The sequence below is a fragment of the Scyliorhinus torazame genome, chromosome 12 (assembly GCF_047496885.1).
Source record: "Scyliorhinus torazame isolate Kashiwa2021f chromosome 12, sScyTor2.1, whole genome shotgun sequence".
Lineage (NCBI taxonomy): Eukaryota > Metazoa > Chordata > Chondrichthyes > Carcharhiniformes > Scyliorhinidae > Scyliorhinus > Scyliorhinus torazame.
Window position 1 is genome coordinate 23895530 of NC_092718.1, and position 72089 is coordinate 23967618.

The 72089-nt window shown below is 45.9% G+C and overlaps 1 protein-coding gene across 4 annotated transcripts; it reads right to left on the reverse strand.

Annotated features, from left to right (window-relative positions):
• Positions 1 to 3637: 3637 nt before the first annotated feature.
• On the reverse strand, positions 3638 to 44904 carry ticrr (TopBP1-interacting, checkpoint, and replication regulator). Of its 4 annotated transcripts, none has more exons than XM_072470548.1 (22): positions 44163 to 44904; positions 41155 to 41476; positions 39930 to 40168; positions 39438 to 39678; positions 36009 to 36138; positions 35781 to 35917; positions 35244 to 35447; positions 33915 to 34066; positions 32478 to 32578; positions 30891 to 30984; positions 27657 to 27739; positions 26133 to 26369; positions 25029 to 25116; positions 22855 to 22936; positions 19579 to 19695; positions 16929 to 17019; positions 16697 to 16761; positions 15611 to 15763; positions 13972 to 14096; positions 10370 to 13427; positions 6131 to 6253; positions 3638 to 4860 (listed from the first exon to the last, which is right to left on the reverse strand). In XM_072470548.1, exons 1-22 carry the CDS (start codon positions 44745 to 44747, stop codon positions 4712 to 4714), a joined length of 6576 nt encoding a protein of 2191 aa, XP_072326649.1. In that variant the 5' UTR covers positions 44748 to 44904; the 3' UTR covers positions 3638 to 4711. The 4 variants fall into 4 exon arrangements, with proteins under 4 accessions (XP_072326649.1, XP_072326647.1, XP_072326648.1 ...); XM_072470546.1 differs by having other exon boundaries at positions 19558 to 19695; positions 39930 to 40165; positions 44163 to 44903; XM_072470547.1 differs by having other exon boundaries at positions 6131 to 6250; positions 19558 to 19695; positions 44163 to 44903.
• Positions 44905 to 72089: the final 27185 nt, after the last annotated feature.

Below are 72089 nucleotides of genomic sequence, written 5' to 3' on the forward strand. Positions count from 1 at the left end.
CCCCTGATCCCATGTGACTTCACCTTTTGTAATAGTCTACCATGAGGGGCCTTGTCAAAGGCCTTACTGAAGTCCATATAGACAACATCTACTACAATCATCTTAGTGACCTCCTCAAAAAACTCTATCAAGTTAGTGAGACACGACCTCCCCTTCACAAAACCGTGCTGCCTCTCACTAATACGTCCATTTGCTTCCAAATGGGAGTAGATCCTGTCTCGAAGAATTCTCTCCAGTAATTTCCCTACCACTGAAGTAAGGCTCACCGGCCTGTAGTTCCCGGGATTATCCTTGCTACCCTTCTTAAACAGAGGAACAACATTGGCTATTCTCCAGTCCTCCGGGACATCCCCTGAAGACAGCGAGGATCCAAAGATTTCTGTCAAGGCCTCAGCAATTTCCTCTCCAGCCTCCTTCAGTATTCTGGGGTAGATCCCATCAGGCCCTGGGGACTTATCTACCTTAATATTTTTTAAGACACCCAACACCTCGTCTTTTTGGATCACAATGTGACCCAGGCTATCTACACCCCCTTCTCCAGACTCAACATCTACCAATTCCTTCTCTTTGGTGAATACTGATGCAAAGTATTCATTTAGTACCTCACCCATTTCCTCTGGCTCCACACAGATTCCCTTGCCTATCCTTCAGTGGGCCAACCCTTTCCCTGGCTACCCTCTTGCTTTTTATGTACGTGTAAAAAGCCTTGGGATTTTCCTTAACCCTATTTGCCAATGACTTTTCGTGACCCCTTCTCGCCCTCCTGACTCCTTGCTTAAGTTCCTTCCTACTTTCCTTATATTCCACGCAGGAAGTTCAAGATAGGGTGATCTCAGGCGTATGGGTCGGGGAGGGCAAGGTGTCGGAAATACACCAGGAGTTGAAAGAAGAGGGGGAAGCGCTGGTAGAAGAGTTGAAGGGTAAATGGGAGGAGGAGCTGGGGGAGTAGATCGAGGAAGGTCTGTGGGCTGATGCACTAGGTAGGGTTAATTCCTCCTCCTCGTGTGCCAGGCTCAGCCTGATACAATTTAAGGTGGTCCACAGAGCGCACTTGACGTGAGCGAGGTTGAGTAGGTTCTTTGGGGTGGAGGACAGATGTGGAAGGTGCTCAGGGAGCCCGGCTAACCACGTCCATATGTTTTGGTCATGCCCGGCACTGGAGGGGTTCTGGAGAGGAGTGGCAGGAGCAATATCTCAGGTGGTGAAAGTCCGGGTCAAGCCAAGCTGGGGGCTAGCAATATTTGGAGTAGTGGACGAACCAGGAGTGCAGGAGGCGAAAGAGGCCGGCATTCTGGCCTTTGCGTCCCTAGTAGCCCGGCGAAGGATCTTGCTAATGTGGAAGGAGGCGAAGCCCCCCAGCCTGGATAAATGATATGGCTGGATTCATAAAGTTGGAGAGGATTAAGTTCACCTTGAGAGGGTCTGCGCAGGGGTTCTACAGGCGGTGGCAACCGTTCCTAGACTATCTCGCGGAGCGTTAGAGGAAGGTCGGTCAGCAGCAGCAGCAACCTTGGGGGGGGGGGGGGGGGGGGGGGGGAAACTGCCTGAGAGGGTGGATGAGCAAGAGATAACATGAAGGGCTGGGGAAACTGGCACGTACGGGTGAGGGCCAGTGTACAAAGCTGTGTAAATATATCATTTTGCCATGTATATATCTTGCTCTGCGCGATTTCTCGTTTTTTTTTGTTACGGGGGGGGGGGGGGGGGGGGTTATTGTTTGTAAGGGAGAAAAAATGTGTTAAAAACTTTAATAAATATGTTTTTTAAAAAATTATACATATATACCTAATTGACCAGTAAAGAACAATAGTGCAAATACACTGCCAGGGGAGGGGTGAAAGACCAATTAATATTTCAGGTTCAGTCTCAAGGTCAGATGTAGGGATTTGACCCAAAATGCTGATTTATTTCTCTTTAGATGTCAACGGATAGAACAAAAATCCCTCAGGCAGAGACACTTCAGCTGGCAAAAAGTCTCAACTGAATTGTTTATCTTTGCCTCCCATCCCATCTGTTATAGATCAGCGTTTAAATAAATGTGCACGTTCAAAAGTCTGGCATTTCATTTCAGTTGTATGTGCGTTTTATAACTTTGTTCACAACTAATTTACTTTGATGTCTTTTATGGTCTTACCTTATTCTGTTCTCAAATAATGAATACACCATAGATTGAAGGAAATGTACATGCATCCATCTTGTAGAATACGCATCTTCAAAAGGATATCAGCACACCAGAAAGGATTCAGTAAAGCAACAGTAGCTTTGGTGCTTGAATATTTGCAGGAAGCCTGGGAATGGTAGGCTGCCCATACATTCTCTCACCCTGATAAATGGGTACCGACCAAAAATCAACTTTTTAATCCTTTGAAGGAGTTATCCTCAGATGCACCTTTTAGCAATGGTTACTGTGACCTCATGTCCCCAGTACGCATTCCCTAACATTAGGAAAACAAAGTTAGTCAGGTTGGTAACTAAAAGCTCTTTTGGTGCGTTGAAATCCTTGACCTCAAGCTTGAGCAAGTTTCAAGCAAAATGGGTTTGAGTAACAAAATGATTCTTTAATGCTAGGTGGCTAGGACGGCACAAATCGCCATGGAAATTAGTTTAGAAGTGGGATCATTTGGCCTCGCGACCCTGTGGCAACTGTTCAACAGGAGCCAAATGCTCTTTCATCCTTTCCACGTAAACATGCTTCGTACACCGAGGGCACAGAACACACTTTCCTCTAAACTTCCTGTTTGGAGATTGCATCACTAGCTGTCAGCAGGACTGTATTCTGGCCATCAAATTATAACGGTCTGCTTCCTTAACCGACGTCATTAAAAAAAAAACCCAAATTAATTGGTCATTTGTCTTGGCTTACTTTTGCAGGGTTGTATTGCAAGCAGAACAGCTGGAATATTACTGTCATGTGCCACTGCACCTCAGCCATTCACTTCCCGAACAGGCGCCGGAGTGTGGCGACTAGGGGCTTGCCACAGTAACTTCATTACAGTATTAATGTTATCCTACTTGTGACAATAATAAAGATTATTATTATTGTTATGACCTTTGCGGAGACATTTAAAGAGGTAATTCACTAAAACAGACACGGTTAACAGATTGGACAGAAGTGTTATAAATTGATGAGGGGTTTTGATGAGGTATTTCCAGTCGTTAGCGAGTTGGTAACGAGAGGGCATGGATTGAAGTAAAGCACCAAATTAACAGACATGGTGGGTTTACTTTTATAAGGCAAGAGGGCTGTTAGAACATGGAATGCTCTATCTATCAATACCTGTGGTAGATACAAAATCCATAATAACTTCTAAAAGAGAAGTCTAGAAAAATAAACAGTGAGGGAATGGAACTATGTGGATAGCTTTATCGGAGACACAATGGCTGTTGTCTTCTATGCTGTAGTTCTGGGACTCTGATAGGGAACAATACAAATGGAAGTCTTTTTCTAATCCTTGATGGGAGAAAATAAAAATTTGCAAATGCTGAAATAATCAAAACAAAATTTTGAATGCACAGCAGATGGGTCAGCACCTGAAAAATCAGGTTGATTTGCTTCAATGCAACTTCAGAGAGTCAACATCTAAAAACAGTTGCATCGACACACAGTATCCTTGTAATATACTTTCTGGACATGGTGATAAATTCATCATTTATTTTACCAAAGACCTGTACAAAATGATTATAGCTCTAATTTAAAAAAAACACTCAATTTTACACCCACCCCTAAATTTGTAACACTTTATACATAACTTGCTATTTAATAGAAATCGGAAACATCACTCAGTGATCTGCATTCAACATGTGTCTCGGCCACATTCCTTCCCGTAACAGATCCAAAAATTATCTTTTCAGCAAAGTCTAGCCGCCTTCTGTAAAATGTCTCTTAAATTAAAAATGACAACTGTCAAGAGGAGCAATTCGCGAAAAGATCAAATCGTATCTCAGCGTTCTGATAGAATATAACACAAGGGTTCCTCAAGCAAAACTAGCTTCAGAACCAGACGGAATTTCAGTTTTAAAAAGTTAAGAAGCAGTTAAACTTTTCAGATTGATTATGTCCTATGTGAGGAACAGAAACAATTAGGTTAAGAGATAGAACACCCACTTGTACCATTGTAATCTACAATTTTGATCACAGGTTGGACCTTCAGTCATTTGATTTCATCTTTTCTGAATACCGACCTTCCTGTCAGTAACTGTATTTGCTCCTTCTACCCAAATATTTAAAAGATCTGCCCATTTCCAATGTACAATATTAACCCCACGGCAAGAATTAATCCCTTTCCAGGTATTCTGCACTCTTGTGGAGGTGTGCAGTAATTAGCCCATGGCATTTAGGCATTGATGGTCAAACCCGTCGTCCACTAGTCCCACTGCTCTCAGCCAAGGTTTGCACCAACACTTCGGGGAAGGGAGACAAGTTTCAGCCATGATACACATCCATAATACATGTGAAAAAGTGTCAAAACAATTTGACCGTCTAAAAGCAACATGAAAGACTCAAAATCAACCGTAACATGTGAACATAGGAGTACAATTTAGAATGTAGTGTTGCACCGTCTTGCTGTTATTCCCGTTCAAGTGCCATTTTCCATCCACAATGAACAGCGTAAAGCAGTTCCATTATTCAAAATATTTGCTGCATTTCATACCCTACATCCCAGAGAAAACAAAACTAGCAGAGGATGAAGCCAAGATGGAGGTGTTCTAGTTAGCTGACTAGCTTTCTTCTGGAGTAGGTTTTGGTGATGCAACGGCGAACAGGCACTTTGGTGAAAGGAGAGTAATCCTGGTCGGTGTCTCCAACTACCGCTATCTTCTTGCTAGCAGAGCTGTCTGTCTGCGCATCCTCGTACAGATCTGTAAAAGATTCAGCGCAATCAATCGAGAGCTTAGTTCCTTACTCACAAAACTCTTAAGCTCAGTGGATAAATGCATTGTCTGATGTGGAACCCAAATCCCAGGTCATTTCGATCTTGCGCTGAGTTATACAAATTCAGGTAGGTCTCAATCCTGGGCTAAACACAGAAGACAGCCACGCCGGCAGGTGTGAGAATACCACACTAAGGGTGATCTTCAGGTTGCTCAGGGCCGAAAGGGCAGTCCGCCCCTGATCCTGGAGTCAAGCCCTCGCTCACAGCTTAAGCCCTGCAATCCCCAGGACCCATGGTGAACCCCGCCACTGCTGCCTGCCAGCGGCAGAGGGGCACATTACCCCCTTGGGGTGCATCATGCCAAGCTAGGGTGTCATTGCCATGGTTTCATGATGGCAGTACACCATTGGCAATGCTGTAACAGGGTACGTGTGCACGCCCGCATGTGGTATGTGATGAGGGCCTGGCCAAAGGGGGCGGGGAGGGGAAGAAATCGACATTGCGCTGGGGGGCATGTGACTTCCACTGGACTTCGAATGATGTATCGAGCTGGAGAGTGTTGAGGATCTGACGCACTTGCTGCTCTGCATATATCTGCAAGCCAAAGGACTGTGACTTGCAACTGGGTGCAGTTCCTAGCACTAGCAGGAACCAGCCCAGATTCTCCGCTGGTGGCGGCACTTAAGACTCAGGAATGGAGAATCCCACATGTTTTGTTACAATAAAACTCCATTCCAAAGACTAACTGCTTTTAAAACGGAGATAAAAATTTCATTAAATATCATGAAAAGGTTTTGTAAACATTTTCATCAGAACATCATTACCTGATAATTCATAACATTCAGCTGTGATGAACACAAGAACAGGATGGTGGACATGTTGGTCTGCCAGCACAAATATAGCTGTTATCGAGCAGCTTACATCAATAGAAACCCAGAGCAAGAACAGATTTGCCACGTTTACAGCAACAAATTAGAACAGAATCATCCTCCATACATGATTTGTTTTCTATTTGGTTAACATTTGATCACACCCAGATCCAAAAAGAAACCTACCGACCTGCCCCAACCAATGAAAGGTTGATACACAGAGCTTAATTAAATTTTAAACATAAAATTTGACAACAGCGAAGAGGGGAGAAAGAAAGCTTCCCTCGCCCCACCTTTCCATTAGCTTGAGATAGCTTCGATCCATAGAATCATTGCAGAAGTAATAATGTCAGAACACTTCAATATGACAGGAAGTTTGAACTTTACCTCTGGTACCAGGTCTTTTCTCAGCAGGTGTTGTCCCAGCATACAACAACGGTGACCGAGTGAGTGCCAGCAGGCCACTAGCAGACAGGGCTGATTTAACTTTACAGCTTGGTGACATTACTGCTGCAGAACACAAGGAAACGCATTACAATCACAGGTAGAAAGCAGCTGCTATATGCAGAGTCTGCAGTTTGGGTAATTTTTGTCAAGTTTCTTTGGTACACCTCTATGCAAACTATTCTAACCCCAACCTCCAAATAGCAAAAAGGATTGATTGTGACTTTTGGACTGGTCACTGGACTACAGATGTATGTTTCTGCCAATTATTCATAGGGCACTGACTCCATTCACTTGCTTTGACATAATAATGGGACCATCCACAAGATGCACTGCAGCCACTGGCCAAGGCTCCTTAGACAGCACTTTCCAAATCCATGGTCTCTACCACCTAGAAGAACAAAGGCAGCAGATGCATGGAAACACCAAGCTGTAATTTCCCTTCCAGGTCATACACCATCCCGAGTTGGAACTATATCGCCGTTCCTTCACTGTTGCTGGTTCACAATCCTGGAACTCTCTCCCTAACAGCACTGTGGGTGTATCTGCAGCACATGGAATGCAGCAGTTTGAGTGACACCACATCATACCTTCTCATGGGCAATTAGGGATGGCCAATAAATACTGGCCTTGCCAGCAATGCTCACATCCCAAAAACAAAAGACAGCTGCCATACTGTAAATGATCCATCGATTTAATCAATTATGAGACCTACAGGGGGTGATTACTGCTAACATTCCTGGGTGGAACTCTGACTCAGCAGTTACCAAGACTCTCACAGACAGCTGAATTTCCTGTACTGTACTTTCCTCTGGGGCTTTGATTCTTCTCCGTGCACAACCCATTAAAAAAAAAATCATTGACGGGATGTGGCCATCACTGGCTAGGCCAGCATTTATTACCTGTCCCTAATTGTCCTCGAGATGGTGATGGTGAGCTGTATTCTTGAACCACTGAAGTCCCCGTGTGTAGGTACACCCATAGTACCGTTAGGGAGGGAGTTCCACAATTTTGACCCAGTGACAGTGAAGGAATGGTGATATATTTCCAATACATATATACAAATAGATATTTTCAGGAAGGGCAGCACGGTGGCCCAGAGGTTAGCACTGCTGCCTCACGGCGCCGAGGACCTAGGTTCGATTTGCACATTTGCACCCTTGTCCATTTGCACATTTCCGTGTCTGCATGGGTCTCATCCCCACAAAGTGCAGGGTAGGTGAATTGGCCACTTTAATTGCCCTCGGGGGAAAAAATATACATATATATAATTATATGTATTTTCAGGATATTGAATGACTTGGACGGGAACTTCCAGGTGGTGGCATTCCCATGTGTCTGCTGACTTTGTCTTTCTAGATGCTAGCGGTTGTGAGTTTGGAAGGTGCTGCTCTAGGAGCCTTGGTAAGTTCCTGCATTGCACCTTGTAGACGGTACACACTGCTGCCACGTTTTGTTGGTGGTGAAGGGAGTGAAATGTGTATGGATTGGGTGTCAATCAAGCACCTGGATGGTGTTGAACTTCTTGAGTATTGTGGGAGCTGCACTCAACCAGACAAGTGGAGAGTCTTCACATCTCTGACTGGTGCCTTGCAGATGGTGGACAGTTTAAAAATAAAATGTAAGTGAAGAAAATTAAAAGCACTGAAACACAAATAATTTTTATTTATTTTCTTGCAATAAATTGGTTTTAAATTTAAATAAGAGTTGTAATTTCAGTTTATTACAATTCTAAACTGTTTTATTTCTTTAGTGTAATTCTAATCCTTCTGGCATTTGGGGCATTTGTCTCTTCCCTCCATTTTTCCACTTGCATTTGCTCGTTCCCTGTTGCTTGGGACTGGAGGTTAGCTACAACTGATAGTACCTTATTGCATATTTGTACCTGCAATTCTCTCTTTTTCACATCTTGACCAACCTCTAAATGATCTATTTCCTTGGAATCCAGTTCCCCTTCAAACATGTTTGCTTGCAAGGACATCAGAATAGGCAGATTCATAAGGATCCACGTATGGGGAGATGCTAAATGGTTATAGCAGTATTAACATCCTGGGGGGGGTACCACTGACCAGAAACTGAATTGGACTAGCCATTTAAATACTGTGGCTACCAGAGCCGGTCAAGAGCTAGGAATCCTGCAGCGAGCAACGCACTTCCCAGCTCCCCAAAGCCTGTCCACCATCTACAAGGCACAAGTCAGGAATGTGGTGGAATATTCCCCAGCTGCCTGGATGAGTGCAGCTCCACCAACACTCAAACAGGTTGACACCATACAGAAACAAAGAACAAAGAAAAGTACAGCACAGGAACAGGCCCTTCGGCCCTCCAAGCCTGTGCCGACCATGCTGCCCGTCTAAACTAAAATCTTCTGTGGCGACCAGAATTGAACACTATACTCCAAGTGTGGCCTAACTAAGGTTCTATACAGGTGCAACATGACTTGCCAATTTTTATACTCAATGCCCCGGCCAATGAAGGCAAGCATGCCGTATGCCTTCTTGACTACCTTCTCCACCTGTGTTGCCCCTTGACACAGATTGCCACCATTTCCACAAACATCCAATCCCTCCACCAACAAACAGTGACAACCCTGTGCTCCAACTACAAGATGCACTGCAGGAACTCACCAAGGTACTTCAGGCAGCACCTTCCAAACCCACGACAAATACCATACAAAAGGACAAGAGCTGCAGAGACCTGGGAACACCGCCGCCTGGAGGTTCCCCTTCAAGTCACTCACCATCATGACTTGGAAATATATCGCCGTTCCTTCCCTGTCGCTGGGTTAAAATCCTGAAATTCCCTCCTAAGGACACTGTGTGGCGCACTGGTATGTTCGGGACTGCAGAGGTTCAAGAAAGCAGCTCACCATCACCGTCTCAAAAGTAACTAGGGATGGGCACTAGATGTTGGCCGAGTCAGCAATGCCCACATCCCATGAATTACATTTTGTTTTAAAGTTTAGAATCCACTCCTTTCCAGCCACACCTCACCTCCAAACTTTACAACAAACTGTAGAAGATTAATGTATATTTAACAAGTTAATATTAACCAACACCCAAATCAGCAATTGTTTTCTCTTTGGATTGCTGTAGTGGTCTTCCAAATTGGGTTCCAGTTTAACTACACTCAGCTTTAGCAATATTTTAACTGCAAACTAAGCTATCATGCAACTACATTATAACCAATTAAATGCAGTCATACAGAACTTTTAGGATGAGACTAGAAATGAAATTAAATGAAAATTGCTTATTGTCACGAGTAGGCTTCAAATGAAGTTACTGTGAAAAGCCCCTAGTCGCTACATTCCTGCGCCTGTTCGGGGAGGCTGGTACGGGAATATAATGCCATTAGTGATTTTCAGTTAAAGTAAGTTGCATTTGAGGTTGCAACTCCTCCAAAGTAGACAAATCCTCTGCTAAATATAACACTCCAACTCACAAGCAAACTCAAGCCATCATAATTAAGTTATAGAGTCAGAGTTTTACAGCATAAAGAGACCCTTAGGCCTATCGTGTCTTGCCAGCCATCAAGCATCTATCTGTTCTAATCCCATTTTCCAGCACTTGGTCTGTAATCTTATATGCTATGGCATTTCAAGTGCTCATCTAAATGCTTGGTAAAAGTTGTGAGAGTTCCCACCTGCACCGCCCTTTCAGACAGTGAGTTCCAGATTCAAACCACCCTCTCAAGTACAAAAGGTTTGCCTCAAATCTCCTACCCCTAATCTTAAATCTATGCTCCCTGGTTATTGACCCCTTTACTAAGAGGGAAAGTTTCTTCCCATCTTCCCCATAATTCTGCACACCTCAATCAGGTCTCCCCCCCCCCCCCCCCCCCCCTCCCCCCCTGCCTCTGCTCGAAGGAAAACAACCCCAGCCTAACCAGCCTCTCTCCGTAAGCTGAAACACTCCAGCCCAGGCAACATCCTGTAGAATCTCCACTGCACACCCTCTAGTGCAGTCATATCCTTCCTAGTGTTGTGGCCAGAACCAGACACAGTACTCTAGCTGTGGCCCATCAAGCGTTTCATACAATTCCATCAAAACCTCCCTGCTTGTTTCATATTTAAGTATCTTGAGCCACATTACCACGCATCTCCCCACCCAAAAGCTCATATTCTAATAGCCGAGCTGAGCTACATTTACCAAATTATAATTTTAGGAGGAGGACGACAATCACCTGGGCTATCAAAACCCATCTCTTCTTCCACTGAATGCTGCCACGTAAAGGTCTTGCAAGGAGAGAAAGAACTGGGTGGGGAGTGCTCCTTTTGCATCTCTTCCACTGCAAACGTCGTATCTGAAAAAGGAGCACCGAGATTTGATTTCCTGAGCTTTTTAGCTTCTTTTCTCCCTTCAGATGTGGGAGAGATAAAACTACGCCCACGTTTTCTGGGCCGATGGCCCAACTTTTCTTCTGGACTAGCTGGAAATCTTCGATCCCATTCAATAGTAGGGGAATGATCTTGTAACCTGCTCACTCCTTCGATACCAATCTCCTCCAAAGGCACATCTTTGTTGTTGTAGTGCTCTGTGTAAAAGTTATCCTCCTTTTGCAATGTTGTAGGGTGGCCCTTTTGCCACTTCCCACCAAGTGGAGTTGTGGCTGCTTTCTTCCTCCGTGGCCAGTTCTTGATAGCATCTGGTGTTTGGGAGGGTCTGATCTTGTGTGTGGGAGAAGGAGTCCAGGGGACCAATCCCAAATCTGCTTGTGATGGAGAGGAAGTGCTAGAGGAGCACTGGGTTGGAGTATATGATTGGCAGATGTAAGTCTGGACCCCACCTTTTCTGGGCGTAGCCTTTGCTGGAGTGTTGTGGGAAGAACGGAGACAAAATGATGGGGATATATGGCCTCCTTCTGTTTTTCGTGAATGCTTTTCACAACACTGTGGATTTCTCTCGCCTAACGGGCTTTCACAGCCACTCTTCTTTACGCACACAGGACTATCACAGATGTTGGTGGCAGAGTGCTCCAGCTGTGGGCTAATCACAGTGCTAGAATTGGTCCGTTTGAATCGGAGTTTGGGAAGTCCAGAGTCTTGCATTTCCAGCTCAACCTCATAGGTTGGCATCGGTGGCCAATTCCGACCCTTTGGAGTTGAGACTTTCCTGGGAAATTCAGGTATCTGTTGCTGTGCTGCTGCTAGCCTCTGCCTCCTGTCTGGCGTCCATCGGAATTCATAAGACGTGGATTTTTTTGGAAGCAAGGGGAATTGAGCGGTAACGACAGAGTTCGAAACACTTGAATCAGACTCCTTTCTCAGCACTGCAAATTTCATTTTCAAACCAGAGCTTTCACTTTGTAGGAGTCTGACCTGAGATATGTCACTGCTCTCTTCTGCTTGAGAGTTAGTTGCACCAGAATCTGCTGTACTAGCCGAAGATGAATCCAGTCTCTCAGTTATCAAGCCGACATTGGAAACAAGTTCCGAGACTGTGCTCTGAGAAGAGTGAGACAATGAATCTGAAGCATTTAATCCAACAACAGCATTAAAACAGCCTTCTCCAAGATTCCCCAGGTTATCACTGGTTGCTGCTGACCAACTATCCAACACGGTGTGGTTTGTCACAGAGCTTGAACGAGTTTCAAGGATCTCAAAGTTTATTTGTGGTATACTCACCCACAAATTGGATTCTTGCAAGGTACGTTTGCCCTCAAGGTTAGATGTACTGAATGCCTTGTGGTTCTTTGGAGACTTCCTCTGTAGATTGCAAACTGTGCTCTTATTTTTCTCTGGTGTTTTTAAAATTTGCTCTAATCTCGTCATTGAGGTGGCACGATTTCCTGGCACTTGCATCAATACTACATCTGTTTCACTCCTAGACATGGATCCGAGTACTGTTTGCAGCATTGGTCTAGATTTAGACACTATACTCACTTCATGTTTAGAGGGAGACATTGTTCTGAGCGGAGTTTTAAGATGTGGAAATGTTGAACTAGATGGAGATGATGACAGAGTCATTACTGGGCTTTTAAGTGGTGTTGAATTATATTCAGGCAGCATCTTCGGATCAACCTTTGAGATTGCAACATCAAACCAAGTTCTCGGCGACGTTGCTGTATATTCCGATGCATCTGTCACCTCTAACTTTGGTGGTGTTACACTAAACATTGATCGTGTCCTTACTGGGCTTTTGGGTGGTGATGTATATTCTGATGGAGTCTTTAACCCGGATTTTAAGGGCGTTACACTAAACATAGAGCGTGTGTTTACTGGGCTTTTGGGTGGCAATGTTGTATATTTTGATGGCGTCTTCAACCCTGATTTTAAGGGTATTACATTAAACATTGATCGCGCCCTTACTGGGTTTTTAGATGGTGTTGCATTATGTTCTGATGATGTCTGCATCTCAGATTTTGACAGTGTAACATGAAGCTCACCTCTTGTTCTTGCTGGGCTTTTATACTGCATTGCACTAAGTCTATCTGGTGCAGGCACATTATACATAGATCTTGTCATCACTGAAGTTTGCAGGGGCGTTTGAAAACTGACTTTCCAGATACTCCTTGGTGTACAAGGAGTGTTTGCACTTGATTCCCCTTGATCTGATGAGCATGAAGTATCAGCAGTCTTCTTCAAAGATTTGAGTGTGCAAATTTTGGGAGTGCGAGTGATGACTGACTCGTCAGATTTGGATCTCCTCAATGTTATGTTTTGTGGTGCATAAGATGTTGATGATTTATCTTTTGACAAACTATTGATTAAATAGGATGGCGATAGTTTTTTGGTTACTCTTACTGGACTATTCAGCACTGATAAACTTTTCCTTGGTGATTTTATTTGGGCGGCAGATTCTACAGTCTTTGAAGACATAGCAGGAATGGTTACTGTTGAGCTGTTTCTGCAAGGAGATGCTAGGCGCTCACTCCGTCTAGAAGGTGGTTTGACTGACACATGGTCCTTGTAAGGCGATGTCAGCATCAGATGCCCATTTACCACGGAAGGGGATTTAAATGGGGATTGAACTTCCATTTTCAGAGATGAAGTACTGTTGTGAGGCATTTCTTTGTTCAACCGTTCACTTCGCCTAGGTGACTGAAATTGTGGATTGGTTTCCATTTTCCATGGTGAAGGCTCCTTACTTAGGTAATTATTGATGCTATTTCTTGTTGTTGGGCTCTTGGAGCTCCTTGCTTTCTTCCTCGGTGTCAAATAGTGGGGTGTTCGTGGAGATTTCTGAGTGGCTCTGTTCTTGTTCGGAGAGTTCAGAGATTTGTCGGGAGTAGGGTGTGGATTCTGACGGTATTAAAGAGACAGAGTTATCAAACTGCAATTCTAAAATTCCAACAGTTCATTAGTCCTAAACTTTCATAAAATGTTGACAAGACTAAAAATGACATCCAACTAGCCGAATAAGCATATTGGTCAACATCCCTATCGCCAGAAATCTGTAAACTAAGCTGCAACCCAGAAGCTTATTCTCCAGATAGTCAGTCTTTGCACTGTAAGCAGATTTGGGCACCCTAGTGGAATGAAACACTTGTTACAATTTTCAACAGTTACTTTTAAATAACATCTTCTGCAATACAGAAGAATGAGACATCTTCCATTCAAAGCATTTTTACATCACATATTAAGTTTCAAAATGTTCCCATTCACAAATAGGAAATAATGATCTTCTGAATCAAATATTTAACATTAGATTCATCGGTACTGCAAGACAAAAAAGTGAGTGAGAAAGAGGGTGAGGAGAAGCCCATTTCATTCATTATTTTTTATTTCAATAGCACAACTGATTTTATTTTCTTCACCTCAATTAAAATTGTTAAGTTCATCATACCTGAACTACAGATAAGCTCTCAAAGTCCGAGCAGTAACCCTTTGATGACTGCTTCTCTTTAGGATTGACGAGCCCAAGTACAGCACCAAAAAGAAGTCGATTTGGAGACCGGATGATCGGATGGTCTAAAGGGAAGGGACTAAGTTAATCAAGTGCAGCAAAAATATTCACTTTTAGCACAAAGCTTGAACACCGAATTGACAATACTAAAGATTTATGGTCATCTAGTGCCTTGTCTCAATACATCAATTGATCTACTTTGAAGCACAAGTAATGTTTATTTTTAATAAATTTAGTGTACCCAATTCTTTTTTCCAATTAAGGGGCAATTTAGCGTGGCCAATCCACCTACCCTGCACATCTTTGGGTTGTGGGGGGGAAACCCACGCAAACACGGGGATAATGTGCAAACTCCACACGGAGAGTGACCCAGAGCCAGGATCGAACCTGGGACCTCAATACTGTGAGGCAGCGGTGCTAACCACTGGGCCACCATGCTGCCCTTGGTAATGTTTATTTTATAGTAAGTTGTGCCATCTTCATATACGAAAGAGAAAATGCTGGAAAATCTCAGCAAGTCTGGCAGCATCTGTTGGGAGAGAAAAGAGCTAACGTTTCAAGTCTGATGACTCTGTCAAAGCCATCTTCATACAGTTGAGAGACTATTTACCACCTTGTAATCTGGTGGTCCTGGTTCAGAGGCTAATTCCGGCCATCACACTGGTGGATATTTATTTGCTATTTCGGTCATCCACCTTAACCAATAGATGGGCCCTCCCTTTCACAAATTGAAGGAGAACACGAATTATAAAGTGGAACGTTTTCAAAATTGCACTAGTCTGCCAACATAGATTGGGCCTGAAAATCCACTTACTTCGGAGTCAGTTAAGAATATTATCAACGATATCGGTGTACCGAGCTTCTTGGCCATGTCCCAGTGCACGTTTTTAATAAAACAGATGGCAATGCTTTCTGTTGAAAATCGTCAAGCATAGAGTGATCTCTGGGGTCTGGCAGGTAAAGGCATTTTTTTTTGCCAAGGATAAGAAAACTTTGGGTTCAATCGCGTTATGTCCATTCTCAGTACATCCGGAGTTAGCTGGACAGATATTTTGATTAGTAGGTTACAATTATCCTCGGGATCCCCGAACTATGCCTTGATCCAGTGGCTCCTGCACGTCATGTTCACATTGATGTCAGGTCAGAAACAGGTTCAGATCCCAATTAGATCCCAGACGCCGGAATGTGGCGACTAGGGGCTTTTCACTGAAGCCTACTCGTGACAATAAGCGATTTTCATTTCATTTTCATTTTCATTTCATTATTAAATAACCACCAGCGTGAACAGTCAGAAGAATGGCTGGCAAGTATGCACAACTGTATCAAAGGAAAGGTGGAGCAAATGGCAAAATACATAACTTACTGTTTGACAATTACTTTTTTTTTTAAAAGAATGTTCCAAAATTTAAACTTGAGGGAGACTTTTAATTATGGCCTCTTAAAATAAACTTCAGCAAACACAAGGCTTTCTGAATTTTTGACCAGAGGATGAGCAAAAAAAACTCACCCACTTTTCAAATGCCACACGAATATATGTAGAAGTGATTGCGCCTTAGAAGTAATTTGCAATTTTGTTTACCTGCTTTTTTTGCTTTCCCTGCCTGTATATGTGACAATGACTGGACTCGCTCCAAACTCCGAGACATTGAACGCGAACCAGAGTAAAAGGAACTAGAATGACTCCTGGAAAGAGATACTTTCCTGATGTGCGGGCTCCTCCTCAGATTTGAGTCTGCACACAAAATAAAAATAACTAGATAAGGAAGAGAGAACTCGTGCAATGTTGAACCAAGTCATTTCCTATTTAATGCTTTTGGAATAATTTCACACAAGAAAAATGGCTTTTAATTTTCACTCGGACATTCAAACTATATGGTCAGACACTTCAATCATGCAGGATTTCTGCTGCTAAACAAAGCTGAATTGTGAACTCCCGCACTGTCTGGACTAATCCACCAAGCAAAGTAATGCATTCACACTGTTTTTATATTTCTTTGCTTTGTTTTTTTAAAAATAAATTTAGAGTACCCAATTCTTTTTTTCCAATTAAGGCACAATTTAGCGTGGCCAATCTGCCTACCCTGCACATCTTTGAGTTGTGGGGGTGAGACCCACGCAGACATGGGGAGAATATGCAAACCCCACCCAGCAGGGACCGGGGGCTGGGATCAACCCTGGGTCCTTGGCACTGTGACGCAGCAGTGCTAACCGCTGCAACACCGTGCCACCCCATATTTCTTTGCTAATTTTGCTTTCTTGATCACTTGGCTAATCCGACTTTGAAATTAATATTCTGGGTTCACATGGCCAATAATATGATTTCTCTGAACTGGATCACCCACTTGAGAACGCATTTCAATCTAGATCCCCCCCAAGGTAGCCAGCTTTTTAAATTCAGTAGCAAATCATTTGTCCTTGATTTATATTTCATAATATCATGTATACAGCACAGGACATTTGGCCCACCGCTTCCACCACTCCTTTAGGCAGTGCATTCCAGATCATAACTTGCTTTGTAAAAATAATTTCCCTTGCCCAAACTGTTTTGTCGCATTTTTCACTTTAATTTAATGATTTAACATCGTCAGTTTGTGAAATACAATTTAGTGAATCTGAAGTGCAGTAACAGTACCTGAAATACTTAATCCATCACATAATGACCTACCAGCAAAGAAAGTTCTTTCTGGAGATTCTTTTACAATACTAATATCAGAGTCAGTCTCGGAGTACCTGCCGGAAAACAAACATGGAAGTTTAATTTTCAGACAAGGGGTTGCTGTTGTATCTAAAGCGAAACCTATTCCTTAAAATGTTTTTTAATTACTAAAGATGCCACTAATGCATTCTAACAGGGAATAGAAGGAGAATTACATTTCATTCTGTGTATGGTCACATACCTCCCTCTAATCTGTTTGTCCAGGAGCCGGTGTGACACCTGTTTGTGAAGTGGTGTTTCAGTCACCTTCCTGGTCAGTAACCTCCGATGACCTAAAAAGGCAAATATATTCAATTTACATCACTTTACTAATTTAGATTTGAGACCCTTTGTAAAACTAACCAAAATGACTCATGTTAAGAATATCACTAATGCTAAATGCGAGGGTATCCCAAAACCCAGAAGAGTAACTTGGAAGACTGATTACCAGTTGTGTACATTTTTATTTGATATACTTTGAGAAACGATATGCAAATCAGGGAGGAACAGCCTAGTCATTTTGTGATCAATTAATAAAGAATATTTATTAGCTTAAAAGAAAAACACATGACAAAAAGACTATAATACATTTAACTACACTATAGCTATCCACACACAGCATCACATGAAGTTAGCCCTCTGTTGCCAACGTTTCCTGAACGTTGAGATGCTCCTTTCCACCCCAAACAACTTCCACTATTATATAACTATGAGCTAAATCCAGCAAATAGTTACCACACACAGATTATTTGACCACATTTGGGAAAACTGCCTTCAGTTTCAGCTAAGGTTCGAGTTTTGGATTTTAACCAGCTATCTTTTAACAATAACTTGTTTTAGGGGAGACTGCTTTCTACAGTTGGGTGTGACTACCATGGCATCTGCCTCTACTCCGTCCTTTTCTCCAGTTATTGTGCTACGGATATATCATTTCTTTCCCTTTGATTTTACCCACTCTGCCCACTATGTGGACCTGACTTTTAGCATACAAATGTCAATTCCCTTATCTCTCCCACTTTTTCTACACCCTATTGTTTTCACTTAGTCACAGATAAACACTTGCTTTTCTCACTGACATGCTAATTTACTTATCAAACACCCCTTCAGACAGCTAGCTGTACTTATCAAACCTCTTTTATCCCTATATATTATTTAATCCAAATTTCATTTTTTAAATCTTAATTTTCCTCAATTCTTAACACTCAACAAGCTCCAAATAAAATAGGTTTAATCTTATGTCGGTTATAGAAGTCTGCAAATAAAATAATGTAAATAGCTTGATCTCCTGTCTGTGCTAAGATTGTGCACCTCACCCAGAGCACCCTCAGCTTTGAGGATGGGGAAATGCGGAAGCCTGGTTGGTAGCTATGTAGTGACTGGTGCTGGAACAAGAGTACACAGATACCAAACATATTGTCAAACAGCCTACCGTTCACTGCATTAGTTGTATGGCAGGGAGCAGGGTATCAGAAGTTTAAACAAAACTCTGCAATCGTACCCAAATAAGAATCAGCACCAAAAGAATAGGGGGGAAAAAACCTGAAATGAGCAGCCCAAAATTTCTAGTGTTATACAGGGGGGGTTAACATCTAGATCGTCACCTGGTTAAAGACCACTATCACGCCTTTCTACAAAAGTGCACCTTTTGAAAAGTGGGATGAAGTTTAGGAGTCAGCAGCAATCATAGCCACAGGCAATGGCAAAATGAGTAAGCAGACAATGCCCAAATCCTTCCGACTATTGGAGAAAGGATGCACGAAGGAAGATGCATATTGGGACCCTGTGGAAGTCCTGATATGCGGACCAATGTGGAAATTGCCCAGCTAGTTTAAACTTCTAATGGGTAATACCCTGCTCCCTGGGTCCGCGAAAGCTTCTAACTCTAGCTCAGAGTCTGAGACTTGGGATAGTAATCCAGGAAATGTTAGAACCTGGCCTAACACCTGATTAACTCCACAGCTGAACCATTCCCAAAATTAGCCCTCCAACCACTCACCTCAATCACTAACCCGTACTCAGACTGTGGGCTGGATTCTCCCAAAATGGGCCGATTTCCCCTTGCCGGCATAAAAACGGTGGGGTTTAACTCCAGAAATTCCAAGAAACAAGTTGAGCTAATTCATTGCCCTGCAGGGGGCTAGCAGGGACTTAGAGTAAATCTCGCAGCTTTAGCTTCGGATACGGGCCCCCGCAATTCCGGTTTGTAGTCCGCGCATGCGCACGGTGGCAGCCTCCAGTCTGGCTCCAGACGGAAAAATGAGACACACACGCCCACCGGTGTCCGATCCCCCGCCCCCGACCAGGGCGGCCGCAGACCACGTCCGCAGCCATGACACCAGCATCCCGACCGGCAATAGGTGGTTAGTTCCACGCCGTCGGGAACTCAGCAGGTCAGGAGTGGAGGTTTGCCTCTGTCAATGGGCCCCCAGCCGCGCGCCGCACTCACGCGGATTTTCGGGTCCCAGAGAATTGCCGCCCGATTACAGCATGAAAGTGGATTCTCAGCCCCCGCGCCGGCCGCGATTTCAGCGCAGGGCTGCGGAGAATCCAGCCCTGCACCTTTAACCCTACCAGACAGAATAACAGTTGGTGTCATAAAAAAGGGGCTGGCCCTCTTTCCCCAAACTCTACTCTGCTCCAAATGAGTTTCCCCAACGTTATGCTGCACTGCTCATTTATTTCATATCTGGAATCGGAGATCCCGGAAGAAATGCGTAACAGTATGGGGACAGGGGAATCTTTGTGTGCAGCAGCAATATTCAGGCCAGAGTATTTAAATGTGGTCACTTCAACAACACAACTGCATGTATTCATTTTCATAATGTAAAAACCTTTATTGTTTTTTTCTTCACCGTGCAGGTGTTTCACTCCCTCGACAACTGATTCAGAGTAGCTTTTTGGCATCTTCGACTTTTTTCTCGGAGACAAGATTTCACGATTAAACAGATTCCTTCTCACTTTAGTAACCTCTAAAGGGGGTGAAAAATAGAGGGACAAGGTTATTGGAGTGGTGGCGAAACCAAAGAGGTCTGACAGAATAACTCATGCAATTTATTTTATACACCACAGACAGACACTGTAGTATTCAATATTGCCAGTTTTCTTCTCTCCCTGAAAGGATCAATTTTTGGGGGATACATTTCCATTGGCCTGAACTTGGCAGTCTCTGAATTACTTCTCTCATGAGCAAAATGACATTGCTGGGGGCAAATAATGCTAGCTGTGGTTAAAATGTAGCACACCTGCCGGAGTCAAAGGTTGGGGGGGTCAAGCTCAACTCTGGAGACCAGAACAAAAAATTCTAGATGGAGGGTCCTGTGCAGCAGTGAGAAAGCGCTGCATTGTTGGAGATTACATCTTTCAGTCAAGATAGTAAATTCACTCTCTCAAGCTGGTGCAAAAGATCCCATGGCACTATTTTGGCGAAGTGGAGTTATCCACATCACCGTAGCTAACATTTATCCCTCAAATATCACTGAAACAGATAATGGGTTTACCACCACATTGCGGTCTGTGGAAGAAAATTAGCGATATCAATTCCTGAATTACAATACTGGCGACACTTTAAAAACACTTAATTGACTGTAAAGCACAGCAGGACGTCCTGAGGTTACAAATTAAGCTTTGGAATTACAATTTTGTTTCTCTTTTAATGGAGCAAACATTTCAACATTGGTTAACTGGACCAAAGAGCACAGGAAAGAGCGGGACTGAGTTGAGCAGGGAGGTAATTTGGCACGAGAAAGGGGGAGACTGAGAGTGGAGCCGGGGGGGTATAAATGAGTGAGACTGAAAGCAGGGTCAGGGCACATAAGAGCGAGACTTAAAGCAGAACCGGGGTATATAACAGAGCGCGAGACTGAGAGTAGAACCGGGATGTATAAAAGAGTGAGACTTAAAGCAGAGCCGAGATGTATAAAAGAGCGCGAGACTGAGGGCAGAGCCAGGATGTATAAAAGAGTGAGACTGAATGCAGAGCCGGGGTGTATAAAAGAGCGAGACTTAAAGCAGAGTTGGAGTGTATTTAAAAAAAAAAAAAATTTAGAGTACCCAATTTATTTTTCCAATTAAGGGGCAATTTAGCATGGCCAATTCACCTAGCCTGTACATCTTTTGGGTTGTGGGGGCAAAACCCATGCGAACACGGGGAGAATGTGCAAACGCCACACGGACAGTGACCCAGAGCCGGGATCGACCTCGGCGCCATGAGGCAGCAGGCCTAACCCACTGTGCCACCGTGCTGCCCTGAGTTGGAGTGTATAAAAGAACACAAGACTGAAAGCAGAGCAAACAGGTGAAGACTCAATTTAACATCACAACAGCATAAGAACATAAGAACTAGGAGCAAGAGGAGGCTATCTGGCCCCTTGAGCCTGCGCCACCATTCAATAAGAGAACGGCGGCTCCACTTACGTGTCCGCTCATCGTAATCCTCAATTCCTTTACGGTTCGAAAGTCTATCCAGCTTTGCCTTAAAAACATTCAACAAGGTAGCCTCAACTGAGCAGGAAATTCCACAGATTCACAATCTTTTGGGTGACGAAGTTCCTCCTCAACTCAGTCTTAAGTCTGCTCCCCCTTATTTTGAGGCTATGCCCCCTAGTTTCACCCGCCAGTGGAAACAACCTCCCTGTTTCTACCTTATCTATTCCCTTCATAATTTTATGTGTTTCGGTAAGATCCCCCTTCAATCTTCCAAATTCCAATGAGTCTCGTCCCAGTCTACTCAGTCTCTCTTGATAAGCCAATCCTCAACTCCGGAATCAACCGAGTGAATCTCCTCTGCACACCCGCCAGTGCCAGTACATCCATTATCAAGTAAAGGGACCAAAATTGTACACAGTACTCCAGGTGTGGCCTCACCAGCACTTTGTACAGCTGCAACATAACCTCCCTGTTTTTAAACCCCATCGCTTTAGCAAGGAAAGACAAAATTCCATTTGCTTTAATTACCTGCTGCACCTGCAAACCAACATTTTGCGACCAATGCACAAGGACACCCAGGTCCCTCTGCACAGCAGCATGCTGCAATTTTTTACTATTTAAATAATAGTCCATTTTGCTGATGTTCCTACCAAAATGGATGACCTCACATTTACCAACATTGTACTCCATCTGCCAGACCCTTGCCCACTCGCGTAAACTATCTATATCCCTCTGCAGACTGTGTCTTCTGCACACTTTGCTCTCCCACTCATCTTAGTATCGTCTGTGAACTTTGACTCATTACATTTGGACCCCAACTCCAAATCATCTATGTAAATTGTAAACTATTGCGGTCCCTACACTGATCCCGGAGGCGCATCACGAGCCACTGATCGTCAATCAGAAAAACACCCATTTACCCCACGCTTTGCTTTCTGTTAGTAACCGATCCTCTATCCTTGTCGAATGCCTTCCGGAAATCCAGATACACCACATCCACCAGTTCCCTGTTGTCCACCGCGCTCGTAAAGTCCTTGAATAATGTAGTGTGCCATCAGCACCGTGCTGGAAATTAATCGGTGCCATTGGACTCAAAATCCACCCCTTCTATAATGTGGCTACAGCACATAGCTACACTCCAACAACTCACCAAGCTTACTGAAAACAGTTCCTCCTTCCCCTATGAACTCTCCAAAGATGCATGGCATCCTGATATGGATGTACATTGCCACTGGGTCAGAAGCCTGCTATCCAGTACTATTGTAGGAGCATTACCACCACCAGTACAGTGTGATGGTACAATGGAGCAAGGGGCAGATGCAAAAAAAACAACCTGATCAGACACAGATATGGTGATATGATGGCTTTTAAGAAAGGATATTGAACAAAGGGATCAGCTAGGTGGCAGAATGCCTATTTTATAATACTGAAACTGCACAACAGAAAAAGGGAAATAAACAGCAGGAATCTAACAGCAACAAATTTTGAATTAATCTGCAATAAATGCTGATATATTTGCCTCACGTTAGATTGATGAGCCTTGCAACTGCTCGAGAGCATCATCTAAATGACCAGACTATGTCCTAACCGAGGCATTAGCTGTTCCATAACCAACTAAATGGTTCCCAGCACTCAGTGACACAATATTAAATACATATTGATCAGAAATGCTACAGCACAATATAAATATTATCTAATTGTACCTTGAACTTCCTTTTGTGAAGGTGGTGGTGGCAGAACTGTCTGTTCAACAGCGATGGGAAGCCGAGACTGAACGTTTTCCTGCTACAATAAACACTTTTGATCAGTACAATTTCCAGCTACAGTTGGAAATTTTCAAACTTCCACACAATATAGAATATAGAACATAGTGCAGAAGGAGGCCATTCGGCCCATTGGGTCTGCACCGATCCACTTAAGCCCTCGCTTCCACCCTGTCCCCATAACCCCGCCTAACCTTTTTTTGTTGGTTACCAAGGGCAATTTATCATGGCCAATCCACCCAACCTGCACGCCTTTGGACTGTGGGAGGAAACCGGAGCACCCGGAGGAAACCCACGCACACACACAGAGAACGTGCAGACTCCACACAGACAGTGACCCAGTGGGGAATCGAACCTGGGACCCTGGTGCTGTGAAGCCACAATGCTAATCACTTGTGCTACCGTGCTGCCCAAAGTTACAAGTGTTCACATATTTCACACGTGTAAAGTTATTTCAAAGGGTTTTTCAATCATTCCTTTTAAGTCAAACATTAATCTAGATAGATGTTGTACATACAACTAGGAGTTTGGCAATATTGTGTATAATTCTGGTCGCCACACTACCAGGATGTGAATGCTTTGGAGAGGATACAGAATAGGTTTACTAGGATGTTGCCTGGTCTGGAGGATATTAGCTATGAGATGTTGGATAAACTAGGATTGTTTTCATTGGAACGACTGAGGTTGCGGGGGCGACCTGATAGAAGTTTACATAAATTCTGAGTGGCATGGACAGTCAAGATGCATTTTTTCAGGGTGGAAAGGTTAATTACGTGGGGACAGGTGCGAGGGGTAAAGTTTCGAGGAGATGTGCAAGGCAAGTTTTTTTTTATTAAACAGAGTGGCGAGTGCCTGGAAAGTTCTGTCAGGAGACTTGATGGAAGCAGATACGATAGCGACATTTAAGAGGCATTTTGACGAATACATGAATAGGATGGGAATAGAGGGATATAGACCCAGGAAATGCAGACGGTTTATCATGATTGGTGCAGGCTTGGAGGGCCGAGGGACCTGTTCCTGTGCTGTACTGTTCTTTGTGCGTTAACAGGAGTGAACACAAGTGAAGTGTGGACCATATAAAATACTTCTCCCAGACAAATGCAGCACAGGACAAGTGAAACATATAGCCGTACAATGTTATTGAGTGTCCTGGTGTACCAGTCACTGAAGGCAAGCATGCAAGAACATAAATAATCAGTCAATCAATTGATTAAATCAAAGAGTAGAAAAGGAAGGAAGTTGTGCCAAAAGAAAATATTGGTTAGAATGGAAAGTCTTTGGGGCAGCATGGTGGCACAGTAGTTAACACTGCTGCCTTGGGCAGCACGGTAGCACAGTGGTTAGCATTGATGTCTCACGGTGCTGAGGTCCCAGATTCGATCCTGGCTCTGGGTCACGGTCCCGTGTGGAGTTTGCATATCCTCCCTGTGTTTGCATGGGTTTTGCGCCCCCAACCCAAAGATGTGCAGGGTAGGTGGATTGACCACGCTAAATTGCCCCTTAAATTGGAAAAAATGAATTGGGTACTCTAACATTAAAAAAAAACCACTGGTGCCTCACGTGCCACGGTCCCAGGTTGATCCCGGCCCTGGGTCATTGTCCGTGTGAAGTTTGCACGCTCTCCCAGTGTCTGTGTGGGTCTCACCCCCACAACCCAAAGATGTGCAGTGTAGGTAGATTGACCATGCTAAATTGCCCCTTAATTGGGGGAAAAAAAGAATTGGGTACTCTAAATTTAGTTAAAAAAGCAATTCCAATGCCAAGTCCTTAGAGGGCACAGAAGAGTTGAACTAGAATGGTGCCTTTAACAAGAGACTTTGGTATCTGAATAATGAAGAAGTGGTAGTCGTTCTCAAGAGCAGAGAAGCTCAAAATCATGAATCATATTGGTTTGCTAAATAAGAACCAACCACTTCTGGTGGCTGTCAAGGCAGTTTGAAAAGTAAATCTTCTCGGAGAAGAATGATCATTGTAATTATCACGTACCAAGTTCTACAATTTCAGCTCGACTATTCTTCCTTGCACCCACCACCCCATTCTCAATTCTGATCAGAAATTCCAGTAGGCTTTAGTAATTACAGATTAACAACGTTATTTCCTCCCAAGCAACTTACCCGTTTCATAGATTTTTTTGGTATTTGAATTTGTCGCAAATTATGGGACACCTCAGACATGCTCCGATGCCTCGCCAGTGGAAGGCTCCTAAAATAGAAGTGTATTTAAACAGGGCTGGATTTTGAAAACTCACATTTAAGATAGCTAAGTTTACTGGAAAGAATACTAATTTTACATCTTTAACCCAGGTTTTTCAATCCTTCGAATATGTTGATGATCTAATTTGTAATAGGTAGCATACAGATTTGCATTGTTAAACTGCAAACATTCATGCTGGACCCAGGACATCCAAGCTGACAGCAGCACTGTTCAGGAAAAGAAAACATGCATACAAGGCCTTGATTCTGATTGAATCAGCTGATATGTCAATTCTATGGAAAACAGAGCACCTTCATTCAGTAGCAATCAAAATGTCATCCCTCAACACTCAGCTGAGGGCATCAAGGAACTTTAATTCTAGGTGGAACCAAGACTGTGTATACCCCTAAACTGTCAAATACTTTGTGCTTTTCTGACCAACAGAGCACAATTTTAATAAAAAGGCTTTAGAAATGCATATATTTTATGTCCAACGCACTGCAAACATGCTCCACCACTCATTATTTACTTGTGAATTTTGGTACCTCTTAGTACTACATTGAAGTGTCAGCCAATATTATCAGAGAATCCTGTCCTCCATCTTTCTAAACCTGGATTGGAATAGGCTACAGAACACTACAGCAAAGCAGTTCTCACAAAAAAGCAAAACATTTAGACTGCTGGAAATTGGAAATAAAAACAGAAAATTTTGGAAACTCTGGCAAGAGGTCAATGAACTGGGTTAGCTGCTCCAATTCTACAGATGCCACCTACATGCTGTTATATTTCCAGCATGTTCCCTTGTTTTTCTAACAGGCCTGCAATTGTGGTAGCCATGGTTGAAGCAATTGAGAGAACAGATTAAAAGGATCACAAAGACGAAGGTTATTGGCTCAAGTATCCCTCCTGGGGTCCCAGAGTACAGAATTAAATGTGCTAGATAAGCTAGGTAACAGCAATGCATCCCATCCCATTGTGCAGGAAACAAAAACTTATATACATCAAAATAGACAGGGCTCCGGTACCTTCTCTTTCGAGATGATCTGGTGCGTAGCTCTTCCAGCTGTTCTCCTTCGCAGCCTGCAAAGTTTGTACTGGTGGTCGGTGAAGCCAGCTGGGAGGCATCAGGCGATTCAGTTTTCTGGCTCATGGATTCATCACTTAAAAAGTCAGCAGGAAGCACTGAGGCCAGACGTGCTGGGACATTCTGTCCTAATCCAAAGTATAGCTCACCCAATATTTTTGGTACGGTGAGCAAATACCTGAAAAAATAAGATGGTTAAAAACCACCTGAATTAATTTCATATAAAAAAGTGAGAAGACCTGATATTAGCACCCAACACATTAATCAATAAAACCAAAGTACAGTTATGCCAGGCTAAAAATAAATATCCAGCAACATGCAGTTAAAATTACTACTCCACCAAATCACAATGTATACACAATGTCTGCGCAGTATTAACGCCAAGCATTCCTCAGAGAAAGCTTGATGTTTGAATCCCAGCAGGACCTCTTCCATACCCAAAAGCTTATATTCACTTACTGAATAGAAAAGTTATCGTTATTTAAGTGGAGATAGTCTGTTCTTATAGTATGCAATCCTATAACAGAGCCACCAGCAACTCAATGGAGATGATAAACTAACCAATAATCTTATACAAACTTGGCAAGTTTTAGGAATTATTGTCAAATTTTCTACAACACCAAACCAGGTTATTTTAGTCATAGTCAGAAAGTGGCTCTTCGGCCCACCGGATCCATGCCGGCCATAAACACCTAACTATTCTAATCCCATTTTCCAGCACTTGGTCTTGTATGCTATGTCATTTCAAGTGCTCATCTAAATACAAGTTGTGAGGGTTCTCGCCTCTACCTCCCTTCTAGGCAATGAGTTCCAGATTCCAACCTCCTGTCCATTACCTTAAATATTTCCCCAATAGTGAACTACATTTACATGGGTAAATGAAGCAGCCACAGTTTATTATTTGTATCTCTCACGTCTTTTCCCAAACCTATTATAGAACATATGGGTCAAAATTGTATTTTTGATTTAACAATTCAAATGTCATCACGTAGCAGTGGTAAAGGTACAGTATGACAAAGCACCAGGCCACCGAGATTTCAAACACTCAGGTTGTTTTTTCCAACCAATGGTAGTTGATCTCAGCTGGGGGGAATGATTGGGACACAGCATTCTATGGCTAAGGACAAGCTGGAGAAACAATTAGTGTTCCCACCTCCTAATCATTACCAACGATCCCAACTGGAAAGTGCGAGTTAAGTGAATGTCAGGAGAATGGGATGAGGCTCCAGTATGACAGTGTACATGAGAACCCGTCTGCCTAAATTCACAGAAGAATGGGAAAGGTACGAGAGGAATGTCAATACCATGAAAGCATATTGCAGCATAAATTTGTTCTCCAGAGGAGAAAATGGGCACAATAAAAAGGCCCCCATTAATTGTAGTATGCAGGACAATTAAAGTATATGTGCAAATGTAAACTGGAATATTCTGGAATGTTCAAGCTTAAAGACTGTTCTGAACTTACTCGTTTAAGATCTCTTCTTCCAGAAACAGTGCAAGGAATGTGGCGTCCTTTGTTAGAGATATGATACGCAGTAAATTTGTCACCTGCAGGCAAAAACCAAGTGATCAGCTTTGGAAAGAATATTTGACTTTCAAACATAGGCATCAAAATACATTTAAAAATTACAACTCAGTCCTTAATGGCAGAACAGGCGAAGGAAGACTGTGCATCTCTCTGGCTACGATAGCAGAAGGCAGCTGCAGAGGCAAAGTGCTCCCAGTCACTGTGACTCGGCACATCACTGAAATCCGACCAACGACCCCGAAAGATTGTATGGATAATTGCAGTACCTCAAGGTCCCAGTGTTAAAGAAAGTCACATTCTGGTTTCTGCCACAGTACATTGGCCAAGTCCTGTGGCAATGGGAGATTGGCAACCACGACAGGACTGTGAACCTGGAAATCCCCAGTCAAGAACCTGCACACAGGTGACAGATGCATGAAGGTTATTGGTCACCTGTTTTTGACAGGTGTTGTCGATTAGTTCAGGGTGCCTCTGATCATCCCAAAACAGGAAGGGGCTAGAAAAGGCACCTAAAAATAGGCTGTCCAACTCACTCCTGGCTGGGAAAGCACACTCTGTGGGATCACCATCTTCGTAGTCAAATGTCTATTTTTGCACCTTTGAATGTCAGAACACCGAGATGTTATAACACTGAGCTAATCTAAAGAATAGCCGCCTGGAAAGAACAACTGCAATCGTATAATGAACAATCAAGATTCCAAATTGACATTACCTCCCTCAACCCACGCAGACACGGGGAGAATGTGCAAATTCCACACAGACCTAAGGTCGGAATTGAACCTGGGTCTTTGGTGCCGTGATGGCAGTCTTAACCACTGTGCCATCCCCTACTGCAAGGAAAAAACGGCCAATGACCTTCATGTCCATAGAGTTAATTTTGCCACCCGGAATAGAATCTTGGATGCACTGTTAGAAATCCTCAATTTTATAAGTGACAGGCTCATAACACTTTAACTAAAGCTCAGGTGTAAACAATATGCCGCTGTTAGCAGCACTTGTGCCCCAATCCTCGTCTCTGATGCTAATGTAAAGTCCTACTTTTGCCTTGATGGAAGTCCTAACTACCACCCCAAAAGAAAAGATCATCCTTCTGGGGGGCTTTAATGCCAGGATTGACGTGACTTTGGTGCCTGGAAAGGAACCATTGGGAAAAACCTATGCAAATTGAGTCCTCCTGTTGACAAATGTGCCTCATTATAACAAAAAACAGTTTCCACCAGAAGGATAAATACAAAATCTCATGGAGGCACCCTAGATCAAAGCATTGGCACCTCCTGGATTATGCAATTGTTCAAGTCAAAGATCTAACTTATATATCACTCGATTCCACGTGACTGGACTTGACTGCTGGACAGATAATCAACTTATTCGATAGGTAATGAACGTCCACCTAGCATCAAGAATCAAAAGTTCAAAAGGAAGAGGATCAATGCCTTGGCCAAAAAACAGCCCAACTGAAGAAAGGAATTCCAAGTTCAGCTCACAAACAATTTGGAAAATGTTCACACACAGATCACGCATCAGCTGTACTAGATTCCGGTGTTCAAACCACTGGTTTCAAGAATTGTTTTAACCAGGCCAGGTTTGACATAAACAATGCAAAACGTTGTGACCTAAGTAGTACATGACTGCCTCTTCCAAAAGTACTCTCACAGACTGTTTGGAATCAGGGTGTGACTCAAGTGTAGGTGCAACTTTATCATTGCTGCAAAGTGGACCCTTTTGTTCCTCCAGTATCTGATATTCAGTCTTGCATTTCTTTAAGGTTGCAAAAACCACATGTTGCTAGAACAAAATAAAGTCACCTTTCAAGGCCTTGGTTTGTTCATTGTAAAAATACATTTACATGCACACAGTGCCTTTACCAGCTTCAGGACATCCCAGAAGTGCTTCAAAGTTAATTAACACTTTTGAAGAATAGTCACCTTTATACTTGTTACAACCCAATTTCTGTACATGATCCAAAGAGATAAATTTCAAGATAATCTTAGTGATGTTAGTGGAGGGTTAAAGTTACGAAAATTCTATTAAAAAAAATTTTTTTTTTATTTTTATTTTTTAAGAGTGCCCAATTCTTTTTTTTCCAATTAAGGGGCATGACCAATCCACCTACCCTGCACAACTTTGGGTTGTGGGGGAGAAACCCACGCAAACAAGGGGAGAATATGCAAACTCCACACGGACAGTGACCCAGAGCCAGGGTCGAACCTGGGACTTCGGCGCCGTGAGGCAGCGGTGCTAACCACTGCACCACCGTGCTGCCCTCGCAAAAATTCTACTTAAAAAAATACTATGTGAATTGCATAATTATTCAAATCAAAAACGACAGTGCACCACGGCGCCGAGGTCCCAGGTTCGATCCCGGCCCTGGGTCACTGTCCGTGTGGAGTTGCACGTTCTCCCCATGCCTGCGTGGGCCTCACCCCCACAACCCAAAAGATGTGCAAGGTAGGTGAATTGACCATGCTAAATTGCCCCTTAATTGAAAAAAAAAAACTGGCTACTCAAATTTATTTTTTAAGGGTGCACATACAACATAAGCTTATGCCCTGCACTCGATAATGGGATACATCTCATGCATCAGGCATAGCACAGGAGGTGTCCATCATGCAACTTAGCCTTGGCACCAGAGTAGTAATTAATCTTGCATGACGGATCTTGCCCTAAAGTTGAAAAATGCAATTTGCTTTTAAATATCCTGGATACTCAATTGGTAAGAGGAATTATTTTACAATACTTGCATGCTGTGCTTAAATTCTGAATTGGATATTTTTCCATTAATTGAATCTATGTATTTTTATTTAAAATTACATGTGAATTTTGTGCTGATGAATAATGTTAGTACGAGATAATAGAACACAGTTTAGGGGAGGTATGGTAGTTAGATGTAGACTGGAGTGCCTCGTACTTTGTTCCAAGACGCTTCAGAAGATCACACCATACTGCAACAAAGAGGCACTTTTCAATTACCCACTGCAGCAACCTTGCGGCCTTCAAGTAGGATTACCAACTCAGTTTCAGGAGCAGCTGTAACATTTAGATTCAAGCCAACAAGTAATTGGATTAAATTTAAGAAACTCATTTCACATCACCCATAGAAACTTCCATCCCATCATTCTGTGCCAGAGGTCCCAGACCAAGTACAAGTCTCATGTCTAACACTATACTCACTTCTTCCACAAGCTGTTCCAACTGTTCTGGGTCACTCTGCAATGATGGAAACTGCTGGAACATCTCCAAGCGTAACAAGACCTGGAGCTGGCAACTGCAACAAGACCAATCATAAAAATCAACACAATGATTCTCCATCAGAAAAGTATAAATGCAGATAACATTGATCTTTGTTTTATTAATCTCGACCCCACAGTCCCCAACATCATCTCACAAAAGGAATTTTGTTCAGTAATCAAAGAATAATTATTTTGTACTTCAGTCATCTGGTGTTAGCATTGTTAGATACACAAAGGCAAGTCAGAAGCAGGTTGAAATTGCTTGACTTTTCCCCAAGTAATGTCTTCAATTTAGCTCAATCAGCATTCAGGTATCCTTCATTTAATGCACATTCTAATTGTTTCTGGGCAAGTTTTCAGCACAGCGCTGCCTCCACTTTAGTTTTAGCAGTTACTGCACATACCCCGAGAACCATTTTGTATGCTCACTCTGTTGATCTTAAATACAATGGCGCCTCTCCTGACACCTTTACTTCCTCCAGTTTGTCACTTCTCTCTTCCAACATTCCCATTCTCCACTTCCCTCCCCCCAGCTCAGAACGTCCTTCTTAGTTTTCTTCCCACTTGTGGTGGGTAGAGAGAGGTGGGTGGCACAAAGCAAAGAGCTAGAGAATCAGGAGAGGGAAGTGGTGAGCTGGAGAGGTGTTGAACAGCAGTTAAGTAGAAAGAATTGATAAATTATTCAGTTGGTAAAAGGACTTTTGGCGAAATGGTTATGTCACTGGAACTAGAAATGCAGAGGCCCAAGACTATTGCTCTGACGACATGGATTCAATTCCGACCACGGCAGCTGATGGAACTTTAATTCAATTAATACATCTGAAATGAAAACTAGTCTCAGTAATAATGACCATAAAACTACTGATTGTAGTAAAAACCCATCTGGCTCACAAATGTCCTTTAGGGAAGAAAAGTCTGCTGTCCTTACCTGGTCTGGCCTACATGTGACTGTAGACCCAATGTGGTTAACTCTTTAATACCCTGAAATGGCCAAACAAGCAACTTGTTTCAAGGGTAATTAGGAATGAGCAACAAATGCTGGCCTTATCAACAATGCTCACATTCCATGGGTTAGATTCACAACAGCCAAATTATGTATTTTCTTTTTATTTTATTTTCATATACTAAATGATCTGTTTGAGCTGCTCGCAAAAAAATACTTTTAACTGTACCTCGGTTCATGTGATAAACAAATCCAATCCAAAGTTCTTAGTGTAAAAAGTTCAGGTCAATAATCTTGCCTACCCTTTAATACATGTTTATGGGAAAGTTTTTTTTAGGAACACATGCAAAATGAGTTTTTATACAGCAGTGACATTTTCAAGTCCCACATTAAACCCAAGGAATAGCTTGAATTAAAAAGACAAATTATCGGTTATGGACAGTTCTATGCTATTTCATTCAAAACTTTAAACTAGGCAAAGTATTAAACTTTTCTTGTTTTAAAAATTATCGGCACAAAATCCGGAGTGGCAATAAGATGGCAGGTACAGCCTGGAATCTCCAGTTTAAATATTATTTTACTCACTCTCTGACTTTGAGTTCCTTATTCTCTTGGTTTCCATACTGCTGCCGAAGGGATTTACAGCTCTTCAGTAATTGCATTTGAATCAGATTTATACACGTGGCCTTTAAATAAAAAGAGGTAAAATTATTATTCAAAGGGTTTACAGAATAATCAATGTTGAAATTGTACTGCATTCACAATTGTCAAAGGCATCCAGAAATATGACTACATATTTGGCCTTTCAAACTTGGGATACACCTTGAGCCAAGATTGCTGGGCGAGTGACTCACCTGATGAAGGAGCTACGCTCCGAAAGCTAGTGACTCCAAATAACCCTGTTGGACTTTAACCTGGTGTTCTAAGACTGCTTACAGTATTACATGCAACCACCAAATTTGGTGTTGCTCCAAATTTTGAAATTGAACTTGATGCCATAGCACAAATTGGTTACGTTGAAGGCAAATAACACTGGTCTCAACACTGATACTGGTGAACTCCACCTCCCACTCTTTGCCAGACTGATAACAAAATGCTAAAACTTAAAAAATATATATTTAAAGGGCAGCACAGTGGTTAGCACTGCTGCCTCACGGTGCTGAGGATCCGAATTCGAATCCCGACCCTGGGTCACTGTCTATGTGGAGTTTGCACATTCTCCCCGTGTCTGCGTGGGTTTCACCCCCGCAACCCAAACATGTGCAGGGTAGGTGGATTGGCCACGTTAAATTTCCCCTTGATTGGAAAAAATAATAATAATTGGGTACTCTAAATTTTATAAAACAAAATATATATATATATATATATATATATATATTATATATATATATATATAAATGGGATGAGTTCATTGCTGGCTATGCCGGCATTTGCAGCCATTCTTATCTGTCCTTGAGAAGATGGTGGTGAGCCACCTTCTTGAACTGCTCAAGTCTGCAGTACATCTTGTATGTGGTATACACAACTGTCACTGTGCGCCAGTGGTGGAGGAACTGAATATCTAAGGTGGTTGTTGGAATGTCAGTCAAGCAGGCTGCTGGTCCTGAATGGTGTCAAGTTTTGAGTACTGTTGGACTACCGTGGACTGGTTTGGGGAAGTTGCCGATTTACACGCGACAGAGCTCCCAGCTTCTGACCTGCTCTAATGGCACAACACCTATATGTCCAGTTAAGTTTCTGCTCAACGATAATTGCAGGACGTTGACGGTGGTGGATTCAGCAATTGCAGTGCCATTGAATGTAAAGTGGAGATGGTTAGATTCTCTTATTGAAGTCTGATAATTCCCAAAATGTAACATCAATAGACTAAACAAGTTGGGCTGGCAATACTGCAATGTGTACTAATATCTATTGATGAAATCAATGCAGTTTGTTTTCTTCCTCTTAACCCATGAAAGATCATAAAATGAAAGACAAAATTCGAGAGTTTATTAAATTACTCAAATTAGAAACCAATAATACCTCAAAAGCTTCAGTGTCATCAGATTTTAAGTACGTCTTAATGACTTTGACTGCATTCTGTATGAAACTAAAATGGGACAATTTATCATCTGCTACATGTTTCTGGTAATTCTCTTTCAAACTGGACACCATCTCCTCATCACTTTCAAAATCTATGAGACAAAATGAAATGTCAAATTTAAAAGCTGTAAATAGGCAATGTAAATGATGGTGGCATAATGGAAGATATTAACACCCTAATTTAACTGCTTTTTCTATTCAGAGCATTAAGATATCCATCACAAAGACGTTGTATTGCACTGAAAACATTTTTCTTTAAGATATTATTTTGCACTTTAAAACAATTAAACTAAAGGAATCTTCCAGAGGTATCAGCACCTTGCTGGGATAGTTCCACAGGAACTGATGACCTAACTCTCTACTATTCCATCTAATCTTAACACAGTCCCTTGTGACCACCAGCTCACAGCACAATTGTTCCTCGTCCTTTAATAATAATAATCTTTATTAGTGTCACAAGTAGACTTATATTAACACTGCAATGAGGTTTTGTGAAAATCCCCTTGTCGCCACACTCCGGCGCCTGTTCGGGTACACAGAGGGAAAATTCACAATGTCCAATTCACCGAACAAGCACGTCTTTCGGGACTTAAGAAGGCGGAGCACCCGGAGGAAACCCAGGCAGACACGGAGAGAACGTGCAGACTCGGCACAGTGACCCAAGCCAGGAATCAAACCTGGGTTCCTGGCGCAGTGAAGCAACAGGGTTAACTACTATGCTACAGTGCACATATTATGCGACATTAATATTAGATAGTAATCCAATATTGATCGGCGGCAGTGGCGCAGTACTTAGCACTGCTGCCTCATGGCGCTGAGGACCCAGGTTCAATCCCGGCCACGGGTCACTGACTGTGTGGAGTTTGCACATTCTCCCAGTGTTTGCCTGGGTCTCACCCCCACAACTCAAAGATGTACAGGCTCGTGGATTGGCCACACTAAATTGCCCCTTAATTGGGGGAAAAAAATAATTGGGTATTATAAATTTAGAGAAAAAATAATCTAATATTGATCAACAAAACAACTCCACTGCTTTCAGACCACAAACCCCTCTCTTGTATTGGTTCAGAGCGTCATATGCTCAATAAATAGCAAGTGGCCAGCCAATCAGGGTTTGGCACCCCCCCCAACTACTCCATTTAAACTTAAACCACGATGCCCATCATGATTGCTATTTTCAAAGGGATCCAAACGTCTGAAAGGAATTTTCATCTAAAATAATCAAGGCAAAATTACATAAATCTGATCAATAATTTCAGCAAGACATACCTACTGTACTCTTCCTCACTCTTTTTGATTTCTGTTTGTCCCCTAAACGTTTCTTGGGCTGACGGGTCGATTCATCTCCGATGGGAAGCTGCACCCCCTCCGGCTGGCTTTTTTGTGCTTTCAGGTTTAGCCTAGCAACATTCACCATCTGAAGAGAGCGACTCATGGACCTCATCTTCTGCCGGATGGGAGTCCGAGGACCAGCTGAAAATAATAGATAAAACAACAACAGAAATGTTCAAGACGGAGAAAACTGAGTGGCTCAGTTGTTAAATACAGCACCAATCTGGGCCACAAGTTTGAGAAGAATCTCAGCCAAATTAGCACTTCAGGTTGCTATGATTTATCTTAGCCCAGAATCGCTTTTGCCTTGCAGAATGTTCAGAAGATTTCCCAATTGGAGCATCTATTACCATGGAACCATACACAACTAAATGTTATCCCATTCAGAACAGGAATAGAATACAAGAGAAAAAAAAGAGGAAAACTCCCACTAACCCCATGCTTTAAATTCCAAGCTAGTTACACCACACTTACATTGTCTTCTTTTTACACCATGCTCTGCAACTGCTCCAGTTTCTTCTGCAGATTTCCTCTGGTAGAACTCTGCTAACTGACCACTTAGGGCAAGTTCAGAATCAGTGTTAATTTTCTCATCTTCTCCCTGCATTGACCTAATGCACAAACAGCAATTTTGGTGTTTTGGGAGAGAGATACTTGACCATTTCAGAGGTTAGAAATATCTTTTAACAAGCCATAATTTACCCAATTGATTCCATTAGATTAGAGCTTGCTCCTGATAATTCAGATAACGGAAACCAGCCTTCACCAAAGGACATTCTTTGTTGGGAGGTCTCAGCCAACTCCTGTTGTGCCCAATCTGGGAGAGTTACCTCTAGAGAAAGAGACAAATTCAATTAATCATTTATTCTACATTAGACGGGTTTGAGGGCTTGAAACTGATCATCTTGGAAAAGAGAAGGTTCATACTATTTAAGTTTTCATGATTAAGAAAGTAGATTAAGCAAATCTCACTGGCATGTTTGAAACTTCTACAAATTCTGGACGCATAGGTTCAAATGTGCGTGGAAATCAGGGGACAGATTTTTTTGGAAGATAGGCAGATAGTGTGGAAAACTTCAAGGCAGAGTTAAGTATATTTGAGGAACTGGAATTCCAAGACTGGAATGCATGTTACATCGCGTTAGGTCCCCATTCACGCTTATTACTTTATTTATATTTTTAAAATTAGTTGATCAAGTTTGGCAAACTGTTGGAAAAGAAAAATTGCAATGAATTGTTTTGTGTATGTGCATATTACAACAGCATATTGTAATGTCATGCAGTTATATGGTACATCAGCAGATTGGAATAAATTTCTATTGTGTTGACAATTCATAAGCTGTTTTTAAAAGTTTGTTCAACTTCATTTTTAAAAATTGTTCTTTGTTGGCATACTGTGCATTTTCTTCTTTCTCTACTGGAGCTTGATTCCACTATCAAATGGTACTGCTTTAAATAATTACCATTGTCTCAGACAAGACTGGCTGTATTTGATTGCTAGAGAAATCACAGATGTTCAACATTAAGCAGTTAGGCTGTTTAAATAGCAATTGACATTCATCCTGCAGCGTAAAACTCTTATTGTTATTGAAAACTCCTATGCAATGGGAAATGATACACAGACATTGTTAATACATTGGCCATTACTACCAACCACTTCCCATCAACTCTACATATAATTCAAAATTGCTTTTGCACTGAAAGTATAATTATCTAATTAATTGAAAGATAGTCAATAACTTCAAAATGGAATTTTTATTTTCAATTTTAATACACTAACCCAAACATTTCAACACTTAAAAAAAATGTATTCTTAACAGTTAATGTTTGTTGAATTTCAGGACTGATCTTGAAAGGAAATAATTAACTACGTTTTTCCAAAGGTAGTTTGTTTTTTGAAATGCTGTCTGTTTAAATACATTTAATATTGAGAATAAATAATCTGGAACAATTGATCATCATTGTCTCAATGGGAGAAGAGGTTAAAGATTGCACAGCACAGTGGTTAGCACTGCTGCCTCACTGTGCCAAGTTCCAAGGTTCGATCCCAGTTCTGGGTCACTATCCGTGTGGAGTTTGCACATTCTCCCCTTGTTTGCGTGGGTTTCACCCCCACAACCCAAATGATGTGCAGGGTAGGTGGATTGGCCACGCTAAATTGCCCCTTAATTGGAGAAAATTAATTGGGTGCTCAATCTTTTAAAAAAAAACAATTTGGAGAAGTAAATTTCAAGAATAATTCTTTAATCTAAAAGGTGCAGGGCTAAGATTATAAAATTCAGCACGATCCACATAAATTGTCCAATGTGTATAGTGGACAATCATGTCAACATCAACTCATCCACTATAAATACTGGAAAACTGGAATCATAATTGTAATTTGGTTACTTAAGTAAGACAATAGACTGGATTTTGAGGATGGCCAACAATCCATGGAATAATGTGAATGTGAAACTTAGCTCATAAATTCCACTTAATAGTACATTGTTGCATGAACGAGCCAACAAGCCAACCTTACCATTAGAATACGTTACTGCACAACGGACAGCATTTACCTTTTAACTTAACCTAGATTTTATTCATGGTCAGTCACTTCAGCATAAAATATTGCGACATGGAATTTATAACAAAGAACTGCTGAATATATTTGGTCATAAAGAAATACACATCAGGCAAGTCGTTTTTTTTTGCTTTTCTTTCAATTTTCTTTTCCCTTCCCCCTAGTATTTGTATCACAAAATGCAAGGCCTTTCAAGATCTTGTGGTTGATCCATCTAAATATGTATCGCCAAAGTTATACCAGATGATCAATGAATACACAACATGTTCCTGTGTAGGTCACATTTCCACGCATTCCCAAAATAACCACATGTAAGATTTGGAAGAAAGGCTTCTTCACCCAGATAAAAACTGGGTGTACAATTAAACATCACTTCTGAATGTTAGCCCAATAATGGCCTGTAGCTTCATCGGAGTAGCAATCAGCAGCAGGCGGATCACCATTCTGTACGACAAGCCTACATGTCTTACCCGACTTTCCTGACTCGGGCTGGGTGAGACTAAAGAAGCGAAGGGAGGTCAGTGGCTTCAGCAACAAAAGTGCAAGAAGAGTGAAGTGAAAGAGAACACACCCCTTTTCTACAGCACTAGCTGCCATAAAGCTGGTGAGCTTAAAGGGACCATGGAAAGGGAGGAGGCAAGTTTTCCAAGGTTAAGTGAATGGGATGGCAGGTGATGGTGTGGGAGGACGGTGTTGGGCAGTGTAGGGCCAAGCCCAATTTGGGGAGGGAGGGAGGAAGGTGCTGGGCAGTGTAGGGTCAATTGGGAGGGGGCGGGGGTAACCCCATATAGGGCTGGGTGTTTAAAATGAAGTTAGAAATGCTTTTTGTCCTTCTGATTCTTTCATATCAACAGTGTGAAAGGATCACCAGCTGAGAAAGCAGGCAGCCACAAGGGAAATAGCGCAGGTTAAGGAGAGCAAAGGCAGACGGGTAACAGAGCCAAAGGAGGTCAATCGGGCATTCGAGACCTTCTACCAGGGACTGTACACCTCCGATCCCCCCGACGGGGATGCGGGAATGAAACGCTTCCTAGACAGACTGGAACTACCAAGTGGTGGGGGAAGACAGACAGGGGGAGCTGGAAGCACCAATAGACCTGGGAGAAATCATGGAGTGTATCTGCTCCATGCAGGCGGACTACTACAAAAACTTTGCACCAGTCCTGGCCCCACACCTAAGGGACATTTTTGTGGACTCACTGGCAGGGGGCACGCTGCTCCCTACGCTAGCGCAGGCCACAATCTCACTAATACCCAAAAAAGAAAAAGACCTGACGGAATGTGGATCATACAGACCCATTTCACTGCTGAACGTGGATGCGAAAATACTCGCAACGGTCCTGGCCAAAAGGCTGCGTACCAGAGGTGGTCGCAGAGGACCAAACGGGTTTTGTCAGGGGTAGGCAGCTCACAGCGAACATCAGGCGGCTGCTGAATTTTTAACTAAAAATAACAATGCTCAAACCAAAAGAAGAAGAAACATTTGAAAAGTATTCCTAACACACATACCAAAAGGAAGAATAAAATAAACTTCCAAATTAATGTTATTACAGTGCTTTTTTTTTTTTCACCTGAGCAGGTCTGACATTCATCAGCGATATCAGAGAAGAGATTCAATGCTTTGTCTACGGCATCTGGCAACTCTGAGGCCATCCCCTGGCTACTCTCAGTTGATGTTGTCTGCAAGAGAAGCTCTTCAAACTCGGGTTCTTGTTCCCAGGAGATCAGTGTCAGCACTGCTGTGCCACTAAGCAAGGGAGTCAGTATTCCTGTACACGTGGGCAGGTAATTATTCACTTCCACATCAACCACCTGGAAAAATATGACAAACATAAATACCATTTGATCTATTCTTAAATATTTTTTCAAATAAGCAGGCTCCAATGTAACTAACTGCTAACTACGGCAATGAAAACAAGATCAAAATCCGTTATGTTGCAAGAGATATCACCAACTAGCATAAAACTTGTGTAACAATAATTAAATCCCAGGAGAATGGATGGGGACATAACATTCAATTAATACAAATCTTCAAAACTAATTTAAATGAGAAGAATACGCACCACATATATGTCATTGTAGGCTATTTCCTCCAGAAGCCGTTGAAGAAAGAATGTTTCTTTAGTTTCCTTCTGTTTAGCTCGCTGTAGGATCCAAGCATGCGTTGACAACTGGTCAGTCCTTTTCAGATCCCAATCTTTTACAGCACCTTTTACTGTAATGCACACAGGCGCAGGCAAGTATTTCTGACTACAGGAAAGAGGCTCCAAAGTGACAGGGCAGCGCACCACCTGCTCTCCTGCTTACAAAGAGGAACAAAATAGTTTTAGAAATTTTCAACACAAAATAACAGAGGAACCACAACTGGAAGAGCTTGCATTTAAAAAATGCATTTTCACAAAGCTCTTAACATTCAGTAAATTATTTTGAAGGGCATTACTTACGTATTTGAGCACAGCAACCATTTTGCACACAGCAAGAAGACAAAAACAGCAAATCAGATAGACAGCTGACCTGCTTTGGTGGTGTTGGCGAGGGAGAAGTGTTGCCCAGGACAGTGGGAGAACTACCTGCACTTTTCCAAATAGTGAAACAGGCTCTTAAATCTCCTTAAAAGTTTGCGAACCAGATTTGACGACAATGGATTTACACCCAATGTGGTGTCAAATTGAAATGGCGCAAAGAATGTCTCATGTGGGAAATTTGACTTAGATTGATCCCCCAACTGCAAGTTAGCATTCATAAAAGGTGGCAGCACGGTAGCACAGTGGTTAGCACTGTTGCTTCACAGCACCGGGGACCCGGGTTTGATTCCCTGCTCGGGTCCTGTCTGTGCGGAGTCTGCACATTCTCCCCGTGTCTGTGTGGGTTTCCTCCGGGTGCTCCAGTTTTCTCCCACAAATCACGAAAGACATGCTTTTAGGTGAATCGGACATTCTGAAATCTCCCTCAGTGTTCCCGAACAGGCGCAGGAGTGTGGTGACTAGGTAATTTTCACAGTAACGTCAATGCAGTGTTAATGTAAGCCTACTTATGACACTAATAAAGATTATATGATAAAAAAAGTAGAAATTGCTTTTCATCAAAGTAGTAACCTTTTATTGCAACCGCAACCCAAGTAGAGCTAAAATGCCTCAACTACTAATTTGTCAGATTTACTATACAAGAACTTAAGATAAGAAATGGGAAAACTGGAACCAAAAAAAGCATATATTATTTTAAAAGGGCCTTTAATGTACAGAAAGCACTTTCAAATCCACTGATACTAGGAAAAGGGGTAATTATTACCTTGTGTGATAGTCAGTAATCCTTGTTGAAGAGGAAACATATTTCGATAAAAAGTTTCAACATTCATCATATAATTCATGCTGCAATCAAATGGAAAGAGAGTATCCACTGTTTTCCTCAGTTTCAAATGCTCCTTTGCATTTGTGCCATTCTTCTCAAACATAATCTTCTTCGGACCAACTTGAGAAGTTCGGCCCAATAGTAGAGCAGAGTCATTAAGTGAAAGTTGCATTAAACCAGCAAATGGAATTAGACTTCCATCAACCAGGCGCATCACTTCAGAGACCATCTTGTAGCCAATATGATCTGGAGCTCCAATGAACTAGGGAGGAAAAGAAATCAAAACATAAGTGCTTCAGGCAAGCATACAAACTATAAAAGCACAATTTGAACAAGCAACAATGGAATAGTGATCAGATAATCTGTTTTAGTGATGTTGAAAGATAAATATTGGCCGGTCCAAAAGGGAGATCCTCCTCCACCCAACCAACCCGACACTGTTGTGTTTAACTTGGGATCTTTTACATTGATCGAGGGTTAGAATCTCCAACAGTGTTGGGGAATACGAATAGGAATTGCAATAAAATGGACGACCTATTAGAATGCTTTATCACATTTTTCAGAATACCCTAAAGGATTTTGGATTTGTCACGTGTACCGAGTTCAGTGAAAAGTATTTTTCTGCGTACAAACAAAGAACAAAGAACAAACAGACCAGACAGATTGTTCTATACCTGAAAAACATAGGTCATACGATAAATACACAAATGTACATGAAATGAAAATCGCTTATTGTCACAAGTAGGCCTCAATGAAGTTACTGTGAAAAGCCCCTAGTCGCCACATTCCGGCACCTGTTCGGGGAGGCTGGTACGGGAGTTGAACCGTGCTGCTGGCCTGCCTTGGTCTGCTTTAAAAGCCAGCGATTTAGCCCAGTGTGCTAAACCAGCCCCTAGACATACATAGACATCGGGTGAAGCATACGGAGTGTAGCGCTATTCAGTAGGGAATATGCATGGAGATTAGTTCAGTCCATAAGAGGGTTTCAGGAGTCTGGTAACAGCGGGGAAGAAACTGTTTCTGAACCTGTTAGTGTGTTCTCAGACTTTTGTACCTCCTGCCCGATGGAACAGGTTGGGAGAGAGAATAACCTGGGTGGGAGGGGAATTGATTATGTTGCCCGCTTTCCCAAGGCAGCAGATGTAGACAGAGGTCAGTAACTGTTACTTCGATAAATACTGCAAATTATATCTACATAGCAATATCTCAAATAGCTCAATTGGCTTTACAATGTGTTGGTCAAGGAAAAGCATTGGCAAGGATACGCCACTATTTTCAATTGCCAAGAACCCGTTAACATTCATTTGAAGGAGCAGGTATCCTCAGTTTAATGTTTCACCTGCAAAGGTGCAGCAGCTGTACACTAGTTGTTGTACCACATTCCTCAATACATTTTGATACAACAGAATCTGACCAATTCAATTACCAGGCCTAAATATGTGTTAAAGAACAAATTACATTTTACATGCTGTTATAGAGGTGAACGGGACAGCTATTTTTTTTGCACACAGCAAGATCTCAAAAATGGTTATAAAATAAGGGTGCAAACATAACTTTGACACTATTATAGCGGAGGGAAGAATTTTGGCTGGGAAAACAGCTTCCATAATAGTGCCACAGGAATATTTATTTTAATGTTAACCTAAATTGTCAGACACAGCTGTGGTTCAACCTCTTATCTGAAAGAGGGCATCTCCAATATTCCCACAATACAGCACTGGAACGTCAACCTAAATTATGTCAAGTCTTAAGAGTAGGACTTGGACCATGCCGGGGGTGGCTTTGAAAAGGATGCACACAATATCTGCTTGTATGACCGAGACCTCCAACAACCAATAGGCACTGCAGGGAATAGTGTGTCTTATAGATTTTGAAAATATGATCGCTTAGTTGGTTAGATTCCTTTTGGTTTTGCGAGAACTTTGTTGAATATTTTAGTTTAATTCAACTATGTGTTTGTTATTTATACATCAGTGGTCGGTACTGATGCTCGTTTGGTGACACTGGAGCAATGCAGGCTTCGCTTATGAAAATAGGCCCACAAATTTCATTAGGACAAGAGTGCTGCCACCGCCAATTATTATTTTGAAGTTAGTACATTCTGCAACTCAGTTCCAGTCAGGCCAACGGAACAATAACTTGCATTTATATAACACCTTTAACTGTGGAATATCCGACAGGGCTTAAAACTCAGCAAACCGGCAGCATCTGTGGAGCGAGAATCAGATTAACTAATCAAATATCACTCTTCAGAACCAAATAAGCCATATTGGACTCAAGCCATTAACTGTCATCTTTCCAAACAGATAGCCAGACGTGCCGAGTTTTTCCAGCAATCTCGGTTATGTCCCACCGCACTTCAATAGAAGCAGCAAGCCACATAAGATGATGTGACCAACAAAGGAGACCAACAGCTTGGCCAAAGAGGTAGGCATGGAGGAGAGAGCTTTGACAAAGAACCATCCAGACTCGAAACATTAGCTCCCTTCTCTCCCCCCAGATGCTGTCAGAACTGACTGCTGAGATGGTCCAGTATTTTCTCTATTTGTTTCAGATTCCAACGTCCGCAGTAATTCGCTTTTATATTGAGGAAGGGGCTGCTGAGCGAGGAAATTCTAGAGCTTGCAGCTTGGGCAGTTGGAAGCATGGCGTCCATGAAATGGTGAAAAACCCACTGTGGAAGGATCATTTAGATCCTAAACGTTGACTTTCCTGTTTCTCTCTCCACAGATGCTGACCCACCATTTTCTGTTCTATTGCAGATTTCCAGCAACCGCAGTCCTTTGATTTGATTTAAATCTGTGATGGGCAAGAATTCAGAATTGGCAGAGATCGGTCGCTGAGGATGTTATGGGATTACAGAGAGGGAGGGAGGCGAGACCATGGTGGGATTTGAAAACCAGATTAGGGATCAGACAGGGGAAGTTTAAAGCCGTTCCGCTGTTTACCTGCTGGAGCGGTTGGGTGTCCACCCAATGCAGGGCGATACACTGGCTGGAGAGCAGGGCCCGGACTGGAGAGGGGATGATTTTCTCCGCCAGTTGCTGGCAGCTGTGGGTCGCGGGAAGCTGCAGGAAGCCGAGTAACTGGGCCCGGGAGTGCGGGCAGGGGGCGAAAAGAAAAAGGGAGCTCCGGGGTCGTGGTTGCGGGGCCTCGGCTGCCGACCCACGGCGGCATTTGGCGGGGGAGGTGATGTCCGGCCGGTCCCATTCATAGTCCGACAAGGCCTCGATCAGCGCCGTCTGAGTGGCGGCGGCCGACGCACCCCGCCGCTCCCGACCCGGCTCCAGCTGCCGGCTCAGGGCCTCCTCCAGCTCCTCCAGGTGCCGGAGCCGCAGCTCCCGGAAGCCGTGGCCCCGGCCGCCGCCGCGGACCCGGGTCCTCGCCGAGTCGAAGAGTTTAAAGGCCCAGCGGACGTTGTGGAAGCCCGAGCCGCGGGCCGAGTGTAGCAGCACCCGCAGCACGGCCTGCCGCACTGGCCCGGCCTCCGAAGCCGCCGTGTCCACCAGGAAGGCGATGTTGTGAGACGCCATGGCTGCGGCCGGAGCCCCGGGGGCACTTCTCGCCCTCCCTCACTGGCCCGGGCTCGGCCGCTCTCTCCTCGCCGCCGCCGCCGCCGCCGCCATTTTCCACAAGTTCAACCGACAATTCTTGGCGCCCTTTTCGCCTCTCAACGCCCATTGGTTGCAGTACCTTCGCGCTTTTCGTTCATTGGACAAAGCCCGAACACCTCGCTCTCCCTATTGATCCAAAGTCCCCCCCCCATCAGATGAAAGGCACGCAAACCCCGTCGCTGATTGGTCGCACTGGTGCGCAATCGCACATCTCGATAACTGATTGGTTAGTATACCTGGAACATTAGCCAGTCATCATCGACATCGGCCTTCCTGATTTGCGATTGGTAGGTCTGACTGTAAACAACAAGGCCCAGCCAATGGGACGGTCATGTTTAAACGGCATTGTCGGTTGTCCTTTTAAAAAGTATTTAACTCTGGAATACACAGGAACCAATCTGTGCAGAGCAAGTTCCACAAAGACATTGTGATAATGTTGATGAAGTAATGAATATTGGCCAGGGATATCCCTCTGTTTTTCTTTCAAATAGTACCACAGGATAAGAGGACAAGCAGGTCTCAGTTTAGCATTATCCAAAATAATAATCTTTATTATTGTCACATGTTGGCTCACATTAACACTAAGTTACTGTGACAATCTCCTAGTCGCTGGTGTGTTGGGTGCTCTGGGATACAGACGAACCAACCGGGAAGTCAGATGTGTCGTTTGGGGAGAGAGAGTGGACTCGTTGCACGAGGTGGAGAGTCTTGCATGCCTGTGCACCCAGCAGGGAGTCCTTCGATGAGCCGACTATCTCGAATGAGAGTGTGGCGTTGTGTGTCACCTGGAGCTGGTAGGATCCCATAGCCGGGATAACGTTCCCGTTGTAGTCGACCATCCTGCACCGGGACGGCTGGATTGGTGGTCTGACCTTAATGGCGTAGAAGGTTGACCATGCTATGAGGTTGGCGGAGGCGCCAGTGTCCAGGCGGAAAGTGATCGGCGATCGGTTGACCGTCAGGGTGGCACACCATTCATCGCCCGGATTGATTGTGTTGACCCGGTTCCCATCAATGACCGCAACCCAGAAGGCGTCTTGGTCATCGGTGTCATCGGTTTGGATGTCGTAATGTGGAGGCTGAATGGTCCGCACGTTCCTGCGAGGTTGTCGGAGATGCGGAGATGTATTCTTCATTCTAGCAACTTTTTAGAGAAACTATTTCTTCTGGGTACACTTTGAGCGGGCTTAATTCAAAATATTGCAAATGCTGGAAATCTGAAATAAAAACAGAAATGCTGGAAAAAGTCAGCATGTCTGGCAGTATCTGTGGAGAGAGAAACAGAGTTAATGTTTAGAGTCTGTAGGACACCTTCATAGAATCATAGAATCTATAGCATGGAAACAGGTCCTTCGGCCCAAACTGGTCCATGCCAACCAAAAAGCCCATCTAAGCTAATCCCATTTGCCTGCATTTGGCCCATATCCCTCAAAACCTTTCCTATCCATGAATCTGTCCAAATGCCTTTTAAATGTTGTAAGTGTCCCTGCCTCAACCACTTCATCCAGTAGCTTTCTCGACATACATACCACCCTCTGTGTAAAAACGATGCTCCTCAGGTTCCCATGAATTCTTTCCCCTCTTAACTTAAACCTATGCCCTCCAGTTCTCAATTCCCAAACCCTGGGAAAAAGACTGAGTGCATTTCCATATCTATGCCTCTCCTGTCCACCTCAGTCTCCTATGCTCCAAAGAAAAAAGTCTAGCCTGTCCAATTTCTTTTTGTTCTTTCTCAAAAAGTTCAATATATATAATATATTCAGCAGATTACATTATAAATTAACATTTTGCACAGCACATCTTCTTAACAAAACAAATTCAAGACTACATCCTGTTTCTGAACTAATTAAAAAAAAAGATTTGTTTAAGAATAGGCAGAAGAGTAAAATTCAAATTAATGTATTTGTGGAGTGCAGCAATTCGTGGACCTTTTTAAAGAGTATTCTTCCCCCGAATCCCTCAAACTCCTAATACACCTAGACCTTATGTACTATATAACGGCAGGATAAATGAGAAAACAAGTGAAAAAACAAACAGCTGTAATTCATAGCCCATCAACAGCCTGCTATCTGCCTAAGATGGACATGCAACATCTGAATTACACAAAATTCCGCTGTAATAACATTTGCAATATAGGAACAGGCCATTTGACTCATGTTTAAGTTCCATTCCAGCCTTCGTCCATGTTTCTTTATCAACTCCATCAACAGACCCTTTTATTCCTTTCTCCTTTGTATGTGCATCTAACTTCTCTTTAAAGCATCTTTCTTTTTAAACATTCTTAGGATCTGAGCGCTGCGGGTAAGACCATCCCCTCATCGCCATGGAGAAGGACTGATGAGCATTCTGCTGAACACTGTCATAATATACCCCAGTATATTATGGTGCAGACACACACACACACACTGATGGACATGCAGTGGGACCAATCAGCATACACAACACTGCAGCCAATCACCAGTGAGAGCACACGCACTATAAAGACAGGGGACAGGAGAGTTCCCGCTGATTCTCGTAGCAGCCAGCTCGGAGCACAGAGTTCACAGCCTGCAACACAGACATTCACCTGGTTAGGACTAGGCAAGGGTCAACAGTTAAAGCTGGTATTGCATTTACCCACAGTTCAAGTATGTTAATATAGTTAACCTTATAATAAAATAGAGTTGCACCACTTCCAGTGTTGGTGACCTGTTTGTGATCCAGAACACCCAACACATCATGGTACAAGGAGTGGTTGCATACTAGCACTTCTGAGACCCACCTGCAACTAATCAGCATTCCAGCATCCTGAGGTATGGAGAACATCAACCCGCTGCCGCCGCTCCGCATCGCCGGCAATCTTGGAATCAATTGGAAGGTTTTTAAACAGCGCTTCCAGCTCTTCCTCGAAGCCACGGACAGGGAGAACGCCTCGGACACCAGGAAGATTGCTCTGATCCTCGCCACGGCCAGGCAACACGCCATCCACATCTTCAACTCCCTCACATTCTCAGACGACGAGGACAAGACAAAGTACAAACGGTTCTCCTCAAATTCGATACCCACTTCAGCATTGAGGTCAATGAAAGCTTCGAAAGATACCTGTTCCAGCAGCGCTTGCAGGGTAAGGACGAGGCTTTCCAATCCTTTTTAACACACCTCTGCATCCTTGCGCAGTCCTGCGGCTAGGGGCTCACCTCCGACTCCATGATACGCGACCGGATCGTATTTGGTGTTCTGTCGGACCCCCTGCATCAGCAGCTCCTCAAAATTAAGCACCCTAGCGACTGCCATCAAGACCTGTGTCCTGCATGAAAATGCCACCAGCCGGTACTCCCACATACAGGCGGCTGAAACGGCGCGGCAAGGTCCCCATGAGGCAGAACGGGTCCAAACAATTGAACAGCTCCAAGGCTGCAGCCTGGATGAGGGCGGCCATTTCGCACGCTTTTCACGGCCTCCCGCGCTTGTACGTGACAAACGAGAGGACGGTGACGTGGAGGAATGTGATGTGCAGGCGCGCACCACACAGGACCGCACCGTGCATGCGCGGTGGTGCAACGAGCGTACTGACGTCACGACGTGCGGCAACTGTGGCTCCGCCCATTTAAAGCGGCAATGTCCTGCAAAATCGCGACAATGCCTACGATGTGGCAGACTTGGCCACTATGCTACCTGCTGTCGAGCAGCTCAGCCTGCCAATTCGCATCGCTTCAGCCAGCCTCGCAGGAACGTTCGGGCAATTCAACCCACGTTCACCGAGTCTGATTCCGACTTCCCGCAGATCAGTAACACCGAGGACCCGAGGGATCATTTTTGATAGCTGTTATAACAAAGAACAGCCTGTCCCCGAATCAAAACCACCAGCCGCTGTCGGTGCACAGCATTGATCGAGACGACGAGTGGTGTGCCACCCTGATGGTCAACCGATCCCAGATACGATTCCGCCTGGACACTGGTGCCTCCGCTAATCTCCTAGCGAGGTCCGACTTTCAGAACCTTGGGGTTAAACCAACCATTCTTCCGTCGACCTGCCAACTAGTGGACTACAATGGCAACGTCATTCCTGCTACCGATTCATGCCAACTCGAAGTGACGCACAACTCGCGAAAAGCCATCCTTCCCATCGAGATCGTGGGCTCCTCAAAGGACTCTGCTAGGCGCACAGGCGTGCAAACTCCTAAAACCCGTTCAACGAGTACACTCTCTCTCTCCAGAGGACACGTCTGCCTTCCAGGATGCGGACTTCAGGGCGCAACTCAACACCATCATTGACCAGCACCGCAACGTTTTCGAAGGCATGGGCACGCTTCCATACACTTACAAAATCCTGCTCAAACAAGACGTCACGCCTGTGGTTCATGCACCTCGCAAAGTCCCAGCACCCCTCAAGGACCGCCTCAAGCAGCAGCTGCAGGACCTCCAGGACCAAGGAGTGCTCTCCAGAGTGACAGAACCAACCGACTGGGTCAGTTCCATGGTGTGCATAAAGAAGCCTTCCGGCGAGCTCCGGATCTGCATTGACCCAAAGGATCTGAATTGCAGCATAATGAGGGAGGATTACCCTTTCCCCAAGCACGAGGAGATCACGTGCGAGATGGCTCGGGCCAACACCTTCACCAAACCTGACGCCTCGAAAGGATTCTGGCAAGTTCAACTAGACAGGTTCAGCAGAAAGCTGTGTACCTTTAATACCCCATTTGGCAGATACTGCTACAACAGGATGCCGTTTGGGATTATATCGGCATCAGAAGTATTCCACTGGATCATGGAGCAAATGATGGAGGGCATTGAGGGTGTGCGCGTCTATGTTGACGACATCATCATTTGCCTTCAGCGCGTTTTCAAACGAATACAGGACCAAGGCCTTCGCCTCAACAGAGCCAAATGTTCCTTCGGCCAGACGGAATTCAAGTTCCATGGGGACCACATCTCCCGGTTGGGTGTGCGGCCAGATGCGGACAAGGTGGCAGCCATCACGGCCATGCAGAAGCCAGTGGATAAGAAGGCGGTCCTCCGATTTTTGGGCATGGTCAACTTCCTGGGGAAGTTCATCCCCAAACTCGCCTCCCATACCACAGCTCTCCGGAGCCTGGTCAGGAAGACGACAGACTTCCAATGGCTTCCCGCCCACGAGCGCGAATGGGAGGAGCTTAAGACCAAGCTTACTGACTTCCGGTTGCGGCTATGCGGAGCTAAGCCGCACGATTCGGCAGCTCCCGCTATCACGGACTTTCGGGCTCTTTAGAGGAGCTCCAACGGAAATTTTTTTGAAGACAACCCGTGGGGAAGGGAAGAGAGAGGTCCCCCTTCAACTTTTATGGACCGGACCAGAAGTGAAACAGCCAAAAAAGCGGCATTGGAGCAGCGGGAGAAGCGAGAGAAGAAAAGCAAAATGGTGGCGGCTGGGGACAAAGTGGAGTGTGGGCCGGAGCTGCAGGAGTTCATCAAGCGCTGCTTCGAGGAGCTGCGGAAGGAGATGCTGGCGCCTATGTTGTCGGCAATTGAAGGACTAGGGATGGCCCAGAAGGCCCACGAGGTAAAGATCCAGGAGGTGCAGAAAAGAGTTAATGAGAACGAGGACGAGATCTTGGGCCTGGCGGTGAGAGTGGAGGAGCACGAGGCGCTGCACAAGAGGTGGGCGGAAAGACTCGAAGACTTGGAGAACAGGTCGAGGAGAAAGAACCTGCGGATCCTGGGTCTCCCTGAAGGAGTGGAGGGGGCCGATGCCGGGTCATACGCGAGCACGATGCTCGAGGCGATGATGGCCACGGAGGCCCCTTCGAGGTCGCTGGAGCTGGATGGGGCACACCGGGTGCTGACGAGGAGGCCCAAGGCAAACGAGCCGCCAAGGGCGATGGTGGTGAGATTTCACCGTTTCACGGACAGAGAGAGGGTCCTGAAATGGGCCAAGAAGGAGCGGAGCAGCAAGTGGGACAATGCAGAGATCCGAATATACCCGGACTGGAACACGGAGGTTGCAAAGAGGAGAGCGGGTTTCAACCGGGCCAAGGCGGTGTTGCACCGGAAAGGAGTGAGATTTGGAATGCTGCAGCCAGCGCGACTGTGGAGGAGCTCCAACAGAAATTTTTTTGAAGACAACCCGTGGGGAAGGGAAGAGAGAGGTCCCCCTTCAACTTTTATGGACCGGACCAGAAGTGAAACGGCCAAAAAAGCGGCATTGGAGCAGCGGGAGAAGCGAGAGAAGAAAAGCAAAATGGTGGCGGCTGGGGACAAAGTGGAGTGTGGGCCGGAGCTGCAGGAGTTCATCAAGCGCTGCTTCGAGGAGCTGCGGAAGGAGATGCTGGCGCCTATGTTGTCGGCAATTGAAGGACTAGGGATGGCCCAGAAGGCCCACGAGGTAAAGACTATTTTACCTCGTACTATTATTTCAACACTATTATTTCAAAACGCCTGAAGAGGCGTGGACCTTTATACAAGCTGAAAAGTTGGACTCAAACTGAGGGTTTGTGAGGGTGGGGGGATGTTTGATGGTTGTTGTATATAGGGGGTCAATCACACGCAGGAAATGTTACATGGACTGGGGGAGAGAGACAACGCCGTGACAGGAGCTGCGCCAGAGGGGGCGGGGTAGGCTTTGGAAAGCGCGGGGTTTTTCCCGCGCTAGGGAAGAAAGGCGGGAAGGGGAATGGGGGAACGCACACTGATTGGGAGATTCCCACACGGGGCGGTCAATGGGACGGCGGGGGAAGCCGGGGTCAGCAGGTGTCAGCTGACTTACAGGAGTGATATGGGGGGAGCAAAAAAGCTAGACACGAGTCTAGCGGGGGGGAGGGGAGGGTGGGAAGGGGGGGGGGGAAAGGGTTGCTGCTGCACTGGCCGAAAGGGAATGGGACACAGAAGAGGTGGTCGGGGCGGGGGTCTCCCGGCTGGGGGACTGGAAGGTGAGGGCGGCGCGGACACGGGACTGGCCTAGAAAAGGGGATGGCTAGTCGGTGGGGACGGGGGGTGGGGGGAGGGGGAGGGGGGGGTGAGAGCCCCTCCAATCTGGCTGATAACGTGGAACGTGAGGGGCCTGAACGGGCCGGTGAAGAGGGCCCCGAGTGTTTGCGCACTTAAAGGGACTGAAGGCAGACGTGGTCATGCTCCAAGAGACACATCTGAAGGTGGCGGACCAGGTCAGGTTAAGAAAGGGATGGGTAGGACAGGTATTCCATTCGGGGCTGGACGCGAAGAATAGAGGGGTGACAATATTGGTGGGGAAGCGGGTGTCATTTGAGGCCAAGAATATCATAGTGGATAACGGAGGGCGATATGTGATGGTGAGCGGCAAGTTGCAGGGGACGTGGGTGGTGTTGGTAAATGAATACGCCCCGAACTGGGATGATGCTGGATTCATGAAGCGCCTGTTGGGGCGCATTCCGGACCTGGAGATAGGAGGCCTGATAATGGGTGGGGACTTCAATACGGTGTTGGACCCAGCACTGGACCGTTCCAGATCAAGGACTGGAAAGAGGCTGGCGGCGGCCAGGGTGCTTAGGGGGTTTATGGATCAGATGGGGGGAGTGGACCCGTGGAGGTTTGCTAGGCCGCAGGCCATGGAATTTTCTTTTTTCTCCCTCGTGCACAAAGCCTACTCCCGGATAGATTTTTTTTGTCCTGGGCAGGGCGCTCATCCCGAAAGTGTAGGGAACGGAGTATTCGGCCACAGCCGTTTCGGATCACGCCCCACACTGGGTGGAACTGGAGTTGGGAGAGGAGAGGGACCAACGCCTGCTGTGGCAGCTGGATGTGGGACTGCTGGCAGATGAGGTGGTGTGTGGGAAGGTGAGGGGGTGCATCGAAAGGTACTTGGAGGCCAACGACAACGGGGAGGTGCGGGTGGGGGTGGTATGGGAGGCGTTGAAGGCGGTGATCAGGGGAGAGCTAATTTCCATTAGGGCTCATAGGGAGAAGACAGAGGGCATGGAAAGGGAGAGGTTAGTGGGGGAGATTTTAAGAGTGGACAGGAGATACGCAGAGGCCCCTGAGGAGAGATTACTTGGGGAAAGACGACGGCTCCAGGCGGAGTTTGATCTGTTGACCACAGGGAAGGCAGAGGCACAGTGGAGGAAGGCGCAGGGGGCGACCTACGAGTATGGGGAAAAGGCGAGTCGGATGCTGGCACACCAGCTCTGTAAGAGGATGGCAGCGAGGGAAATAGGGGGAGTCAAGGATGGAAGGGGAGCCACGGTGCGGATTGCGACGAAAATAAACGAGGTATTCAAGGCCTTCTATGAGGAGCTGTACCGATCCCTTCCCCAGCGGGGGAAGAGGGGATGAGACGATTCCTAGACCAACTGAGATTTCCAAGGGTGGAGGAGCAGGAGGTGGCTGGTTTGGGGGCACCAATTGGGTTGGAAGAGCTGAGCAAGAGTTTGGGGAGCATGCAGGCGGGGAAGGCCCCGGGACCGGATGGGTTCCGGTGGAGTTCTACAGGAAGTACGTAGACCTGTTGGCCCCGCTACTAGTGAGGTCCTTTAATGAGGCAAGAGAGGAAGGGACCCTGCCCCCGACAATGTCGGAGGCGATGATTTCTTTGAACCTAAAGCGGGACAAGGACCCACTGCAATGTGGATCGTACAGGCCGATCTCGCTCCTCAACGTGGATGCTAAGTTGCTGGCAAAAGTGCTGGCTACGAGGATCGAGGACTGTGTCCCGGGGGTGATCCACGAGGACCAGACGGGATTTGTAAAGGGCAGGCAACTAAACACCAATGTGCGGCGGCTCTTAAACGTGATAATGATGCCATCGGAGGAGGGAGAGGCGGAGATAGTGGCAGCTATGGATGCGGAGAAGGCCTTTGACCGAGTAGAGTGGGAGTACCTCTGGGAAGTGCTGCGTAGGTTTGGGTTCGGGGGAGGGTTTATCAGTTGGGTTAAGCTCCTTTACAGAGCCCGGTGGCGAGTGTAGTGATGAACCGGCGGAGGTCGGAGTACTTTCGGCTATACCGAGGGACGAGGCAGGAGTGCCCCCTGTCCCCCCTGTTTGCATTGACGATCGAACCCTTGGCCATGCCATTGAGGGAGTCTAGGAAATGGAGGGGGGTGGTCCGAGGGGGAGAAGAGCATCGGGTGTCACTTTATGCGGATGACCTGTTGCTGTATGTGGTGGATCCAGTGGAGGGGATGGTGGAGGTCATGCAGACTCTAAGGGAGTTTGGGGATTTTTCGGGCTATAAGCTCAATGTAGGGAAGAGTGAGCTTTTTGTAGTACAGGCAGGGGACCAAGAAAGGGGGATAGGGGATCTACCGCTGAGGAGGGCGGAGGGGAGCTTTCGGTACCTGGGGATCCAGATAGCCAGGAGTTGGGGGGCCCTACATAAACTGAATCTGACGAGGTTGGTGGAGCAAATGGAGGAGGACTTCAAAAGATGGGACATGTTACCGCTCTCGCTAGCGGGTAGAGTGCAGTCGGTCAAAATGGTGGTCCTTGCGTGGTTTCTTTTTGTGTTTCAGTGCCTTCCCATCGTGATCACCAAGGTCTTTTTTAAGACAGTAGGTAGGAGTATTATGGGGTTTGTGTGGGCGAATAGGACCCCGAGGGTAAGGAGAGGGTTTCTGGAACGCAGTAGGGACCGAGGAGGGTTGGCGCTGCCAAACCTAGGGAGCTACTACTGGGCAGCAAATGTGGCGATGATCCGCAAGTGGGTGATGGAGGGAGAGGGGGCAGCATGGAAGAGGGTGGAGATGGCGTCCTGTAAAGGAACGAGCCTGGGGGCGTTGGTGACGGCACCGCTGCCGCTCTCGCCGTCAAAGTATACCACGAGCCCGGTGGTGGCGGCAACGCTAAGGATCTGGGGCCAGTGGAGACGGCACAGGGGTGCAATGGGAGCCTCGGTGTGGTCCCCGATTAGGGGGAACCACCGGTTTGTCCCGGGGAGGATGGACGGGGGGTTTCAGGGCTGGCATCGGGTGGGGATTAGAAGAACAACAAAACAAAGAACAAAGAAATGTACAGCACAGGAACAGGCCCTTCGGCCCTCCAAGCCCGTGCTGACCATGCTGCCCGACTAAACTACAATCTTCTACACTTCCTGGGTCCGTATCTCTCTATTCCCATCCTATTCATGTATTTGTCAAGGTGCCCCTTAAATGTCACTATCGTCCCTGCTTCCACCACCTCCTCCGGTAGCGAGTTCCAGGCACCCACTACCCTCTGCGTAAAAAATTTGCCTCATACATCTACTCTAAACCTTGCCCCTCTCACCTTTAACCTATGTCCCCTAGTAATTGACCCCTCTACCCTGTGGAAAAGCCTCTGACTATCCACTCTGTCTATGCCCCTCATAATTTTGTAGACCTCTGTCAGGTCTCCCCTCAACCTCCTTCGTTCCAGTGAGAACATACCGAGTTTATTCAACCGCTCCTCATAGCTAATGCCCTCCATACCAGGCAACATTCAGGTAAATCTCTTCTGCGCCCTCTCTAAAGCCTCCACATCCTTCTGGTAGTGTGGCGACCAGAATTGAACACTATACTCCAAGTGTGGCCTAACTAAGGTTCTATACAGCTGCAACATGACTTGCCAATTCTTATACTCAATGCCCCGGCCAATGAAGGCAAGCATGCCGTATGCCTTTTTGACTACCTTCGCCACCTGTGTTGCCCCTTTCAATGACCTGTGGACCTGTACTCCTAGATCTCTTTGACTTTCAATACTCTTGAGGGTTCTACCATTCAATGTATATTCCCTACCTGCATTAGACCTTCCAAAATGCATTACCTCACATTTGTCCGGATTAAACTCCATCTGCCATCTCTCCGCCCAAGTCTCCAAACAATCTAAATCCTGTTGTATCCTCTGACAGTCCTCATCGCTATCCGCAATTCCACCAACCTTTGTGTCGTCTGCAAACTTACTAATCAGACCAGTTACATTTTCCTCCAAATCATTTATATATACTACAAAGAGCAAAGGTCCCAGCACTGATCCCTGTGGAACACCACTGGTCACAGCCCTCCAATTAGAAAAGCAAATGGGGGACCTGTTCATTTACGGGACGTTTGCGAGCCTAGGGGCACTGGAGGAGAAGTTTGGATTACCCCCGGGAAATGCTTTTAGATATATGCAGGTGAGGGCGTTTGTGAGGAGACAGGTGAGGGAATTTCCGTTGCTTCCGGCACACGAAATGCAAGACAGGGTGATCTCGGGTGTATGGGTCGGGGAGGGCAAGGTGTCAGCAATATACCAGGAGAAGAAACAAGAGGGGGAAGTGCTGGTAGAGGAGCTGAAGGGTAAATGGGAGGAGGAGCTGGGGGAGGAGATTGAGGAGGGGTTATGGGCTGATGCCCTAGGTATGGTTAATTCCTCCTCCTCGTGTGCCAGGCTCAGCCTGATACAATTTAAGGTGGTTCACAGAGCGCACTTGACGGGGGCGAGGTTGAGTAGGTTCTTTGGGGTAGAGGACAGATGTGGAAGGTGCTCAGGGAGCCCGGCGAATCATGTCCATATGTTTTGGTCATGCCCGGCACTGGAGGGGTTCTGGAGAGGAGTGGCGGGAGCAATATCTCAGGTGGTGAAAGTCCGGTCAAACCAAGCTGGGGGCTAGCAATATTTGGAGTAGTGGACGAGCCAGGAGTGCAGGAGGCGAAAAAGGCCGGCATTCTGGCCTTTGCGTCCCTAGTAGCCCGGCGAAGGATCTTGCTAATGTGGAAGGAGGCAAAGCCCCCCAGCGTGGAGGCCTGGATAAACAACATGGCTGGGTTCATAAAGCTGGAGAGGATAAAGTTTGCCTTGAGAGGGTCTGCGCAGGGGTTCTACAGGCGGTGGCAACTGTTCCTAGACTATCTGCAGGGTTGCTGGGAGATGTGAGTGCATATTTAAAAGAGACTTCAGTTCCTGGAGCAGGCCACAGGCTGCAGGGTTGCTGGGAGAGGTGAGGGCATATTTGAAAGAGACTTCTGTTCCTGGAGCAGACCACAGGCTGCAGGGTTGCTGGGAGAGGTGAGTGCATATTTAAAAGAGGCTTCAGTTCCTGGAGCAGGCCACAGGCTGCAGGGTTGCTGGGAGAGGTGAGTGCATATTTAAAAGAGACTTCAGTTCCTGGAGCAGGCCACAGGCTGCAGGGTTGCTGGGAGAGGTGAGTGCATATTTAAAAGAGACTTCAGTTCCTGGAGCAGGCCACAGGCTGCAGGGTTGCTGGGAGAGGTGAGTGCATATTTAAAAGTGCTTAGTTTACAGGTCGAGTGGCAGTTGGAGGCTTCACTTCCTGGAGCGGGCCTATTGGCTCATTGGAAATCAGGCAGGGTACAAAAGGTGTGGCAGGAGTGCCTTTAGACACGGAGTGCTGATTGGAACAGAGTGCATCTGAGTTTAGGTGAGTGACTGAGTGCTGATTGGAACAGAGTGCATCTGAGTGTAGGTGAGTGACTGAGTGCTGATTGGAACAGAGTGCACCTGAGTTTAGGTGAGTGACTGAGTGCTGATTGGAACAGAGTGCATCTGAGTTTAGGTGAGTGACTGAGTGCTAATTGGAACAGAGTGCATCTGAGTTTAGGTGAGTGACTGAGTGCTGATTGGAACAGAGTGCATCTGAGTTTAGGTGAGTGACTGAGTTCGGATGAGTGGCGAGAGAGGGCTGTGTTTTTGTTGGTGTTCGGTTTTTTCATTGAGGTTCTATTAAACAAAAAAACAAAAAAATTATTTAAATTAATTAACTAGTTGAATATGGCTGGACAGGTGATGTGCTGTTGCTGTATGATGATGGAACTGGTGGATCCCATTGAGAATGTCAGTGACCACATCTGCAGCAAGTGTTGGCTGCTCGAGGAACTTCGGCTCAGAATTGATGAGCTGGAGACCGAGCTGCACACACTGCGGCACATCAGGGAGGGGGAAAATTACCTGGACGCTTTGTTTCAGGAGGCAGTCACACCCGGTAGAATAAGTACTGTTAATTCGGTCAGTGGTCAGGGACAGAGTAGTGTGACTGCAAGGGAGGCAGGTAGGGGATCCTGAGTTTAGGAGTTGAGGAGCCTCAGCCCTTGACCTTGTCCAACAGGTATGAGGTACTTGCTCCCTGTGTGGATGAGGAGGAGGGCTGTAGGGAGATTGCGTTGACTGACCACTGCACCATGGTACAGGAAGCCATTCAAGAGGGGGGAGCAAAAAGACAAGTGGTAGTTGTAGGGGATTCTATAATTAGGGGGATTGATGGCATCCTTTGTAAGCCAGATCGTGAGTCCCGCATGGTATGTTGCCTGCCCGGTGCCAGGGTGAGGGACATCTCTGATCGGCTTGAAAGGATTTTGGAGAGGGAGGGGGAGGATCCAGTTGTTGTGGTCCACGTTGGGGCTAACAACATAGGTAAGACTAGGAAAGAGGACCTGTTTGGGGATTATTAAACACTAGGGACTAAATTAAAGAACAGGTCCTCCAGGGTTATAATCTCTGGATTACTACCCGAGCCACGTGCCAATTGGCATAGGGTTGAGAAAATTAGGGAAGTTAACACGTGGCTAAAGGAGTGGTGCGGGAAAGAGGGATTCCATTTCATGGGGCATTGGCATCAGTACTGGGGCAGGAGGGACCTGTACCGTTGGGACGGTCTTCACCTGAACCATTCTGGGACCAGTGTTCTAGCGAATAGGATAAATAGGTTGGTCACAAGGACTTTAAACTAGCAAGTTGGGGGGAAGGGAAGGGTAAAGCTATGGACAGTATAATGGTTAATGGAGAGCAAGGCAGCAGGTTACGTGACAGGTTATTATGTAGAGATATGGGTTCAAAGACAAGGAAAATTAGGAGAAAGGGTAAGAGGAAAAATAATTTGCGAAACTTTACTGATCAAGGTGTTAGGATTCATAACAAAGACATAAAAAACAGCATAAGTGTACTTTATCTGAATGCTCGTAGTATACGGAATAAGGTGAATGAGTTGATGGCGCAAATCATCGTGTATGACTATGATTTAGTTCAAGAGGGGGATTCTCCAAGGCGGCCTTCAGGACCCGCGACAACGCAGAATCGCCGAGCAGAAACGTATAGCCAAGTTCCGCACACGTGAGTGCGGCCTCAACCGGGACCTGGGATTCATGTCGCATTACATTCATCCCCCACCATCTGGCCTGCGAAATCCTGCCAACTGTCCTGGCTTGGTACAATTCACACCTCTTTAACCTGGGGTTACCCCATCTCTGGATCTGTAAAGATTTAATCACCTGCTAATGCTCGCATTCCAAGCATTGTTTGGCATCTTTGAATTTGTCTATATATGTGTTTCTGGAACAGACCTCTTCATTCACCTGAGGAAGGAGCAGCGCTCCGAAAGCTAGTGACATCGAAACAAACCTGTTGGACTTTAACCTGGTGTTGTAAGACTTCGTACTATGATTTAGTTGCCATTACTGAAACATGGTTAAAAGATGGTCACGACTGGGAGTTAAATATCCAAGGGTATCAGACTATACAAAAGGATAGAATGGACGGTAAGGGCGGTGGTGTAGCTTTGTTGTTTAAGGGTGGCATCTGGGCAATAGTAAGTGATGATATTGGTGCTATGGAGGACAAGGTTGAATCAATTTGGGTGGAAATCAGGAATAGTAAGGCGAAAAGGTCACTGATAGGAGTAGCCTATAGGCCACCAAATAGTAACAGGATGGTAGGGCAGGCAATAAGCAAAGAAATAACGGATGCATGTAGAAATGGTACAGCGGTTATCATGGGATATTTTAATCTGCATGTCGATTGGTTTAACCAGGTTGGTAAAGGCAGCCTTGAGGAGGAGTTTATAGAATGCGTCCGGGATCATTTCCTGGAACAGTATGTAATGGAACCTACAAGGGAACAAGCGGTCCTAGATCTGGTCCTGTGTAATGAGGCAGGATTGATTAATAATCTCATAGTTCGGGATCCTCTTGGAAGGAGCGACCACAATATGGTGGAAATTAAAATACAGTTGGAGGATGACAAGGTAAAATCAAACACTAGTGTTTTGTGCTTAAACAAAGGCAATTACAATGGGATGAGAGAAGAACTAGCTAAGGTAGACTGGGAGCAAAGACTTCATGGTGAAGCAGTTGAGGAACAGTGGAGAACCTTCCGAGCGATCTTTCACAGTGTCAAGGAAAGGTTCATACCGACAAAAATGAAAGATGGTAGAAAGGGGAAAAATCGACCGTGGATATCTAAGGAGGTGAGGGAGAGTATCAAATTGAAGGAAAAAACATACAAAGTGGCAAAAATTAGTGGGAGACTAGAGGACTGGGAAGTCTTTAGGGGACAACAGAAAGCTACTAAAAAAGCTATAAAGAAGAGTAAGGTAGACTATGAAAATAAACTTGCTCAGAACATAAAAGCAGATAGTAAAAGTTTCTACAAATATATAAGACAAAAAAGAGTATCTAAGGTAAATATTGGTGCTTTGGAAGATGAGAAGGGAGATTTAATAATAGGAGACGGGGAAATGGCTGAGGAGCTGAACAGGTTTTTTGGGTCAGTCTTCACAGTGGAAGACACAAATAACATGCCAGTGACTGATGGAAATAAAGATATGATAGGTGAGGACCTTGAGATGATTGTAATCACTAAGGAGGCAGTATTGGGCAAGCTAATGGGGCTAAAGGTAGACAAGTCTCCTGGCCCTGATGGGATGCATCTCAGAGTGTTAAAAGAGATGGCTAGGGAAATTGTAAACGCACTAGTGATAATTTATCAAAATTCACTTGACTCTGGGGTGGTCCCAGAGGATTGGAAATTAGCAAACGTGACACCACTGTTTAAAAAAGGAGGTTGGCAGAAAGCGGGTAATTATAGGCCGGTAAGCTTAACTTCGGTTGTAGGGAAAATGCTGGAATCTATCATTAAGGAGGAAATAGCGGGGCACCTGGAGGGAAATTGTCCCATTGGGCAGACGCAGCATGGGTTCATAAAGGGTAGGTCGTGTCTGACTAATTTGGTAGAATTTTTTGAGGATGTTACCAGTGCAGTAGATAACGGGGAGCCAATGGATGTATATATGGATTTCCAGAAAGCTTTTGACAAGGTGCCACACAAAAGGTTGCTGCATAAACTAAAGATGCATGGCATTGAGGGTAAAGTGGTAGCATGGGTAGAGGATTGGTTAACTAACAGAAAACAGAAAGTGGGGATAAATGGGTGTTTCTCTGGTTGGCAACCTGTAACTAGTGGGGTCCCTCAAGGATCAGTGTTGGGCCCGTAGTTGTTCACAATTTACATAGACGATTTGGAGTTGGGGACCAAGTGCAATGTGGCAAAGTTTGCAGACAACACTAAGATGAGTGGTAAAGCAAAAAGTGCAGAGGATACCGGAAGTCTGCAGAAGGATTTGGATAGGTTAGGTGAATGGGCTAGGGTCTGGCAGATGGAATTCATTGTTGCCAAGTGTGAGGCTATCCATTTTGTGAGGAATAACAGCAGAATGGATTATTATTTAAACGGTAAGATGTTAAAACATGCTGCTGTGCAGAGGGACCTGGGTGTGCTGGTGCACGAATCGCAAAAAGTTGGTGTGCAGGTGCAACAGGTGATTAAGAAGGCTAATCGAGTTTGGTCTTTCATTGCTAGAGGGATGGAGTTCAAGACTAGGGAGGTTATGCTGCAATTGTATAAGGTGTTGGTGAGGCCACATCTGGAGTATTGTGCTCAGATTTGGTCTCCTTACCTGAGAAAGGACATATTGGCACTGGAGTGAGTGCAGAGGAGATTCACTAGGTTGATCCCAGAGTTGAGGGGATTAGATTATGACGAGAGGTTGAGTAGACTGGGACTGTACTCATTGGAGTTTAGAAGGATGCGGGAGGATCTTATTGAAACATATAAAATTATGAAGGGAACAGATAGGATAGATGCGGGCAGGTTGTTTCCACTGGTCGGGGAAAGCAGAACTAGGGGGCATAGCCTCAAAATAAGGGGAAGTAGATTTAGGACCGAGTTTAGGATGAACTTCTTCACCAAAGGGTTGTGAATCTCTGGAATTCCTTGCCCAGTGAAGCAGTTGAGGCTCCCTCTTTAAACGTTTTTAAGAAAAAGATAGATACCTTTCTAAAGAATAAAGGGATTCGGGGATATGGTGTACGGGCCGGAGAGTGGAGCTGAGTCCACAAAGATCAGCCATGATCTCATTGAATGGCGGAGCAGGCTCGAGGGAGATGGCCTACTCCCGTTCCTAGTTCTTATGTTCTTATCTCGCGGAGCGTTAGAGGAAGGTCGGTCAGCAGCAGCAGCAACCCGGGGGGGGGGGAGGGACGTCCTGGCGGGAGGGGGGGGGGGGTGGTGGGGAGGGGGGAAGGGGACCTTGCCTGGGGGGGTGGATGAGCAAGAGAAAACACGAAGGATTTGGGAAACTGGCACGTGTGGGAGAGAGCCAGTGTACAAAGCTCTGTAACATATCGTTTTACCATGTATATATCTTGTTCTATGCGATTTCTTGCTATTTTGTTACGAGGGGGTGGGGTTATTGTTTGTCAGGGTAAAAGATTGTGTCAAAAAACTTTAATAAATATATATTTTTTTAAAAAGACTAAGCTTACCATGGCCTCGGTATTGGCATTTTTTGATCCCACGAAGGAAACAAAAATTTAAACGGATGCCAGCCAAACCGGCTTTGGGGCGGTGCTCCTGCAACGCGATAAGGCCTCATCATGAGCCCCCGTTGCATATGCGTCACGTGCCATGACCCCCACGGAACAGCGCTACGCGCAGATCGAAAAGGAGTGCCTGGGCCTGTTGACTGGGGTCGACAAATTTCATGATTACGTGTACGGCCTCCCCCAATTCACTGTCGAGACCGACCATCGCCCGCTGGTCAACATTATACAAAAAGACCTGAATGATATTACCCCTCGCCTCCTGCGCATTCTGCTTAAACTCCGGTGGTACGATTTCCAGCTCCTATACACCCCAGGCAAGGACCTGATCATAGCCAAAGCTCTGTCCTGGGCAGTCAACACCCCGTGTGACCAAGAGGGGTTCGTCTGCCAGGTTGACGCCCAAGAGCCTTCACGGCCTCCAATCTGCCGGCCACGGATGAACGCCTTATCCACATTCGCCGTGAGACTGCGGCTGACCCCCTACTACAGCGTGTCATGTGCCACATGACGGACGGGTGGCTCAAGGGCCAATGCCCGCAGTTCTACAATATCAGAGACGATCTGGCAGTAGTCGATGGTGTCCTCCTGAAGCTGGAACGCATCGTGATCCCGCACAGCATGCGCCAGCTCATTTTGGAACAGCTACACGAGGGCCATCTTGGCGTGGAGAAGTGCTGCCGGAAGGCCCGAGAGGCTGTGTACTGGCCCGGCATCAATGAGGACATCGCCAACACAGTGCTCAACTGCCCCACCTGTCAGCGGTTCCAGCCGGCCCAACCACGTGAGACCCTACAACCCCATGGGTTGGTCACATCCCCTTGGTCTAAGGTAGGTGTTGACCTGTTCCATGCGCTTGGCAGGGACTTTGTTCTGATTGTAGGCTATTTTTCAAACTTCCCGGAGGTCGTACGCCTGCACAACATCACATCATCGGCGGTCATCCGTGCCTGCAAGGAGACCTTTGCTCGTCATGGCATCCCACTCACTGTGATGTCGGACAATGGTCCCTGATTCGCGAGCCAGGAATGGTCCAACTTTGCCAGCAGGTACAACTTTGTGCATGTGACATCCAGTCCCCTGCACCCCCAATCCAATGGCAAAGCAGAAAAGGGCGTCCACATCGTCAAACGGCTCCTCTGCAAGGTGCCGATGCAGGATCCGACTTCTACCTCACCTTGTTGGCCTATCATTCGGCCCCACTCTCCACGGGCCTGTCGCCAGCCCAGCTGCTCATGGATCGCACCCTCAGGACCACGGTGCCGTACATTCATGTCCCAGACCTCGACCACGTTCCGGTCCTTCAGCGGATGCAACAGTCTCGTGCACAACACAAGGTGGCGCATGATACTCGGGCGACTGATCTCTCTGCTCTGGCGCCGGATGACAACGTCCACATCCATCTTCCGGAGGGTGGCTGGTCTGCAACTGCTGTGGTTCTTCGGCAGGTGTCTCCCCGCTCGTTCCTGGTTCGTCTGCCAGTTGGTTCCATTTGCCGCCGCAATCGGCGTTCCCTTCGTCTCGTTCCACGCTCGCTACGTAATCCTCCACCAGTGCCACGCCCTCCTGTTGTCCCGAACCTGGACTATGTGGAGATTCCGAATACTCTGCATCCTCCTCACTCTGCCGTGGCCCAGCCCGTTCCTCAGCCGGTGGCTCCTGACCCACCCTTGAGGCGGTCAACCAGAATTTGTCGCCCACCTCAGAGACTTGACTTATGAGTTTTATAATGTTGGACTATTTGATCTGTTCTGTTATCCTGTTTCATCATTCCTGCAGTTTGTATATAATGTTCATTTCGTTGTTGGTGTGACTCCCTATTTCTTTGCACCAGGCACCTTCCCGTGTAAATAGATTAGCCTCATGTCCATAGTCATGTAAATAACATGCACACACATAGTCAGATACATTCACTACACGATATTTATTGTCACGCAGGCACATGTTCTTTATATAAAAGGGGATGTCATAATATACACCAGTATATCATGGGGCAGACACACACACACGCACTGATGGACATGCAGTGGGACCAATCAGCATACACAACACCGCAGCCAATCACCAGTGAGAGCACACGCACTATAAAGACAGGGGACAGGAGAGTTCCCGCTCGTTCTAGTAGCAGCCAGCTTGAAGCACAGAGCTCACAGCCTGCAACACAGACATTCACATGTGCTGAGTGCATCACCTGGTTAGGACGAGGCAAGGGTCAACAGTTAAAGCTGGTATTGCATTTACCCTCAGTTCAAGTATGTTAATATAGTTAACCTTATAATAAAATAGAGTTGCACCACTTCCAGTGTTGCTGACCTGTCTCTGATCCAGAACACCCAACACATCAAACACCTCGACTACTCCTTGTGGTGCCAAGTTCCACACAGGATTGAGAAATCTCCTCAGTTTCCTGCTGGCATTTATTTGTGACCGCTTGAATCTAGAGTGCGTGTGCGTAAGTTAAATGGACTATACCTAATCAGTCAGTGCTTCATGCTGACAACAGTTAACAGCAGTGCAAAAAGTGATGGATTTTCCAGCACTTACACAATAACATACCTTCACTCCTCAATTTTAAGAAGGAACAACAGCACCCTAAAATATTGCGTTTAAAACATTTCAATTAACTGACAAAACATTATAAGTGAATTTTCCAGTTCCTCAGCAGAGGTGCTCTACTCATCCACATGTACCAGGAATGCTCTAGATCTGACAACTGGCATTTCAATCCTCCATTCGTGCAACATATGGAAAGTGGCCACTAGGCCGGATTTCTGTTGGCCTGAGATCCCAATGGAATTATAGGTCTTCAGTCATTACTTTCTAAATATTGAACAAGGTCAGGAGAGGTGAAGGGGCAGGCAGAAAAAACCCAAATGCTATCGCTGGGGCTTTTGATCAAAAAGTTTAAATATCTGTGAAGCGCATATATAATACCCGGCCTTCTTTCAAAGTTCTTTCAAAGTGCAGCATTTAATGTAACCCAATATATGACTGGATTATCTTTAATTCTTTTCACTATAGTATACAACTATCATGATTGTGGTGCTTTCAAGCTGTGTTAGACTTGTGTGTGGTGGAGCTTTGCCTTGGCATTCAGTATATGTTCAAGGTGAAGGATCATATTGGGAATGTGTCAATGCACTACGAATGTCAATTAAAATTGAACCCACATTTATTGGTGACGGGGAGGGGGCATGCAAAATCACACAAATGGGCATTTCTCTGCCCCTCACACACTTTACTTCTTAGAATCTGACTCCATTCCTTTCCGTGGCAACTATCTGAAGTTGAACCAGGCTATTTGCAACGTTGGCATTGCATTTGACCTGGAGATGAACTTCTGAATGCACATAATCACTAAGATCGCCTATTTCCTCCTCTGTAACACTGCCTGACTGCACCCTTATGAAGGGTTATGGTGAAATGACAGGACGGTGGAGTTAAGGCCAGGATGAGATCAGCCATGGTCGAATGGCGGAGCAGACTCAATGAGCAAAATGGCCTAATTCTGTTCCCAAATCTTATGAACTCATCTCAGGGAAGTCCTTAATATGTCACATTGCTTGCTCCAAAAAACCAAAGATAGAATTTGTATGCTCTGTATTACAACATTATATTCCTTTTATAAATAGTTTCTTTAGATGCATTATAACTATTCGTATCGTTTAAATATTTTACTTGAATCTGCCTTGATTATTTAGGAAATAAATACAGCCACATCAGGAACTGCAACACAACCTTTGGCCTCACTGCCCTGGGCCACGGAGGATCAAAGCAAGAAAAATCAGCAAGCGTCCCAACTCCAGATCACTATCCAGTAGTCCGTGCTGAATAGTGGGATGTGTGAAAGTGTCAAAAGGGACAGGATCCATCTGATTGGCTGGGTAGACTGAATTCTCATATCGAGAATGAACACTTGAGAAAGGTGCCAGAAAAGACTGCCAGTGCTCATGAAATCATAACCCAGCAGGTATCAGTGCCTTTAGGGCTGAGAGCGGGAGGTGGTAAAACCAGGGTATGGTGACAGTTGGGGGGGGGGGGGGGGTGGAAGAGGGGAAGGGGTGCGGGGGGGGCGGTGGGGGAGGGAGTGTGGTGGCATTGCATTCCCAAGGAACTAGGCATACACCATATCACAGAAATTGCTGCAAACACTCAACTGGTCAAACACCATCTGTGCATAGATAATAGTGGTCATATTTCAGATCAATGACTTTTCATCAGTTTTCAAACATTAGTTCTGATTCTTCACAGATGTTGCCTGAGCTGGAACGTAAGAACTAGGAGCAGAAGTCAGCAATTCAGCCCCTTGAGTCTGCTCCTCCATTTAGTATGATCTCAGCTCATCACCACCTTCCTGCCCGCTCCCCATGACCCTTCATCCAGCTACTAATTAAAATCCTGTCTTTCTCCTGCTTAAATTTGTTTAGTGTTCCAACATTCACTGCACTCTGGGGTAGATAATTCCACAGATTCAGATCCTTTAAGTGCAGTAAGTCCTCCTCATTTCTTTTTGAAATCTGCTACTCCTTAGCCGAAAACTATGGCCCCTCGTTCTAGAATGTCCAACAAGGGGAGACATCTGCTTCACGTCTATCCTTCCAATCACCTTTAGCATCTTATATACCTCGATTCAATGTCCTCTCATTCTTCTAAACTCCAGCGAGTACAGAGCTAAACTGCTCAATCTCTTTTCATAAATCCTTCATCCCTGGAAATCAATCTAATGAACATTCACTGAACCTAATGATGATGATTGTTTTAAGTTCCTCCTTTTCAACAACCTCTGTATTCGTTATCTGTTACTACTGGAATAGTTATAGTGTCCTCCACCGTGAAAATCGAAGGAAAATATTGATTTAGTGCCTCTGTCATCTCTGTCTTCCCCATTATTAACTCCCCAGTCTTGTCCTCGAAGGGATCACCGTTGACTTAAGCTACTCTCTTCCTTTTTATATACTTATAGAATCATTTGCTATCAGTTTTTATATTTTGTGTGAGATTTCTTTCATAATTTATCTTTGCTCTTTCTATTACTTTTTTAGTAACCCTCTGTTGGTCTTCAAAGGGTTCCCACTCCTCTAGCCTGCCACTGTCCTTTACAATATGGTACGCTCTAGTTTTTGCCTTTACATTATCTTTAACTTTCTCGCTTTAAAAAAAAATTTAGAGTACCCAATTCATTTTTTCCAATTAAGGGGCAATTTAGCGTGGCCAATCCACCTAGCCTGCACATCTTTGGGTCGTGGGGGCAAAACCCACGCAAACACGGGGAGAATGTGCAAACTCCACACAGACAGTGACCCAGAGCCGGGATCGAACCTGGGACCTTGGCGCCGTGTGGCAACAGGGCTAACCCACTGCGCCACCGTGCTGCCCATCTTTAACTTTCTCGCTTAACCACAGATGCATTTCCCCCCTCTTACAATCTTTCTTCCACTCTGGGATACATTTTACTTGGGAGGAATTGAATACCTCCTTAAATATATGCCACTTGTTCATCAACTGTCCTATCTTTTAGTCTTTCTGCTCAGTCGACTAGGACCAAATCTATCTTTAGCTCTCTGTTTAACACCTTGGTTTAACGGCAGAACACTAATGTGGGACTCAGGTTCATTGCCCTCAAACTGAAGTTGAAATTCAAAGATGCAATGATCACTCTTCCCTGGAGGATCCTGTACGACAAGATCTTTAATTATTCCCATTACATTCACAATACTAAATCCAAAACAGCCTGTTCTCTGGTTGGTTCTAAGAAACAATCACTAATACATTCTATGCACTTTCCCTTGAGGAGTCCCTTGCCAATTTGATTAATCCAGTCTATGTCCATATTAAAATCATGCATGATTATTATCTTACGTCTCATAGAATCATAGAATAATAGAATTTACAGTGCAGTAGTAGGCCATTTGGCCCATCGAGTCTGCACTGGCCCACACCTCACTTAAACCTATGCCTCCACCCTATCCCCACAACCCAGTAACTCCACCTAACCTTTTTGGACACTAATGGCAATTTATCATGGCCAATCCACCTAACCTGCATATCTCTGGGCTGTGGGAGGAAACTGGAGCACCCGGAGGAAACCCACGCATACACAGGGAGAACGTGCAGACTCCGCACAGACAGTGACCCAAGCCAGGAATCAAACCTGGGATTTTCAAACCCCCAGTACTTGTATACACTGACCTACTGTGAAACTACTTTGAGGGGCCCTATAAATTATTCCCACCAGGGACGTCTTTCCCTTGCTATTTCTTATTTCTAGCCTGCTGAGCTTTTCCAGCATTTTTACCTTTCATTTCAGAATCCACAGTATTTGCTGTTGTTATACGTACATGAGATAATGCTTTTTCATGAAGTCCTGATTTCTCAACCTTGCCCTTCACCTGAGGTGTGGTGATCCTCAGGTTAAATCGCCACCAGTCAGCTCTCCCCCTCAAAGGGGAAAGCAGCCTATGGTCATCTGGAACTATGGCGACTTCACTTTTACTTTACTGCTTTTTATTTATCTCCACTGGCAACAGAGCCCCAAAGAACAAAGAAAGTACACCACAGGAACCGGCCCTTCGGCCCTCCAAGCCCGTGCCGACCATGCTGCCTGTCTGAACTATAAAATAAATGGCAGAACCATCAGGGGCATAGACACACACATCTGGGAGTGCAGGTCCACAGATCCTTAAAAGTGGCAGCACAGGTGGAAATGATGGTAAAGAAAGCATATGGCATGCTTGCCTTCATCGGACGGGGTATCGAGTATGAAAGTTCACAAATTCTGTTACAATTATATAAAACCTTGGTTAGACCATATTTGGAATACTGGGCGGGATTCTCCACAAACGGCGCGATGTCCGCCACCCGGCGCCCAAAAACGGCGCGGATCAGTCCGGCGTCGGGCCCCCCCAAACATCGCTAATTCTCCGGCCCAGAATGGGCTGGCAGCGGCGTGACGCCATTCGCGCTGGCTCATGTGGGTCACGGCGTGCGGCACCATTCACGCCACACGGCGTGACGGCTCAAAAGACGCGCTGCTCCCGCCCGACCAGAAGACCCGACTGGATGGCCGCCCGCCGCGCAGCCCCGAGGTTCCAGTACCGCGACAATGAGGCGCTCATCGATGCAGTGGAGCAGAAGAGGGAGGCCCTGTATCCCGGGCACGGCCGCAGAGTCGCCCCACGCCTCAGCTGGCATCTGTGGATTGAGGTGGCAGAGACCGTCAGCGCAGTGGCTCTGACACCACGGACAGGCACCCAGTGCCACAAGAAGGTGAACGACCTTGTCAGGGCAGCCAGGGTGAGTCCCCCCCCTCCCTGCCCGATATGCATATCCCCCTCCCCATATCCCCCCTACCCTATATCCCCCATATCCCTCCACCCCCATAACCTTCATATCCCCGCTCCCCCATATCCCACCTCCCCCATATCCCCCCTCCCCATATCCTGCATATCCCCCCTCCCCCATATCCCCCCTCCTCCATATCCCCCCTCCCCCAGATCCCCCTCCCCATATCCCCCTCCCCCATATCGCCCATATTCCCCCTCCCATATCCCCCATCCTCCATATCCCCCCTCCCCATATCCCCCCTCCTCATATCCCCAATATCCCCCTCCCCCATATCCCCCCTCCCCCATATCCTCCATATCCCCATATACACCCTCCCCCATATCCCCTCTCCCCATATCCCCCCTCCCCCATATCCCTCCTCCCCATATCCCCACTCCCCCATATCCCCCCTCCCCATATCACCCTCCCCCATATCCCTCTCCCCATATCCCCTCCCCATATCCCCCCTCCCCATATCCCCCCTCTCCATATCCCCCCTCCCCCATATCCCGCTCCCCATATCCCACCTCCCCATATCCCCCATATCCCCCCATCTACCATATCCCCCCTCACCCATGTCCGCCATATCCCCCCTCCCCCATATCCCCCAGGTGAATCCAGCCCTAACCCTAACCTCTGCAATATACACGCAACCGATGGTGTGCATTCATATAACTGTCTAACACTGTTGCCTTTTACCCCTGCCACCCCTCACCGCCCCCCCCCCCCACCCCCCACAGGAGAAGCGCGCACATAACAATAGGGAGCATGAGAAGACTGGAGGGGGCCCAGCAGATGAGAGGCCTCTCACCGTACATGAGGAAAGGGCCCTGGAACTGGCTGGCGGACCTGAGGACCGGGAGGTTGCCAATGCAGAGGTCGGGGCCCCACCAGCAAGTGAGCCACCGACAGCCTGTCCCCATATCCCCCCTCCCCCATATCCCCCTTCCCCATATCCCCCCTCCCCCATATCCCCTCTCCCCCATATCACCTGATCACCGCCTGCGTGTCTAACCATGCATGCTTCATTGTGTATTGCAGGAGCAAATGTCGAGGCACCCATCCCCGCAGATGCCGACTGCCCGAAGGATGCCCCAAGGTGACCACGGGATAAGGAGAGACCCGGACCCTCTGGCACATGACGCTCGCAGGATGCCCCTCGGAGACCATGGGATACGGAGAGACCCGGACCCTCTGGCACATGATGCCCGCAGGATGCCCCTCGGAGACCATGGGATACGGAGAGACCCGGACCCTCTGGCATGCGACGCCAGGATAGACCTGGAGCAACAGGGAGACGACGGCCCCGTCTCATGCGGGTGTGGCGACGCAGGTGCGTACCACCCAGCGACGAGGGGGGCAGCCACAGGCCCACGTCGCAGCCGAGTAACGAAACCACAACCCAGGACACCCCTATCCAGGAGACCCCTACCCAGGAGACCCCTACCCAGGAAACTGAAATACAGGACAGTGACACAGAGTGGATGGGTGGAGACGAACCGCCACCCCAAAGTACCATGGACTCAGAGTCGGACGATGCGCACAGCACAACGCCACTGCTGTCACCAACACCCTCCGCCATCGCAGAGATACTCACCTCGGTTGGGCACTTTAGTGATGAGGCGTCTGGTACACTCACTGGTGCGCACAACACAGCCGTCCCGGTACAGCAGGTGGAGGGAGGAGCAGCTGAGGGGCCGGGAGGTAGGAGGGCAGCCCAGCCCAAGCGAACATCTGCCGCCCAGATGGATCCCAAGTTCCTGAAGCTCCGATGGAACCACCGAACCTGGGACGAGCGAAAAGGGTGACGGCCGGCTTGCAGCGGCTGCAGTTGCAGGTGGAGGAGTCCACCCGCGTCCAGGAGCTGCAAGTGGTGCCGGTCATGCGTGCCACCCAGGCCGACACCGCACGGGTGGCGTCCGCGGTGGAGGTAATGGGTGCGACGGTGTCAGACATGGGGAGCGGTTTGCGAGGCCTGGGGCTTTCCATGCAGGTGGCGTCTGTGGCCCAGGACATGGCTGCCCTCTCACAGGAGGCCATGAGCCAGCGCCAGCGGCAGATGGCAGTGGCGCTCAACACCGTGTCCCAGTCTCAGCAGGCCATGGCCCAGTCTCAGCAGGCCATGGCCCAGTCTCAGCAGGCCATAGCCCAGTCTCAGCAGGCCATGGCCCAGTCTCAGCAGGCCATGGCTGAGGGCATCAGCGCCATTGCCCATGTGCGAGGCGGCGTCGCACAGTCACAGACAGGGATGGGCAACTCCCTGAGCTCCATGGCTGCAAACCTGCAGACCCTTGTCAATACCAGCACGGGCCTCCAGGACTGGCAGCGCCAGGTGTCGGAGGAACGTCGGATGGCCAGTCCGTTCGCATCCCCGACCCATGTAGAGGTCCGGGGGCCATCGGGCACCCC

Coding starts and splice junctions, on each gene's coding strand:
- ticrr (XM_072470545.1), bottom strand. CDS start 44,747: ATGGCGTCTCACAACATCGCCTTCCTGGTGGACACGGCGGCTTCGGAG. Junction 32,579..33,914: donor ATGACACTGAAGCTTTTGAG/GTATTATTGGTT, acceptor TTTTATTTAAAG/GCCACGTGTATAAATCTGAT. Junction 25,117..26,132: donor AGATCATCTCGAAAGAGAAG/GTACCGGAGCCC, acceptor CTTCTATTTTAG/GAGCCTTCCACTGGCGAGGC.